The 72,089-nt window shown below is 39.8% G+C and overlaps 3 protein-coding genes across 5 annotated transcripts in view; 2 read left to right on the forward strand and 1 right to left on the reverse strand.

Moving 5' to 3' along the window:
- Nucleotides 1-4,875: 4,875 nt before the first annotated feature.
- LSm7 (U6 snRNA-associated Sm-like protein LSm7) lies at nucleotides 4,876-16,858 on the forward strand. 2 transcript variants are annotated; one of them, XM_083112286.1, is made up of 4 exons: nucleotides 4,876-5,030; nucleotides 8,590-8,693; nucleotides 12,999-13,185; nucleotides 16,597-16,858. In XM_083112286.1, the coding sequence occupies exons 2-4, from the start codon at nucleotides 8,679-8,681 to the stop codon at nucleotides 16,734-16,736; spliced, it is 342 nt and encodes a 113-aa protein (XP_082968412.1). In that variant the 5' UTR covers nucleotides 4,876-5,030; nucleotides 8,590-8,678; the 3' UTR covers nucleotides 16,737-16,858. The 2 variants fall into 2 exon arrangements, with proteins under 2 accessions (XP_082968412.1, XP_082968413.1); XM_083112287.1 differs by having other exon boundaries at nucleotides 4,900-5,040.
- A 40,320-nt stretch (nucleotides 16,859-57,178) lies between these two features.
- LOC145979389 (single-pass membrane and coiled-coil domain-containing protein 4 homolog) overlaps nucleotides 57,179-72,089 on the reverse strand; it is a 26,230-nt gene continuing 11,319 nt past the window's right edge. For both annotated transcript variants that reach the window (XM_083112258.1, XM_083112259.1), the window contains exon 2: nucleotides 57,179-58,163. In XM_083112258.1, coding sequence (XP_082968384.1) covers nucleotides 57,935-58,117 — 183 coding nt within the window. In that variant the 5' untranslated portion in view covers nucleotides 58,118-58,163 and the 3' untranslated portion in view covers nucleotides 57,179-57,934. The remainder of the gene's footprint in view (nucleotides 58,164-72,089) is intronic.
- Nucleotides 58,527-58,913, forward strand: LOC145979647 (histone-lysine N-methyltransferase SETMAR-like). Its single transcript, XM_083112611.1, has one exon. It carries the CDS (start codon nucleotides 58,527-58,529, stop codon nucleotides 58,911-58,913), a length of 387 nt encoding a protein of 128 aa, XP_082968737.1.

Raw genomic sequence — 72,089 nt, forward strand, 5'->3', positions numbered from 1 at the left:
GAAGTTATACCTTCCTTCTACAATCTCTTATATCTGTTTGGCTAGTTTAAAAAATCAACTCACAAAAGCAAAGCCATACTTATAAATCAAAGCCAACTCATGCAAGCTAAGAAACAAAGTTACTTACTTTTGGAAAATACTGCAGAAATGTTCTAGAAGATTCTTCCCCTACATTTCAGCCACATCATTTTGAATAATGTATCGTATTGTATCACTGGTATCTATGCTGCTAACTGACGTCACTATATATACTTCCGTCATCCCAAGGCCTACGTTGATAGCACGCGAAATCCCCTTTCGCATTACAGGTATTTCAATGTAATAAAAAAGCTTTAGAATTTCATTAGAGATAAGAGGACTTGCATTACTGGTATCTATGCTGCTAACTGACATTACTATATATATTTCCGTCATCCCAAGGTCTACATATTGTTGAATTTTTGTTATTGCATCAATGTTGATAGCACGGGGAAATTCCTTTCGCATTACAGGTATTTCAATGTAATAAAAAGGCTTTAGAATTTCATTAGAGATAAGAGGACGGTATTTCGAAACCAACACAATGTAATTTCCTGTTCATTCTCGCAACCTACTCCATATTCGAGTGAACATATTTTTGTTTAATTTCGTAAGTCATTTCAAATGTAGCTCAAAAAAGCGAGGTAGCATAAAAGCAAAATTTGCAGAAGCTAAAAAATAGCTTAAAAACTGATGCCAGAGCTTTTCTTCTGTCTAATTTTCTCTCATTGTAGGTTAGTTTAGCCCGTAAAACAGATTACGCTGAGAGCAGAAGCCTATTAGCAGGTTGTAGTAGATTACACTGAGGGCTGCCTTACAGTAAGAGGGAGGCAGCCTTATAGGAAAATGTCGTAAGTCATTTCAAATGTAGGTCAAAAGGCGAGGTAGCATAAGAGTAGGAGGTAAAAAAATAGCTTAAAAACTGATGCCAGAGCTTTTCTTCTGTCTAATTTTCTCTTATTGTAGGTTAGTTTAGTGCGTAAAACAGATTACGCTGAGAGCAAAAGCCTATTAGCAGGTTGTAGTAGATTACACTGAGGGGGGGGGGGGGGCTTACAATAAAAAAAAGGTAGTCTTATAGGAAAATGTCGTAAGTCATTTCAAATGTAGGTCAAAAGGCGAGGTAGCATAAGAGCAAAATTTGCAGAAGGTAAAAAATAGCTTAAAAACTGATGCCAGAGCTTTTCTTCTGTCTAATTTTCTCTCATTGTAGGTTAGTTTAGTGCGTAAAACAGATTACGCTGAGAGCAAAAGCCTATTAGCAGGTTGTAGTAGATTACACTGAGGGCAGCCTTACAGTAAGAGGGAGGCAGCCTTTATAGGAAAATGTCGTAAGTCATTTCAAATGTAGGTCAAAAGACGAGGTAGCATAAGAGCTACATTTGCAGAAGGTAAAAAATAGCTTAAAAACTGATGCCAGAGCTTTTCTTCTGTCTAATTTTCTCTCATTGTAGGTTAGTTTAGTGCGTAAAACAGATTACGCTGAGAGCAAAAGCCTATTAGCAGGTTGTAGTAGATTACACTGAGGGCAGCCTTACAGTAAGAGGGAGGTAGCCTTATAGGAAAATGTCGTAAGTCATTTCAAATGTAGGTCAAAAAGTGAGGTAGCATAAGAGCTACATTTGAAATAGGATAAAAAATAGCTTAAAAAGTGATGCCAGAGCTTCTTCTCTCCATTTTTTCTCTCATTGTAGGTTAGTTTAGTGCGTAAAACGTCGTAAAATAAAAAGTAGGTCAATGGGCGTTGCTAGAACATACGCCTTACAGAAAAACATCATAAGGGGAGACAGCCTTATAGTAAAATGTCGTAAGTCATTTCAAAAGTAGGTCAATGGGCGTTGCTAGAACATACGCCTTACAGAAAAACATCATAAGGGGAGACAGCCTTATAGCAAAATATCGTAAGTCATTTCAAAAGTAGGTCAATGGGCGTTGCTAGAACATACGCCTTACAGAAAAACATCATAAGGGGAGACAGCCTTATAGTAAAATATCGTAAGTCATTTCAAAAGTAGGTCAATAGGCGTTGCTAGAACATACGCCTTACAGAAAAACATCATAAGGGGAGACAGCCTTATAGTAAAATGTCGTAAGTCATTTCAAAAGTAGGTCAAAGGACAGGCCCAGAGTCGCCCATTTCACCTACTAATGTTGATCAACATTTTAAAATAATTTTGTCCAGAGACCATTCGATGTTAAGAGTTTTCAAATGAATGCTAAACATTTCCATTGGCACAATATTAAGCAGTTAGATATACTAACGAAATAATAATAATAACAATAAAAAAAATAGTTTTTCGGGTTAAGTTGTAGAGCAGCCTCAGGCTGAACTTCTACCACGAAGATTTCACCAACTTATTTGACGAAAACTTGGTTGATCTTTTAGTTTTTAATGCACATCTCTGTTCGTGCGATAAATTAGACAATGCAGTGGCCATTAAAAACTGGTATATTTGAGTTTGGAAAGTTACATCAGTCAATCACATAGGACGAGTGGCACGAGCGCGAAGAACCGGGTAGGAATTCTACCGCTGTCGTCTGCTTCAGAAGGCAGGAATGGTCACATGAACCAATCACCATAGCCCTCTGCTCCGTACGCTGGCGTACGAGAGAGCATTTGCACGCGTGCTGTAGTGATCCAAGCTTTCCCTCCAGATAGACAGCAAGGAATATATAATAAATGTAGTGTCCTTTACGCCGAACCTGCCCGGCGTTCGGCCAGAAAAGGCATTGAAACAAAATGCTAGAACGAGTGTTGTTAGTGGATCGTCGTAACCGGATCACGAAAAATAGCTATTTTAATTCCATGAAGGTCAAACATAGGTGAAATTAGTCAAGTTTAACTTTATATTTAGAGCATTTACGAATTTTTGAAATTTTAAAACTGGGAACGCCGGGCGTACGGGCGTACTATAACCATTCAAGTTTGAAGCGCATTCGTTACATATTCTATCTTCTCTGTTGAATAATTTTTGTGCCGAACTTCTTGGCATAAATGCAAAATTGTGGCAGAGAAGGATGAGTAGAAATGAATGAAAGCTGGAATTAGACACGATGAATTAAAATAAAAGAAATACATTACTAAAATAACTCGTGCATGCATTAAGACTTTTTCCTTAAAGATGGAAACACTTCGGATATGTGAAAGTAAAAGAATGGCGCGATCTTAGACAAGAAAGAAAGACGTGACAAGCCATGTCGGTGTCAATGTTTCAAGGTTGTAAGTTTTTGAAGTGCTTGGATAGTTGTTGCAAAGTATTTATGCTACCAGGGTTTGGACTATGTTACGTCATTTGATGCAGTGTAGGTGTTTCTGTCTGCGCAGGTAAGAAATGACCGCTAAAATGCATACAATTAACGGAAACATACCTTCTCGTCTGTTGAAAGAAAATTAGAGATAAAGCGTGTGCTGGTCGACCAACTCCAAATTTGAAGAAAGAAAAAAAGCTGTAGCGTTCCAATGAAAGGGTCTCAGGTTTCTAGTACGTACATGCCATTGATTGCCATTTCCCTTTAATAATTGTAGGACCATTGTGATTAGTCGTTTTATAATTTTATAATTTATGGACTTCCGAAAGGGGAAAAGGGGCCAAACCCGCCTGGAAAATTAATGTCAACCTAAAACTATTTATTACACACATATAATTTCATTTCAGTCACAGTAATTTATGATGATTATTATAAAGACGTTGCAGGGACTGAAGGAGTGTTTTTGAGAGAACAGCACTATTACAAGGAAAAATGTGCCTCGTTTGTCCCCCCTGGAAAATAAATGATCTTGCTTCCCATCCCTGGAACAAATCCTGAGGACGTCCATGACGTCCATAAAACCCGAAATTTCTTTCATAGATGCACAATTTATTGTACTTAGTTTTAGCCCTAAATTTATACGCACACCTCTACTATGAACCCTCATTCTATGAAAAAAATATGTACCAATCTTTTATGCCCCCGATCCCTTTGTTTCCCGAAGAAAATCTATTTGCGGAAACTGAATATGTGTCATATGACTTCGGTGAACCCCCAGGAAAATAATGCACGAGCCGCGCCTGACCTGACGCGCGGCTTAGGGGCGTTACATCCGTTTTCTATTATCGCACAACGCGAGGAAAGCCTTGCTTACCTGCCTTCTGACGTCAGGCGATAAATGCTTACATTTTTAGATTGGGTCTGGTTCTCTTAGCATAAATACACTGTACTTGTATTTATTAATGCTAAGCGAACTAAACCCAAGAAACCTAACTTAACAACTTACACATTTAAGCTGACAATAAAACTAAATTACCTGTACATTCATTCCCACTAATCATAAACTTGCATTTTTCTCGTCTTCTGTTCTTAAGATTTGTAACATCCTTTTAGCAGACTTATTACGTGGCAGGAGCAAATTTGATGCTTATTCTTACTGCTGACATGTGCGTCTGTCTGCTGCCACGTTCTATTTCTGCTGGAACCTCAAAGGAGATGCGCGTGGCAGCATCTCGGTCCTTGTTTTATCGTGATTTCATCATCCTATGTATGCAATTACGTCTGTAACACATACTGTGAAGTTGTAGCGATTACTTTCACATTAATGTTTTAAGATTAGGTCCCTTAGCATTCTTCTAATGATAAACCTAAATGCTCTCGTAGTTAGGTTAGGTTCCGTTAGCATTAAAATAATATCGCTAAATGCCTTATAAAGAAAAGCTTCTACTAAATTACCTGTACATTCATTCCCACTAATCATAAACTTGCATTTTTCTCGTCTTCATCTGTTCTTAAGATGTGTAACATCCTTTTAGCAGACTTATTACGTGGCAGGAGCAAATTTGACGCTTATTCTTACTGCTGCCACGCACGTGTCAAATGACTCGGCCAAAAATATTCCCCACATGCTCTACAGCATAATCATAGTCAAGAATAATCTGTGCCTACAGCTGCAGCCCGGCTAGCACGAGAATCGCTTATATTTACTTCAAGGAGCTGTAGATTTGCTGTGCTTGTGTTTCAAGTTCGGTTTCGATTGCCAAGTGAGTTCTGGTGTGTAATGTGCTTATCTTCATTATTCCTAGAAAGAGGTTGTGTATATATGGAGATTATTCGTTGCCTATCAAGTAATTTGAATTATCTGAATTTATCCACAACGGTAACACTTCGATGCAGTGAATACAGATTTCTTAATTTTTACAGAAGAAACGGTACTATTATAGTATAAGGGAAACGCCTATAAATCATATATTTCGTACTTTTTTACATTGTTAACGTAATATTTTGGGTAACGATAGTATAAGCCGGAGATGGATTTCTTAAAATTTACAGGAGAAAAGACGAGAAAGTACTTACGGAATTGCGTTCTCGAGGACTTTCTGCACGTTGTGCGAGTGTTTTGTGGATTTCTGCAGTGCTGCAACGTCGTTCACCGGAAAATACCGACTTTCGTGCCCGGATTTGAAATTTTGCTAATACGTCGCAAACCATTGACGTTAGCCCCAAAAACCATTCACGTTAGCCCCAAAAACCATTGTCCGTAAGGTTAGGTTAAGTTAGGTTAGGCAAGCATAGTTAAAAAAAAATAAAACCAAAATTAAAAATACTCGACAAGTCATGTAGTGAAAACACGGCGAGGCTGAAACACTGACTATGGGGTTGCGTCATCTTAACACACGGAACATTGTACTCTCTTGCAGAAAGCAAATGGCGGCAGTAGAAACAGCGTATCGGACAGAGATTTTCGCAGAAAACGACATGTTTTCACATTAAAATGGATCAAACTACATTCACGAACTTCCACAACGCTACAGAAAATGATTTCCGTAAGTACTTTCTCCTGTAAATTTGAAGAAATCCGTTTCCCTTATACTATAATGTTACCGAAGAAACTACTTACGGAAATCAGTTTCTATAGCATTGTCGAAGTTCGTCAATGTATTTTTTGGTAAATTTCTCGTAACTGACAAACGGATGAAATATTTAGTTCATTTACCGTATTCTCGCGTCTATAAGCCGCACTTTTTTTCTCTGAAAAGTGGACCAAAAAATGGGGTGCAGCTTATACACGCGAATGATAAGAAAAGCATGTGCGGCTTATACACGCGAATGAAAGTGCAGCTACTGCTAGGATACTAAAATACGTACGTTGATTTGTTATCTTTATCACATAACCGATTCATTAACAGCAAATCCAACATCAATGCATCTGTAGCAGGCTTTGCAACAATATGATAATATCTTTTCTTTGAACACGAATCATCCTTACTGTCGTATTGATCTGGAAACAATTCAGTAAAGTGAAGTTGTTAAAGAAGGTTGTGGGCCTGAGGTCAAGCTTGGTACTATCAAGGGGAGGATGTCTGGCAGAAGAATCAGCTTCGATGCTCATTTTAAACTTCAAGCGATACGATATGCTGAAATAAACGGCAACAGATCTGCAGCACGATATTACGATGTGGACGAGTCTAACATTCGTCGATGGAGAAATCAGAAGGAACAACTTGCTGCAACACGTGGCAAGAGAAAGACATTTCGTGGAAAATGAGCCAAATTTCCACAGGTAGAAGAAGTAGTTTTGACCTTTGTAAATGAGAGAAGAAGTGATGGCTATGCTGTAACCGTAGACATGATACGTTTTCAAGCTCGTGAAGTAGCTTCAAAGTTAGACATCAGTCGTCAAGGTTTCCGAGCTAGTGCGGGATGATGTTCACATTTTATGCGTAGGAAAAGTTTATCGCTTTGCCGTAGGACAACAATTGCGCAACGTTTCCCTGCAGACTTTGATCAGAAAATTGTTAAATTTCACAAATACATGATTCGAATGCGAAAGTCCAATGATTATAGCTTGTCTCAGATCGGCAACGTCGACGAAACACCTATTTACTGGGACATGCCTATGTCCAGCACAGTTGCATCGAGAGGCTCGCACACCGTATCGATCAAGACCACGGGTGGAGAGAAACAACGATGCACTGTAATGTTGGGTGTTCTCGCGGATGGAAGGAAACTGCCACCGTATGTTGTGCTGAAGCGTAAGAATGTGCCACAGGAGGCATTTCCGTTGGGTATTATCATACGTGCCCGGCAGAAAGGATGGATGGAAGAAGAACTGGTATTGGACTGGATAGACAAAGTGTGGAACAGAAGGTCTGGTGCATTGCTGAAGCAAAAGAGTTTGCTGGTGTGGAACAGCTTTCATGGTCACCTAACAGACAAAATTGCAACAGTTGAAAACGGATGTAGCTGTGGTTCCTGGGGGTCTAACATCTGTACTGCAGCCCCTAGACGTTTGTGTAATTCGCTCGTTTAAAGCTGCGTTCCGGCGTCTGTATAATGACTGGATTAGTGCAGGAAACCACAAGCTTACAGCAACAGGAAAGATCAAACGTCCGACTGTCAAGCAAGTGTGTGAATGGATTCTAGCAGCATGGGAAAGTGTAAAGTCGGAGACAATTGTGAAGGGTTGTCTGAAGTGCAGCATATCCAATGCCCTAGATGGTACCCAGGATGAAATGTTGTGGGATGATGATGTTAGTGATGAAGATGACAACACCTCTTGTGCAGAAAATATTTCAACGAGTAGCAGCAACGACAGTGAATAAGGGCTTTGAGGACTCAAACTGAATGATACGGTATTAATATGTAGATCATTGCGCTAAAATAAAGGTTAAAATACTTTTATAATACTTACTTGAAATTGGCTACCTACGCAAAAAAAAAAGTCAATTGTGCGGCTTATACACGAGAAATAGGCCAAAAAAGGGGTTTCGGCTTATACATGCATGCGGCTAATAGACGCGAGAATACGGTATCTCTTTAGCAGTTTTGAAAAATATTTTAGCATTATTCTTAATTGTATTTATATCATCCCCTAATAAGTCTACATCATCTGCATATGCTAACAATAATACGACAAGCAAATATTATTTAAAATGGGACCCAAGTCCAGCTGTTCAGTACTCCCAATTTGATTTAATCTTATGCTTGGGGAGAATGCACACCAAATCGACACGTGACACATGCTGCTTGGAAACGAGTCAATCAGCAGTAACGTTTCTTTGTGAAATTTCCCTCTGTGTAAAAAATACATTATTTTGGATTAGAATTATTAGAACTGATTGGTTTAGTATTTTTCCATCTCTCCTGGATTATGTATACAGTTATCCACATAAAATAATAATGTGAAGCAACAGTGCCTTATGAGTGTTATCGGTGGTGCATCTGGTAACATCATTTCTCAGAAATTGATATTTTTATTTATAGTCAAGCACACAGCACAAACTAATTTCTGAACATGTTGTGTCTGTGAATGAATTCATGATATTGCCACTAAAGGTTTGAGGTTCGAGTCCCACCCTTTGCTTTAGCGTTCCTTTATTAATTACACCTGGTCATCATTCATTCTTATCGTTGTAATTTGCCAAAAGTGGCAAAAATGCATTTGAAATTTGTTTTAAGTAAACTTTATTCTAAGGAAGTAACAAATATTCCAAATTAATGTGTATTTTTTTGTAAAAGAATAAGACAAGTTGTGAAGTTGTGTGTCCTTTGCACACTACCACACAATGTTTTATACTTTCAATTTTGTTTGTATTTTAGGTGGCATTTGAAGTGGTATGCAGTAGCTAGACAGTGAAGTGAGAGGAGCACAAATTGGAGAATTGACAGAAGAGATCTGATAGTTGACCATGGAGCAAAAGCAGGCATGTATCGAGGATTGTTAGATAAGAGACTTTTTAATTGTATTCTTTACAGGGTGCAAAGTATCCATATATGATAATGCACTCAAAAATTTTAACTCTTTCATTCCTTCCAACTGCCTAACTAAAGCCCTCCACACTTACAACATTAATGTAGCTTACAAACCAACTACCCAATGAGCTGACTAACTTTACAAACACAACGTCCTTCTCCCCTGATAACCCAGGTGCAGTGGTGCAACCACAGGGGGGGGGGAGGGGGGGCAACCATCAACGGAAATGAGTTCAAGGGGAGGCAAACATTGATGGTCAAGTGTGCCTGCAGCGGACAATTACCGCCCACAACTTCAAACTTTTTGCAAATAAAAATACTTTTCGTAAAATTTTCTTGCTCGCTTCGCTTGCTATGCCTGCTTTTCTTGGCCTTATCAAGTTCGGAAGTATAGATAAGGGCATTCATATTTACTATGTGCGAATTACTCACAAGATTAACAATATAGATTCAATTTTACTTACTTTTTTGCGAGTATAGCTCGTTCTTCAATTACGACGTTTCGAGAGATAACTTCTCTTCTTCAGGTTATAAGCAATTCATAGGGTCTTAGCTTCGTCAAAATATTTCTTTCATAGTCAACAGGATCAAGGATTAGGTGAAATGTGAGCAGGGAAAAATATAGGAAGATCAATTACACACTGAGAATTTACGTGCTTAAAAGCCATCGTTACCTAAGTTAAAACCTATTATAAAAACTTATTGGTCCTCCTGTATAAATTTTAAAAACTTTAAAATCCTTTAAAATTCTAAAAAACATGTACTATTTCACAGTCCTGTTGACTATGGAAGAAATGTTTTGACGAAGCTAAGACCCTATGAATTGCTTATAACCTGAAGAAGAGAGAAGTTATCTCTCGGAACGTCGTAATTGAAGAACGAGCTATACTTGCAAAAAACGCAAGTAAAACTGAATCTATATTGTTATAGATAAGGGGCGGCAGGAGTCAGCCTTGGGCCCGAAATGATCTAAATGGAAATAAATTGTAAAATTTATTGATTGATTTGTGGTTTTAATTCCACTTTATACACAGAAAGGCTAATCGGAACTAGACCTACAGTTTAAAGTGGGATCCGAACCACTGTCCCATGTGCCTCCACCGGGTATCAAACCCAGGATGTATGTTACCACTACACCATCGGGCGGCACAAAAGTTGTAAAAGAGAATGCATTGGCATCCTGTGAAATTATTTGCACCCTATTAAATCAATATTGATTTCAGCCTGCAAAGAAATTGGATCCAAAAATTTTCTTCCTCGCTTCACTCGCAATATGTCATTGTTCTTCGTATTAAATTGTAAATTACCAGACAGAGAAATAACACTTGTCTTAATTGATTTTGTTTTCAATGCATGAACAATTGTTTTGAGGAAAGGGAGCGTGCACTTTCAGACAATTTATGTAATTTTTGCTGTTGGTTTATTGTGAGTTGGATGAATTGGTTGTGTAATGTATTTAATAATATATGATAAATAATGTGTATTAAAGAAACTTGGAATATGTACGCAATTAATGTCCACGTTGCTCCATGTTGCAGAACGTGAAACATATATCGTGCATGAAAGTTATACATGTTAATGTAAAAAAGCATTATATTTGGAATGCATTTATCAAACCTTTTCTGTTATTAAAAAATTGTCTGTGTGCTTGTTTTCCATTATTAATGTGAAATTGAATGTGTTGAAAAAATAATTCAAATCATTTGTTCGAACACAAATGCTTTGGCACCAACTTCTACCCCCTCTTGCATAATTTACGAGGGTAATAACGTCTTTGATACTACTACTTCTACTAATAATAATAATATGCTCCCGAGTTTGAATCCCGACTTGGGCATGGATGTTTGGAAGTATCCATTCATCAATTTCATCATATCATCACTCATCCCAATCTTCGTAAATTACCCAAGAGTGGCACAATAAGCGAATTAAAATAAAGCAAATCAATAATAATAATAATAATGTTATAATAATTACCAGCATTATTATTAAAATTATTATTATTATTGGTACATTTATCCTGGTACTTGCCCTCCCCCCAGACAAAAATTCGTGGTTGTGCCTCTGCCCAGGTGTATATGATGCAGATTGAAGTTCTAGATGCACTACATCATAGATCCATTAGGTATATAAGGGGTGACCTTCCACGTAGTACACCCAATTGTCAACCTCACTTCCAAATAGTCCACGCTGGACTGCATTTTGCAGACTAACGAGGCTCTGGATTTGGACCTACGACCAGTATAATTCTCGTAGGGCTGTGTGTGTGTTCTGTGTTTTGTTCTCATGTGTTCTGAGTGCCCCTTTACAGATTTTAACTCAAGTCCATATATTTTAGGGCTTGACTTTGTATACATCGAAGGGTTCAAAATAACCTAATGTGCCGAGGCACCCAACAATATTAAATTCAATCAATCAGTCAATCATCCATTAATGAAAGAACAGCAGTACCTAACACATGTTTTTTAAGAAAAAGCCAAGCCCACCACCAAATACAACAACCACAAAATCAAGAAAATGTATCTGCTACTGAATACAATGTTGTTGCATTATTATCAGTGCAAACTTTTCAGAAGAGCTGATTGAAGCTTGACCTGTGTGGTTTTCAACTACACTACAAGATTTATACAAACTTTTAATTATTGTATTGTTAATAGGCACTGATACAAGTAAAGGGAGCACAAAGTAGTTTGTCTAAATGTATCATAAAACGTCAAAATAAAAAGAAATGCTTTGGAAATCATACAAAAGACTACAGCAATATGTATGTACATTGGGAATACAACATGTGGAAATACAACAAAAGTTTTCTGAAAAACAGTTCCCTTCTTGTCTTACAACAGTATCGCTAAAGATGGCTGACAGCACCTGCACTGTCATTGAAAACTGATGATTGGTGATCTCTGGGTTAAATGCTTGTAACTACCATAAACTAGAATAAAAATATTTTGTTCCATATTTCTATACATAATTGCCCCCAAAAAGTTTATTTTAGCAGCTGATATCCTTTTACAAATTTCTGATTGTGTGTACAAGGTGTGGCTGGAAAGTTATGAGATTTTCTTTTAACCACGAATATTATTTTTACAAATCAAGGTTGTCCCCTGCAAAATAGTTTCCTTGGGCAGCTACACAGCGACGGAGGCATTGTTTCCATTGTTCGTAGCAGTGCTGGAAGAATTCTTCTGGAATACCCTTCAGCTTGTCTGTTACACTCTTCTGGATATTATCCAAAGTACCAAAATGGCGACCTTTCAAGTGATTTTTGAGCCTGAGGAATAAAAATATGTCATAGGGACAGAGATCTAGCAAATACAGGGACCGAGGAACCAGAGGATTGCTTTTTCCTGCCAAAAATTCATTGATGGAAACTGCGTGTGACATGTGGCATTGTCTTGGTGCAGCATCCAAGTGCTATAACTTGATGGACCATGAACTGGTTCAAATTTAACTCACTACTGATCATTCTCAACATCAATCGATGATCTGAAAGAGACCTCACTCCTTCCACATTGTTGTCCGTTTTTGAGGTTGAAGGTCTTCCACATGAGGTTCGTCTTCCACTTGTTCTCAACCTTCTAAAAAGGACTTGTGCCCTGGGTAGGGAATGTTCTCCATAAACTCGCTGTAACTTTTATAAGTCACAGTAGCAGATTCGCCAAGCTTTATACAAAATTTGATGGCAAGACGTTGCTCAAACTTTTTGCCAGTCCATTTTCGTAATGCACGTCACAAAGACAACTTCACTTCAGACGCTTTCAACATTCGCGTAACAACTGTAGCAAGTTCACTTGTAGTGAGTCAATGGCAGGTGTTAACCTAACTGCCATGTGAAGGGGAAGTAAGCAGCATTGTTGATTCGTGCACATTGTGTTGCCAGTCACATTACTTTTCTGCCACACCTCGTATGTGAGGAAGCCACCCCAGGTAGAGAAGGGCTAAATAAAAAAAAAGGCAACGTTTCCCTTGTATATAGCACCATGTCATGAAGGCACATTTAGGGGATGTGGGGGTAGGGTCGGGCCAGGGATGGTGGCAAAAATGAAAGCAAATCCCTCAGCACTCGATGCAATTCTAAATCCAGAAACAAACTCAGACTCCGTGGCGGAAAATCCATGGCGCATCTCCTATTAATTCACAACCTTGTTTAATTTTGTGTTTCACTTCTTCCACTTTTGACTAATTGCAACAAACACACCCTTGATACCAGTAAAAGTGTGATAATGTCACATGCCTAATATTTAGTAACATTTCAGGCTCAGACTCAACAACAAGGGGACCAGAAGGAGAAGAAGAGGAAAGAAAGTATTCTTGATCTTTCCAAGTACCTTGAGAAGCAGATTAGAGTGAAGTTCGCTGGTGGCAGAGAAGCTGCTGGGATTTTGAAAGGCTACGATCCTTTGCTAAATCTGGTACTGGATAGTACCACGGAGTACCTCAGAGGTAATTTATGTTGTAGATTGAAATTTCAGTATGCATGATTTTTCACAAGTTTGTTACCTTTTTATTTTTTAGAATGCATGAAGAATGCTTCACGTTTTCATTAATTAAATATGGTTACTATTTACTTTAATTCGACCAGTCAGTTTCTGGGTTCAAGTATTTTGTTATTTTGGTGACTTCAATACCATGTACAGCTCATTCGGTTTAGCCTCTGTCCTTCATGATCATGAAATTCGTCAATTGTTCTACGAATAACACACTCGTCAAATTCGTTCACATCACTTTAAATTCCTTTCTTCTGCGTGGTTTGCTAGGCGTTACTAATCTTCCCAGTTACTTTGTTGCGATCATTTTCGTTTTAGTTGCATTTCGAAGTACTGGCTCGTTAGTAGCAGTGGAAACATGCTTTTGCACTTGTTTAGCATTCAACGCGAGATCACTGTCAGCTTCTTTCTTCATAAACTTATGCACGTTGAGATAATGTCTCTACTCTGACTTTGAATCACTTTGAATTCTCCAATATTTTTTCCAGTTTTCGCCCCAGCTTTCGTTGAATAAAAACACACCAACACAGGTCAACAATCATCTTACCAGCGATAACAGGATCTTCTCCCCCCCCCCTGAGAGGAAGAGGGGGGAGGTAGAATGTCTCTTTCGCTGAGGGGGCTTAATCAATGGGAGTTCACTGCCAAAAACAATTATCATCTTCTCAAGCTGTCACTTTTAAAAAAAGAAACTAAATGCAAGTACCGAACATTAAGCTCTGAAGTCAAATTATGGATGTAGGTAATTGTTAAGGTGGTTAGCAACTCTGCTCTCAGTGGAACTCTTGCATCGTCACGCTGACGGCAGGCTTCTGTGCAGCTGAAGGTGAGTGCTCAAGGTAAAGTGAATGGTCTGTACATATGTAATCTCTGTGTATCAGTATTCTATGTATCTTCCATGTTTGTGATGGTATTTTTGGACTCTTGGCTATTGGGGTAGGCAGGAGACCCAACCAGTGGAAATTTCCTATAATGGTTTGGGTTATCATTAGGGGCTATAAAACGAAGGTTGTAACAGGCCTCGGCCAGAGAGTTTGGCAAGGTGAGGAGGGTGTATGTCTCTATCGAAGGGAATGTCTGGGATAATTTTCTAGTAATAATGAACCAACGGGTGCATTAATATTTTTCTGTAATGCACACATTTGACCTTTTCACATTCTTTCAATAGTTGTTTCTTTTGGGAAACATGGTACACACTAGGGTGCTGCATGGGACCACTTTCGCTCACTCAAACTCATTCAAGTCTCACATGCATTCCTGCGCATACGAGTGAAAGTGAATGCCTTCCTGAGACCAGGAACTGACAAAAATCCCGATGCATGGCAGAAGAAGGAATTACAACGTCTAGCCTGGAGGAGGAAAAAGTAAAAGACCCGTGTCAACTAGTGCCATCATGAATACAAGCGGGAGAAAAAGGAACCACATCACCCGCGGCAAGACAGTACATGCCAGACAAAACCACCAGACAGTTTCTCAATTTCTGTTCAGTTTTTCATCTTGTTATTACTTGTAACATGCAAAGTGACAGAAATAATAATCGACAGCATTGCTTGGAAGTGAACCCTCAGTAATCAATGAAACTTTTCCAAGTGACATGACAAGCTGCATGTATGTTTTCTCAATACCATCATGTTACCTCGGTTTGTTTTTCATGTATGCATGGTAGGGATGGAACCGATACCAATGCTGATATTTAACCGATTCCAGTACATAACATTATTCAACCGAAATGGGATGCTATTTTCAGCATGACAAAAATAAATTTGCCTTGTACATTTCTATTACATATCATACGTATATACATATATATTCTCAAGAGATGCAAATGTACATTTGCACATAAAAGAAAAAGTGGTTATGTTGTGAACTTTTAAGAAGAACATAAATTCTCAATAGATTTAACATTAGTACAGAAGCAGCTCTTTGAAATGCAAAATGAATTCCTGTTCTTAATGTTCTAAATTTAATGTGGGCACATTCAACTTCAGAAACACGAGTTTTGGAAGCACTTCTGGAAGTAACCTACTTCTTCTCTTATTGCAAATCTGTCCAGCAACACTGAACACTTGTTCACTGAATACTGTACTGATGCAGCAGGTATTTTCTCACCACTTGCTTCAGGTTTGGATACTCATTTTTGTATTTCCAATACAACAGCGGATCCTGGTCATGTGGAATAGCTGGTTCAGCAATGTACTGTTTTATTTCTGATTTTGAGGTAGGTTGATCCTCTGGATGATAGTTTGCAATAATTTTATTACAAAAACTCTACAAATGATGATGAATCCTAACCTAATTATCAATAAATCTTACAAAATTAAAATATAAAACTTATTAGAAGGTAAACTGTAGTATTATCTGTACCAGTTTAATTATTGGATTTTTGCCGATACTGATGCATCAATTTCTGCCGATTTTCATACATCTGTAATCGGTAGAGGCACATATTTTTGGTAAATAAAAAAGCAAAATTTCGGTACAAAAACTGAGTCAATTTCAGGTTCAAAAGCAGTAAATAAAATTAAATGTCGGTGTTATAGCGGTGAAAAAATGGATGAAAAGTGGTATATAAAAAGACATATTGGTTTTAAAATTGTGAATATTTGTAAAAACTACACTTATTCCACAGAATTAACATTTCACTTCTAATAGCACATTTATGTAGTTATCATAGTATTAAGTTTATTTCTGTGTAAAGGAGTCCAATTTTGCTTCTCCAATATTAACAGCAGAATTAATCAATTTTCCGGGAATTGCATAACTCTCAGGATAATTCAGACCTCAGAAGGTGTCGCATCGGTGAATAAACCCTGAATTTCGTGTTTAAGAGTTAATTTCGCTTTTTGCAGTTCATTTCACATTATTTCGTGACAAAACATGGTCACAAAATGCATCTCACACCTTTCAAAAACATGAAAAATTAACACTACAATGTGTTTTTTCAAATTTCGTTTTTTCGTCAAAAACGAAATATGCATGCCCCTAGTAATCGGCTTCGGCACATTCTTAATGCATGGTGTATGCTTATTTATTGACTGAAGAGGCTCATGTCGCTTGTCACTTTTGTGTGAACCCCTGCTGTGGCTTGTTACGTGTTACTTCTGTGTGAAATGTCCGTAAGTGTGATGTTAGTTAAAATGAAGTGATTTTCTTACACACATGTTTAAATACATGAATTGCTCTAATGACTTGGTTTTGAAACCTGGAAAAGTCAGGGAATTTTGTTTTTACAAAATTGTAGACACCCTGTTTACTGTATGGAAAAAAATCCACACAAATATTCCTTGAACAGGTCTCATATTAAAGGGTAGACCAAATATATCACCTGATCAAGACCCATCTGAATTTTGCCATATTCTCCTTTCAGATCCAGATGACCCTTACAAGCTAACGGAAGACACTCGAATGCTTGGACTAGTGGTGTGCCGTGGCACGGCAGTTGTCCTCATTTGCCCTGTGGAGGGCATGGAAAGCATTCCAAACCCATTTGTACAGCAAGAAGCATGATTTTTTTTTGAAAACTTCATTTGGAAGTAAATCATACTACTTTAATTTCCTTAAGTCACGTGTTCATTTATCACTTGTACAGTTTCATAGAAGTGTTTGACTAGATCTGTAAAGAATAGTTACTTTTTCTGAAAACACTGGGGGAAAAAAACTATGTAAAGCATTTTTAGTAAAAAAAAGAAAGGTTTGATTTATAATTGCACGAATTTTTATTGAAATTTGTTAACCTTTATGAAAGTTCACTGTGGTTTCTACATTCTCATAGTAGAGCAAATGTGTGTAATCTTCCTTAGTTATGAATTGAAAATATTCTGCATCACATTACTGCCCAGTGATCTGTTCGTAATGTGGAAGGTGCTACCAAGTTCGACTCAGGTATGACAAGATTCTACAGTATTTTGAATATTAGATTATTTCAGGAAGCAAAATTCTAATACTTATATCCATTGCAATGTTTTAGTGTGTTGTTGCATTTTAAAATGGATTGTGCAAATCATAAATTTACTTCTGAAACTATGCATCAGGTACCTAATTGTAAGTGTGTGTTACCAGTGAGCAGGGTTACATGTTGAATGCATTAATAATTATAATTTTCTGTTTTCTGAAATGTAAATACCTAGGTAATGTTAGATTTAACAGCTTCTATCAAGGAGGATCTGGCCAAAATATTGTTTCCAAGAACATTTTAAGCTTTTGCAATGTACAGGGGAACATCGACTTTGCATTCTTCAGGGGACCAAAATGGAAAAAGTTAAAGTGCGTAAAAATGTAAATTTGGGGTTCCACCTTATATAATTCAATATAATCTTGGATCTTCCATTCATTGAAATATTTTGAGTTATATCTAATCAAATTTGTTTTGATATAAGATCTTTTTATTTTAATGATAACACTGAAGAGCCAAGGTAAGCAAAATGAAATTTAGAAGAATGTTTGGGAAAGGTCCAGTTTGCTATTAAAAGGTAAAGTTCCCCATGCATATAGCACTGTGCCCATGAAGGCACATTTAGGGGATGTGGGGGGTAGTGTCCCACACATTCTCGATCTCTGCCATTTTGGAGGTGATGTGATGAGGACCACGCTCTGGCTGCCTGTAACCCCCCCCCCCAGGGTTGCCCCAGGTACCCATTTAATTAAGGCTGGATGAGCACCAGAGCTGCTTTATGTAGGAACAAAGCCAGGAAAATTCCGACCTTAGATCAGCCACCCTGGGAATCAAACACAAATCTCCCGCGTGGTCACCCTGCTGACTAGACCAATGCCAGTGGAGATAATAATAGTGACAAACTTGTAACAATCACATCTCTTAACCTGTATTAAGATATGATTGTCCCTCCCCACCAACATTGGAAAGTAAAATTAGGATTAGTGGTCATTTTTTGCATTAATTTAAATATTGAATCCTACAAAGTTTGAAAATATATATTTAAATTTATGCTTTTATAATATAATCTAAGGATTTATCCATATTCCCTCAACATGCTCTCCATTTTCTGGGACATTTTTGTAAATTATACACAAAGGTAATAAATATTTTATGTTTTATCATAATGTTAGTGTTAAACCTACATTTACAGCATGAAATACTACTCTCAGGATAAAAATATTGTTCCTTAATTTTCAGTAATGTGAAAATCTAAGCATAACTGTTAAATGATAGGCTTTTACTTTTTAGAACACAAAAAATGTGTAACTCTAGCATAAAATGAAATCTGTGATGTGAACTGAGGAGTAGCGAGTCTAGCAGTGATAGATCAATTAATTCACGCATCTAATTATTTTTAAATTGCAATATTTATTGTCTTGTCGAAGCCACAGTTCATATGCAACACTTTTTTCTTTCATGCGCTTCTCACCCCTAGGCAGGCTGGAAGGAGCTACTGTAGCAGGCTTTTCGACTACCAGACCATTTTCAGGTACAAGCTGCTGTGGAAAGGGAAGGGAAGATTTCTGTGCTTACTCACCTTCCCCTCGAACCCTCTGGCCAGTGCAGTGGTTGAATATCGCATATATAGGGTGATAAGAGGATTGGTTTTCCCCAGGGAGTAATTCCATCCAATATTTACATCACAAATTTTACACATTATATTTAGGTACAATAAATATGTGTAAAAGCATATGACCTTCAAGTCGTGTTATTTATGAAATGAGAAAGTGAATATTTTGTGTACGGGTGAATTACAGGAATGTAATTATAATAACTGAAAAAACAAAAAAACTCCTTCATTTTAGGAGTACTATCTTTAATAGCACTAATCTCTTGTCTGCAAGTATGAGAACTCGTGAGAAATTTCTGTATTTGTGGTGGGGTGAGGGTTTGGGGATTGATGTATTGTACTTCATCAAAGTAGTGAAAAGCTGCACAGGAGTCAAATTACTTAAACAAAACCCCTTATCTGTTTCCTTGCTCTACTAATTTACATTTTTGACAGTTCACGTCACTTTTCTGGTTTTTGAACTTTAATTGCGATGTGACAATAAAAATGGCTAACAATCTCATGCTAGTGATGAGGAAAGTCATAACCATTTTTACTGTACTGTGAATTTGAACTGAAAACCTTTCTTCCATGTGCTTATTGTTTTCAAAGAGTGCTTTCTTAAAATTCTGATCTTGTCTCTCTGTCTATGTGCGCATGTGCTGAGGCCCAACCAAAAAGTTTTAACGGAGGTCAGGCTGCTGAAAAAGCATTTTGAATATCGATATTGGTAGGAAAGTGGTCCAGATAATTAAAATTACTTATTTTTTAAAGAAAATTAAGTTTGAAAGGTGATTATGACCACCATAACATGCTTTCCAGTTTGTATTTCTTTATTTATGATCTCTATTCTATCTAATTGCGAAAGTGACTGATCTACAGGGTGTCATAAGTCTCCATACAAATGGTGAAAACGGAAACTAATGTTTATTTCTCCTTTTCAGATAGGTGAACCAATGCAAAAGAGATGCCACTAATGAAGGAAGAATGGATTGACACCATTCTGTTGGCTGAGAGTGGTACCACCCGTCATGTAGCACGTACATTCAATGCAACCCACAGAACGCAGATACCATGACACGGTGTCACCTGCGTTACCCTCCTTTCATCTGTTGCTGTCTTTGGTCTTTCAGGCCTGCTTTCGTTGGCGACGGAACCTGTCCTTCTGAATTTCTTGATAAGTTTGGCCACGGTGTTATGGATTATTTGCGTTCTGTGGGTTGCATTGAACGTGCTACATGACGGGTGGTACCACTCCCAGCCAACAGAATGATGTCAATCCGTTCTTCCTTCATTAATGGCATCTCTTTTGCATTGGTTCACCTATCTGAAAAGGAAAAAGAAACATTAGTTACTCAGTTTTCACCATTTGTATGGAGACTTATGACTCACCCTGTACTATAACAGTTTCAAATCATGCTTAATTTTTGAAGTGAAACTTCATAGAGAAATCAGGTATTTGCACACGTAAATACAGACTAATGAAATGGTTAAGGCGAGGAGATACAGTTACGCACCATGTATGCATTTATTTGAATATATATCGTCAGAAGGGGCAATGCTACTGAAGAAAAGTGTCGGGGTACAAGAGAGTATGAATTTCCCCACATGTGGCAGGTTGAAGCATTTTTCAGAGTTGATTATTAAGCTAGATACGTACGACCTGTAAAAAATATGATGAATAAGAATTTTCAGAATCTCATGTATTCCTTATGGGGAATCAACTTCATCATCAAGTTACGGCTAATCAAATGGGAGTTTCGACTTATCCGTAGGACAGTCAAAGCTAACAACCTGTCATCTTCACGTTTATATCATTTTCTATTCCATCAGAAGTTTGATATTCTCAAGAAAACAAATCAAAAAATACTGCCCAATGCATTTCTCCTTGCCTTCTGGCAGTGTTGCCAAACTTGGTGCACATAAAAGAGGTAAATTTCACCTTAAATGGAGTTAAAACTGACTTTCAAGGAGCTAGATTTACAAAGTGCTTCCTAAAGTAATGTTAGTTGTCAAAGGGGTGGGGTGCTGCTATTACCGTTAACTGTAAATTGATGACAATTTATTCTTAGTTTTTAACTTCTAGATCCTGCGGCATCACCCATCTCATGGTCGTATGAAATCGAAAATACAGGATTCCCTGATAACAATATTATGCCCATTTCACGTCAATATGGCGCTATAAAAAAAGTAGCTGGGGATATAAGAGGGTATGGGGCGATCGATGCAGCCAATATCCGCCACGTGCAAAATGTATAATCATGGCAAAAGTTGGTCTATGTGGGCCGGAACCAGTGATGGTATCATAGTGAGGCATGAGGGCATGCGCTCCAGTTCACGAGCAACGAGTGCACAAAAGAGCCAGATCTGGCTCCAAGAGAGCTAAGTTGGCAACACTGACTCGGAGCGAAAAGCAGGGCAGAGACTGTCCCGCATGCCCTTAAATTGTTTCGTCTGTATTGAAACAACAATGAAATCCATGTATTTTGATGTCATGAGGGTGGTATGCAATTGCTTTGAAGCCATAATTAGTTGCTAGCCCAAGGACCGAGGTCACCACACATCACTGAATAAAATTAATACTGTTAGGTACAATGGAATTAACACATACAATTATATGTTTTAAATGTTATTGCTTAAATGTAACTTGATTGTTGGTGATGGTCAGCGCTTGAAGAGGATATTCCTAGGTGGAGGAATGCTTGGACAAGTTTGGGGATAGGTGGGGGATGCTTGTGCAAAATTCCTTAACCCTTAAGTGCCCATCTTGGTCATTTCTGTCTGTTCCAAGATAGAAGTACTTAATCACCAAGAATAGTCGTCAGGTAAGGTGTGACTTTTGGGCATAATGTGCCTGGTAATGTTGGGAGATGCATGATTCTTGAAGTTTGTAATTAGTAATTGGTGAAATGTAATTTGAATCTGGCTATAATTGGAAGGGAGATACTAGACTTGATGCATACTTTTTTTGTGTGGATTTCCAGATTATCACTGTTCTTCAATTCTGCAGCATGAACATGAGGAAAAGCAATCTTTCTATATGCAAGTAAATGTATTGTGTGTCCTTTTCAAAAGAAGGTGTTAGTGGAAAGTGGAGGGAAGGGATTTGTGTTTCGACCATTACTGTACTGAAAAAAAAGCAAAAGAATCCCATGGTAGCTAGTTGTTCTCGCTCTAATCCTGCAAATTGGCATTCATGCTTCATAAGCGTGTTTCAACTTACGAGGAGTGTTCATAAAGTAATAATTTGCTTTTTATTTGCAAGCTTGTTTCAAGAATTTCCACTGTGGGAAGCCCTTGCTCCTCAAGCTATCAGATTGGCACACATTCTCTGCATAGTAGTTCTGTGGAACACCGTTATAGCCAGAGGGCCAGAAAACCAAGATGGCGCAGCCCTTGAAGCTACCTGAAGTTCGATGTGTGATCCGCCTTTTCTTGTTGAGAGGAAAAATCGTAAAATAAATTCACAATGAACTTGTGACGGGAATGCTTTATCATATGACACAATGGTAAGGTGCGTAGAAGGTTTCAGTGTGGTGCAACAAGTCTGCAAGATGAAGAATGCAGCATGCAACTTTCTCTCTCTCTCGGAGGAACCCGTAATTGTGAAGAAAGTGGAGTCCTTCGTGCTTGAAGACAGTCGTATTACCATTGCAGTCATCATAAGTTAGGTGAACATTAGTAAGAGTGAGTCAGTAACATAATGCTGACGAAAGGAGTGCTACTTCTCCACGACAACGCTTTCATTCCATTCTGCTCAGGAGACGATAACTCATGCTGCCACTTTGGGTTTAGAAATTCTCCCTTACCCTCCGTATTCCCTGGACTTCACACCCAGCTACTTCTTCCTCTTTTCAGAAATGAAGAAGCCCTTGCATGGGAAGCATTTCAATTACAGTAGAGCGTCGATTATCCGAACGTCGGTCAACCGAACTGTGTACTCGCTCACTTTCAGATATCTGTAATGAAAAAAGTACGATATCTGTAATGAAAAAAGTACGTGACTTAGCTGCTCGTAAGCGTGTAGGCTTGCTTAGACAGACCAAAATAAAGGATTTTTTTAAACGTTAATTTTGTGTACTGTGTGTATTGTTCATGCAAAATGCGTATGTAGTATGTACATAGTTTTGTTTAATAAACTGTACCACATACTATATATTCCTACTAAAGTTGCCTTTGTACGTTACTTTGTAATACATACTTAAAGAGATGCCTGTTTTTATGAATAAATTTACTGTACAGTACTTCTTTTTGGCAAATAAACATGTACAGTTCGATTATCCGAACAAACCAGTTTTCCGAACACCCATGTCCCCCAATTACTTCGGATAATCGACGCTCTACTGTATAATGATGATGTCATTTCTGCGGTGGACAGCCAGACATAGGACTTCTACAGCAAAGGCATCATCCACAATTCTGTACATCAAGGGGAGAAGTGTGTCACTCTGGGTTAAGTTTGTGAGCAAAGACTGATTCATTCACAAAAACTCGTGTGCATTACTGTATTCTTTCTTGGCAATAATCATTACTTTATGAACATCCCTCACATATAGGTAGATGCACCAGGTTTTCAAGGTCACTGTTTTGTTTGCACAGCTGCTGGTCAAATGTCACTTGTCAGCGCAGCAGAGAGCCAAATGAACAATGGAAAGGGTTAGCATTTTTGTTTTCAAGTACTTAGAAGTAATACTAACAAATGAAAATGATGTTAAAGAGGAAATAAAAAGCAGGCTTAATTCAGGAAATGCATGTTACTTTTCTCTTCATAAACTTTTGTCTTCTCGTTTAATATCTAAGAAACTAAAAGTTAAAATATACAAAACAGTAATTTTGCCTGTATTATTATATGGATGCGAAACTTTGTCCCTTACATTGAAGGAGGAACATAAATTGAGAGTATTTCAAAATAAGATCCTTAGGAAAATATTTGGACCTAAAAGGGATGAGGAGACAGGTGAGTGGAAAAGGTTACATAATTTAGAACTACATAATTTGTATTCATGTCCAGATATTATTAGAATGATTAAATCAAGAAGACTTAGGTGGGCAGGCCATGTGGCACGAATGGGAGAGGAAAGAGGAGTTGACAGGATTCTTGTTGGGAAACCTGATGGTAAGAGACCAGTAGGAAGACCAAGATGAAGATGGAGGGATAATGTTGAGATTGACCTATAAAGGAAATCTGTAGGGATGGAAAAAAGTATATAGATCTTGCTCAGGATAGGGACAGATGGAAGGCCTGTGATGCTGCAGCCATGAACCTTCAGTAAGAAGACTAGAAAGTTAGTTAGCATTTTACTGATGGCCCATCAACAACAAAGGCATGTGCACATAGGTATATCAATCTTGTACTTTCTTTGAGGTTTGTATACAGGGTGTCTCAAAAGTAATAACACAAACTGACACAGGTGAAAGTACACGATAATAGAAGCAAAAATGTCTCAGTAAACTTGGGTCTGCAAACGAGCCGTTTTCGAGATAATCGTGAATGTGTGATTACAAGCCGCCACTGACTTCATTGTTTGTAAACGTCGTAGTTGGTAAAATGCTAAGAATGTGTTCGAATGTTCTGTTTGATTACAACGCCACCTCTCGGAAATGTTCTGTTTGATTGCAACACCACCTCTCGGAAATGTTGTTTTGCAAACAAAGAGCAAACCTCGGACCGCGCAAGGAGTAAAGCACTGTGTTTACAAAATGCAATTAATGACGGCTTGTAATCACACATTCGCACACATTATTAGCATTGTACCAACTAGGACGATGTTTACAAACAATGAAGTCAGTGGCAGCTTGTAATCACACATTTGCGATTATCTTGAAAACTGCTCATTTGCAGACCCATATTTATTGTGACATTTTTGTTTCTATTATTGTGTACTTTCACCTGTGTCAGTTTGCACTATTTTTTATGAGACACCCTGTATACATGGCATACTACTTTGGATTTTTTTTCCCTCCAAAAGTATCAACACAAACTACATATTTTTTGCAGAGTGAAACACGTGTAGAGCAATATGTTTGGTCTGTGTCCAATCTCCACGCAGCTACATTGCCCCCATGGGACAATCAAATTCAAAATTTTGTTAAAGAAACAAAACGAAAAGAAACATTTTTTTTACTTTCATCTTCTATTTGAAAGAGCAAAATTGGCTTATAGCGTCATCTGTACTGAACAAAATGAGATATGATTTATAACTCTACCATTTGTAGTTTTCAAGCTATAAATTTTAAAATTGAAACAGTACTGAATTTTGAACTTCCTGTTGCACAATTGGATGTTGGCGCAAATACCTGGAAAACAGCATGAGCATCTTAGGGTTAAGTAAGGAATAGTATTCTTCCCACTTCAAACACTGGCGATGGTAATACAATGGAACCCCAATTTTATGTTCCTCGGTTTTACATTTTCCTGCATTATACATTCAATATTCAAGGTCCCAATAGAGCAAAATGCTATAAAATTTTTCTAGATTTTACATTTTCCAGCATTTTAAGTTTTTTCAGCGTAGTCACCTGCAAACATAAAATCGAGGTTCCACTGTAATTCTAGGTTGGGAAAAAACACAAGCCAAAAAATGCAATTTTACAGCAGACGGCTATTTATGTTTATTCTCTTAATAGCAAGCAAGCAAGCATTACAGACAAGATATACATCATGTATCATAACTGGTCAGAATCTTTACACATGCCCAATATAAAATTGTACTTATAATTATCATCTTTAAGGGCATGCGATACAGTCTCCACCGGACTCTTCCCAAGCTCTTCCGTCTGTGGCAGTGTGCCAACTTAGCCCTCTTGAAGCCAGATCTGGCTCTTTCATGAACGTTCGGCTGTGAACTGGGACGCCCACCCCCGTACCCCAATATGATGCCATCACTGGTTCCGGCCCACATAGACCAACTTTTGTCATAATTATACATTTGCATGTGACATGATATTGTTATATTGGCTGCGTCGCCCCACTTTTTCTTTATCTCCCCAGCTACTTCTTTATAGTGCCGTGTTTCATGTGAAATTGACATAATATTGTTATCAGGGAATTCTTTATTTTAGATTTCATACGACCATTGGTGGATCATTGAGATGGGCGATGCCACCGGATCTAGATGTTGAAAACTAAGAATAAATTGTCATCAATTTAGAGTTAACGATAATAGCAGTGCCCCCACCCCTTTGACAACTAACATTACCCTAGGAGGCACTTTATCCAGCCTTCGTAAATCTAGCTCCATAAAGTCAGTTTGAACTCCATTTAAGATGAAATTTAGTTCTTTTATGCACATCAGGTTTGGCAACACTGCCAGGAGGCAAGGGAAATAGCATTGATGATATGGGAGTATGATTTGATTCATTCTCTTGGGAATATAAAACTTCTGATGAAATAGAAAAAGATGTCAACGGGAAAAGGGCAGTTTGAAGGTGCATTTCACCAGTGGAAAAGTTGAAACTTCCATTTGATTAGCCGGAACTTGATGTTGAAGTTGATTCCCCATAAGGAATACATGGGATTCCGAAAATTCTAATTCATCATATTTTTCAAACATCGTGTCCAGCTTAATAATTAACATAAAAAAACACTTCCACTTGCAACACGGAGAGAAATTCATACTCTTGGATACACCCAGTTTTTTTAGTAGCAGTGCCCATACTGAAATAAATGCACAATTGGTGCATAACTGTATCTCCTCCCCTTAATTGATTCAGTGTGACTTAAATGAAAATAAGAGAAAATCACAGTTTGTGACTTGTGCCTTTTCCCAAACACCCTAGAATTCTAGAAGCCTTGAAAAATTGAAAGCTTAAGCTCTCCCATTCTTAATCTGAAGCACCGATGGTGTAAGATCCGACCCAGACTTTTGTTTCCAGATGTGAGCAGGGACGTAGCTAGGTTGATCAGTTCGGGGGGGCCCAACACTTAAGATTTTTTTTCTATCAAACCATTAAAAACTAACAAACTATTAATATACCATATAGGCCTACATAAGTATATGTACAGTATGTGTGTGTGTGTGTGTATAAATGTATATAAAATCTTGTTGGAAGAGAACATTATTTTCTCCTGTAGCCCCAAAAATTTACGTATATGGACTCGCGAAATCCACGGCCATTATTCGGGAATCTAAATGCAGAATGAACTTATTAACTTAATGGCATCTAGACAGTCTTTAAAAATCCATGCATTTTCTCTTATGTTAGATTTTTGAGACACCAAGAACAATGTCATTAGTCCTTACTCCTTAGATTTGTAAATTTGCTCGAAGAAAATTGAGAAGTAGAGAAAACTCTCTTCCGTGGCTTTAGATATAAATGGGTGCTGGTATCAGGTGTACGTACAAGTGTGACAACGGTGCGATAATGAAATGTTTGTGTAATGAGTTCAACCCATGTATATTGTTTATACCAGAATCGAGTCCGGCGGCCTTTAGTGCAAGGCGACACCCTAAATCACTATTCTATGGGACATGCACGAGTCTTTTGTGGCGTCGTACTGTACACATTGGAGAATGATGACGATATATATGAAATTTTATGCACACATCTAGTTTCTTAAAAGTAATCTTCTTCGCGCATGCAAAACTGAATATATGATGGCAATAGAAACAACAAAATTCCCGCGCGCTCAAATTATTGCGCTCTAGTCTTTCAAGGTTCGATCCCTGGTAGAAACTCCAAAATTTCTGTGATGGCCTAACATCGTGAGGACAATTGAGAAGCTACTTGAAATCAATATGTAAGCGAATTCCACTCTCAAAACTAGATGGGACTCGATGTGATGACCACGCGTGACCGAATGGAAAAACACTTCGGAGACTTTGTCCTTCAAAATTAATTTTACTGAATAACTGTAATTTTCTTTAGAGGACCTAAACATTGCTTTTTTGCACAGTACAATGTTGTTTTCTTTCACCCTACTTTTATAGGGTTCGGACCTTGGGACAGGTGTGGTTGCATCATGTCTCGCATCGTTATTCCTTCGGATCATCATTCAATCTCATCGTCGCATTTAACCCAAGAGGTAGAAAAGCGGCGTAAAATAACGAAATAGAAATTATTGATTGACTTGGTTCATTTTACTTCACTTTTCTGACACTTTTTGGCTAATCATGAAGATGAGAATGAGTTAAGATTAACTTGATGAAAGGATCATCACAAAAAAAACACATTCTAAGGCCGGGATTTGAAAACGGGACATTCTGCTTCGTAGCGTAACGTGATAACCACTCCACCACGGAGTTGTCGACCCAAATAGAAATGAAAATTAGAAAATGCCGTCTTGAATTTGCAGGAACCGAGTTCACCAGCAAGGGCAAAAGATTTTCGCTCCCACTAGGATAGGCAAATAACAGAAAATGCTTGATAAGTAATTTGGCTCTCCGTATTTCATGATGTTATTATGTAAGTAACTATTATTCGCTATATAACTTTGAATTAATTTTATTTGTATGTGTAGTTAACTTTCCCGCCTAAGCAGCAGCCACAGCGTCTGCATTTGCGGGTGGAGGCCTGGGTTGTTAAAGGTTCAGGAATTTTAAATAAATTCAATTCCGGTCCAGGAGAGAAAATCAGGAAGCGTAAATGGGTTCTGGCCCGGAATGAACCTTTTCATTTGTAAAGTTTTCAATTCGGTCCAGGAATATTCTTCCCAAATAAATTTCAATTCGGTCCAGGAACCTTATTTCCTGAAGAATTTAAATACGGTCAACGAACATTTTTCTCCGGATCAGTTAAAATAGGGTCAAAGTTCCATATTGAAATGAAACAATTCGCAACTTGGTACGAATTTAGATTGTGCAAGAGAAAAGGTTCCAGTCCTATAGAACAAATTATAATGTATGCGTTTCCTAATCTTTAACAATCCCAGGGTTGTTAATGGTCCAGGTATTGTAAATAAATTCATTTCACATCCGGGAGAGAAATGGGTTCTAGGCCTCAATTCGGTCCAGGATCCTTTTTTTCCGTATGAATTTAAATACGGTGCAGGAACTCTTTTTTCGGTAAAATTTGAATACTGTCCAGGAACCTTATTTTGCGGCTGAATTTAAACACTGTCCAAGAACCTTTTTTCCAGGATCAATTAAAATTCGGTGCAGGAATTTTTTCCGGATCAATTTAAATACGATCCAGTAACCTTTTTTTAATGGAACAATACACTACTAGGACCGAATTTAAATTGTGCGAGAAGAAAGGTTCCGGTCCTGCAACGGAACCCAATAAAACCCATAGAAGTTATGGGTAGATGGACCTTTGACAACTCTGGTGGAGTCTAAATGAAGAAAAATCACAAAATATGCAGAATTTTGAAACGTGTTATTTCTAGAACATGCACACTACTATATAAAGTTGACTACATACCTCGTTTCCTTCCTTAATTGAAATGAAACTTATTCTTCATCACATGTGAGATCAACCGCCCTGAGAGTCAAACCCGGTCTCCAGTGTGGTAGTCGGACACCAATTTAGAAAGCCAACGTGTTGGACATTTGGTCGATCAGTCGATCCTACTTCAACTTTTTCGAGAGAAAAACAAGCTGGCAGCTTCACACTCGAAATTTCACTTCGCCTACCCCCGTGGTGGAGTGGTTAGCACATCGTGCTACGATGTCAGGTGTGCCGGGTTCGAATTCCGGACTGAGCATGGATGTTTGTTGTGTCTATTGATCAATTTAATCATATCATCACTAATCCCCATCTTCGCAATTAGCCAAATGTAGAAGAAGAGCAAAGTAAAATGAACCAAATAAATCGAAATTTCACTCGCAATGCATGAAAATGAGATCTCAAGCACTCCGTGATCCTAACGGAATCTCACGTTTACAGAAGCTAACTATGAAACCACTTCTTGGATCAAACTGTTCTTCGCTTTGAACTAGCTGACAGTCATCATTTGTCGACCAATCAACACAGTAGGGCAAAATGAAGCAGATGTTTCTTGAAAATGAGTGGAAAGTTACCAAGGAAGGATATAAAGTTGCTACATTACAAAGGCTTATTATGGCCTTTCCCTTCATTGCAGGTTATGAGCACAAGGGTTGAGTGTGGGAACCTGAAGGAACCGCGACATCTTTGTCATTCATCTCCCTCCAGAAAAGGGACAAACAGTAGAATTTTGTCTCTTGCAATTTGAAAAGCCTATGTCCATGCTGAACCATAAAGTAATTAACCCAGAAAGTCCTAGCTACCTGCAGTGCGTTTCGGCGCGGCCGATAACCAGAGCCAGATGAAGAGAAGATTTTGTGGGAAGGGGTGACCTGGCTTAGGCCCCCTGGTGTGCATGAAGGGAAAGTTTGTTTTCAAAAGGTCCCCGACGTCCCAGAAAGGGACGGCACATAAAATCACTGCATTTCCTACCAATGCATCCGTTTGTTTTCAACCAAAGTGTATGTCACCGTAGGATCCGAGCGCTTCGAGTTCTGTCGGTTGCGGGACTTCTTGAGTCTTTTGTCAACATGGTGCCAATCAGAGTTTCTTTCTGCCAAGGTCGTTGCACCTATGAATCGGCTCTTCAGCTTGAGTGGCAAAAGACATGTTGTACGGAGGAAAGTTGCACCGGAAAAATTACCTTCTTAAATACGATGAAACCTGTAAAACATCCACAGATATTTATTCGGGGTTGGTCCCTTTGAGAAAACATCAATATTCTCAAAATTCTTCGAACGGACTGTGTAAAACATTTGAATACTCCAAAAACGGAACCTGCTCTGCAACACAAGGAAAATGCCTCATTTAGCAATCAATCTACCTTTGTTAAGTTGGTAAGTTCAGTATGGCACTACATTTTAAATAATGCTGATGGAATAAATCAATAAATTTTGTTAAATGACGACGACTCCTTACCACAAGAATATAATTATTCTTTACGGATATCCCCTATAACGGTTGGGGGTTCGACGTGCTGACCCCACGTCACCCCATTACTGGTTAAAAATCTCCACACCTCTAGGTAGGATTGTGGAAGGGACTGGCAGTCGGGAGATACACCAAGGCCCTTCCAAGGCTGTCGAACCATGGGTTATTATTTATTTATAGATGCTTAAATATATGTGCAACCTCACATGTCTTTCCAGTGACTTATTGCAAGGGTTTGTTATTGCACTTGACTCAACAAAATAAGCTTACTGTGTGAGGCAGATTCGTACGAACCAAAAATACCCAAAATAATAACAGTCATAATAATTATTTACTTCAAAATTACAAAAATGTATTTACTTGTTCTTGTTCAAATTTTTTGATTCTTCGAAAAATTTGTTGAGTGGATTTGGTGTTTTTAAGTCCACTTTATGCACAGTAAGGCTAATCGGGACTGGACCTACAGTTTAAAGTAAGATCCGGACCACTGTGTACCTCCACCCATGTATCGAACCCGGAACCCCTCGATTACAAGGCAACAACGCTATCACTGCGCAGTCGGGGAGGCGGTCTTCACGATATCGAGAAAAATATGCCACTTGAGAAATCGTACAATTTGTGAAGATAATTACTTTTAACACGTTGCGTGTTTTAGACTGTTTCAATAGTAGAATAGATATTTGGTGCAAATAATACTACTTACCCGGAGATATGAGGCATCCTGCCACCATTATAATTATTTAGCATGTATAGCGCTCTGATTCGGGACCAGTTGTAACTGTTTGCATATATGTGGTTTGCAGTTGCACAAGCGGTCGTTCTTCAATCTACTCAAGCTCAAAACATTGTTTGGATGCAACGGCAACACTCAACGCCAAACCCTGCCTGTTGTTGACCTGCGACTGCTAGGGGTGGAAAGACCGCTCCCTCAAAATTTCGAGAAACAACGAAGTTCTAGGTTCCTACACTGACATCCACTATAGCTAAAACCAGGAAAACTAGAAAGAAATGTGCTTTTGGGTTTGTGCCACTCAAATTGAGAACAATGTTTCTAACTGAAAGAAAGAATTACTGAAAAACTATTTTGCAATATTTGTCATGAAAGTAAAATTTTCAGCAAATGTAGAACAGTTTGCCGGGGCCACGTGAACGTTTCGGGGGGGCCAGTGCCCCCCTAACGACGTCCCTGGATGTGAGAGTTCCCAAGTGCAAAAAGCAGTGTTGCCACATGCCTCATTTTTGCCCAGTTGCAAACGACACCTTCTCTTGTCAACATGCGCCCTTCACTCACAGTTGAGGGGGGACTTGACAGGCTCATTCACTTGCTGACTGACTGCAATTGTTAAGCTTAGCTGCACCTTCGACCCTGAACTGTTGCTCTGAGGCATAAGTTTGGCAATGCAGTACACCACAAGAATTCCTCATGACCATGGCAACTGGACTAATCTGATTGGTTCAAGTGTCCATGTGACCCTCCTTGTCTTCCCATGCAAAAGACAAAAACTGCAAGTGTTGTTTCATCATGTGATCCTAATCTTATTGTAAATGTGTGTGTGTTTAGTTATTTTTGTACTTTACTACACTTTTCTACCTCTGTACACTCAACGAAGAGCATGAATAATGATAAAATTCTAAACATTCATGCCTTCCAAAGTTTTGCCATAATTTTGGCTACTGTGAACAAAATGCAAATGTGAAGACGGTGATCTACAGCAGGGTTTATGCTTAATTACAGACAGATTATGATATCTCATAAAGTTGTTGATAAGACCTCATTATGGACCAAAATACAAATATTACAATTTCCTGGGTATAGAAAATTGTCATCCAGTACCAACCACTCACTTTTTTCCTCAGATTGTACGGACTAAATAAGTAAGATTAGTGGTAAGACATTTATTCCAGCAATGGAGATAAAAATGTTTAGATGTTGATAATTTGCATGTGGAAATACAAAACGACACTGAAATTACAAGATGTTAGACAAGTTCCAAAATAACGCTGGTTCTGATCTGTGCTTTCGACATGTGCCCAAGCTTTACACTGGATCTGTGACTTTCTCATGTATATCTTTACCTGCAGAGCTTTATGTGCAGAAGAAATAATTCAAATTCAAATTTTCTTTATTAAAGGGCAACGTTCAGCCTGTGGCTGTTCTCCCATCTAACCCCGTTTGACATTTACCTGGTGTACATAAACAAAATCATAAAAAAGAGAGAAGAAAATACAATAAAAAAAATGGTTACAAAGAAAAGAACAAAGACAAGATTTTAAAAAATTAAGACCACATAAAAAAAGGAGGAGAGAAAACACATTCACGCACACACACACACACACATACTAAACATTTATGAGCAGGTCATTCACACACGGATGTTGAGATTGATGTACGAGGGCAAATCGAAAAGTCTTTGCGCCTATTTTTTTTCTAGCTTGTTATAGGTGTTTTTACAAAAGCGAGACATACGAGCGATGCAGTAGGCTTTTCTTGCAACGGCCCTTTTGTAACTTCCGATTTCTTCCATGGCACAGCGCTGTTATCAGTTGGCAAAGATGGCCGGAGTGCTCAGGAAGTCCATGCCATATGAGCAGCAAAGTGTTATTCATTTTTTGTGGTGTAAAGGATAAACAGCCATAGATATCCACAGGAAAATGGAGCCATTCTATGGGGACAAGTGTTTATCAGTGCGAGGTGTGCAGTGGTGGTTGAAGGAGTTTGAAAATGGACGGGTAAATGTGGAGGACATTGAGCGATCGGGCTGACCTCGTTCCTCGCTGACACTGGACAACATTACCTGTGTTGATGAAATGGTGAAAGCTGATCAACATGTTCATCTGAAGGATATTGCCACTGAACTTGACATTTCCTATGGTAGTATTTACGACACTGTTCATGATTCGTTGGGATATTGCAAGGTGTCGTGTCGGTTGGTTCCTAAGCTTCTTGATGATGTCCACAAGGGCAAGCGAATGGTCATGTCACTGAACCATTTGCAGCATTACGTCGACGAGGGTGACAGTTTCCTGGACCTCATTGTCATTGGCGATGAAATGTGGATACTGCATTACACTCCCGAGTCAAAACAGCAGAGCATGCTGTGGAAACATCCCGGCTTGCCAGTAATGAAGAAATTCCGAACAACACAATTGACTGGTAAACTGATGCTCACAGTGTTTTGGGCTAGTCGAGGACCGCTCCTACTGGATTTCCTGCCAAGAGGTGAAACCATCAATGCAGAATGCTAATGTTGCACACTCTCTCATCTACGTGCAGCCATTAGGAAAGAGCATCAGCGTCAGGGTATTTGTGAAGTGAGCAATGTGGTCTTCCTTCATGACAATGCAAAACCACACGTGGCAAAAAAACAAATCGCCAAACTTCAGTCATGGGGGTGCGAGATTATGGGGCATCCCCCGTACAGCACAGACCTAGCTCCCAGTGATTACCATCTTTTTGGTCCATGAAGAAGTTCCTGGCAGGACAGAGGTTCACGAACGACACCGAAGTGCAGAGCATTGTTCGTCCTTGGTTCCGTGATCAGCTCGCCACCTTTTATGCAACGGGCATTGCGAAACTTGTGGTACGGTGGGACAAGTGCCTCAACAGGTATGGTGATTATGTGGAAAAATAGGAAAAAGTACGTAGAAAATTGTGTATATCTTATTTTTCTTTTATGGTTTATAATCTGGCAATAAATAGTTAGGCGCAAAGACTTTTTGATTTGCCCTCGTACATGATTATGCTAGTTTCGTGACGTACGATAGAACAATGCATATAAATATTACAATATAGTTGAAGATTTGTCAAGGATTGCCAACAAAACCTGAAATCAGATGAATATTGAAATGAGACACTGATACAAGAGGTTGAAGTGCAAGCTGATGGTTATTCCAAGTTTAGTTCAGCCAAATGAATTGGAGTTTGGGCTGAATGAAATCCTCTTATTTTTTTATTAGGGAAAACAAAGAGAGGATGTACAAAAATGTGCCCAGCAGCATTCTTTTCTCATTTCCATCCATTTTTTCTCTGAAAAGAGAAAATGAGCCTGAACTTAGCTACCCTTTCATATTTTTTTCTGTTAATCTAACACTGGGTGCGAGAACTGATGATGGTTGGTACTGTAAGCCAGTTGGTACCATACAACTTTCCCATATTTCTGACTTCATTTTCCTCCATGATGCAACAGGTCTCTCAAGGCATAGGGTATGCCAAGTGGCTTTTCATTGGGTCATTTCATGGTCAGTACATCGAGTCCCATCAGCACTGTTTTCTGGCTTTCAGAACTGGAGCCTGCTACTTCCTTTCAAGTGGTTCCCCAATTGTCCACACGATGCTGGATGAAACACTGAAATTTTGAGGGCTCTAACTGTTAATGGAACCTGGGATCACTCGCATCAAAGTGTTGGGTTCAAATCATCTAGCTATGTGGGAGCTCCCGTGACTTCATACCAACATGGAAACTGACACATCCTTGGTTCAATAGTGGAAATATCAACACACGTCCTATTCCTTCATTTCTACCAAACCCTTAACCCCTTAAGTGTGGAATTTGTTGAACATGTCGCTACTGGAAAATGTAGTTTTTTTCATCAAATTCAGTATATGCTCTCCACATTGTGGTGCTGTAGTGCGGAAGGAATATACGCTTTGTGTTTGTTTCAACTATATTCAATTTACGGTAGCGTATATAGTCACACAGTAGTTTAGTGAAATAGTTCTAGCTGTAGTAGAAACAAAAAATAGTAGCAAGAGAGGGAAAAGACAAAAAGAAGATAAGAAAAGAGAAAAATTAGTTTCGTCTTCTTCTTTTTCCTCTCTTGCTACAATTTTTTGTTTCCACAGCTAGAACTATCTCACCAAAAGTCTGTGTGACTATATACGCCACAGTAAATCGAATATTTATTTATTTCGTCTTCTTTTACATGGCGAAGTTAAGGCTGTGGAGCCTTTTCTTCCACTTGACCATGTTTACAAAAAAAAATTGAATATGAAATAATTAAAAAATTGAAAAAAAGAAAGAAAAAAAAATATACAAATTACAGAGAAATAAAAAAATACAAAGAAAAATTACACATAAGAAAGGTAATCTAACCTATAGATACGGGCACACACACTCACACACACACATACATATCTTTGCCCTTACACACGTACAAGCAAATACATAACACTACACTTACTTAAGCACAGTCCAATATTACACATACTTAAAACACAGTCCAAAACGATATACTTTGACGATAATTCATCTTAACTATTACCCTAATAATTTTTGTGCCTTACGTCCTTCTATCATTCTCTGCACCCGCCATATTACTTGTATTAGGAAAATCAAACATTTAATTTTCATTGTATAATATGTGTAACTTTAACAATTTTTTGAACGTCACAACTGAGGAAGAGACATGAATTTCAGGTGGCAACTTGTTCCAAAGGCCTGCTGAGGTAACAGTAAAAGAATTTGCATAAAAGTTGGATTTGTGGAGTGGAATGGACAGCAAAGACCTTTCGCGCGATCTGGTGTTGCGGCTGTGAAAGTCAGAAAGATGTTGAAATCGGTTATAGAGATATTGCGGGTCTTTTATTTGGAGGATTTTGTACAGTAAAATTAACTTATGAAAATTACGTTTATCGCTTAATTTAAGCCACTCGACCTTCGCAAAGTACGATGTCAAATGCTCTGAATATTTTAGATCGAAAACGAAACGAATGCAGGCATTTTGAATTCGCTGCAGTCGTTTAGCTTGCTCGTGATTGACATCCAAGATTGCAATGTCGCAGTAGTCAACAATGGGAAATGCAAGAGACTGGACCAGTTTAATTTTTATGTGTTCAGGGAGGAAGTTTTTGAGACGATAGAGTGAATGCAATGCACCGAAAGCTCTTCTAGATACCGAGTTAACGTGCTCTGCCCAGGTGAGATGGTGGTTGAGTAACACACCCAGATTCTTAACAGTAGTGGAGAAGGGCAGATGAATATCATTTACGTTGAGTCTAGGGAGGCTAGATTTATCTATTTTGCTCAAAATTTTAGGGGAACCTACAAGAATACACTGGGTTTTAGTCGGGTTTAGATGTAAGCCATGGTGTGCAGACCAAGTACTTATTTGTTTAAGGTCATTGTTCACAATTTCTATTGCATGCAGTATTTCTTGCGGGGGGAAAGAGAAATTGTGAGGCAACCACCAGTTTAGTATTTCTTTTTCAATAATTATATACATATTATTTTTTTTGTATGTGTTTCGTGTGTAGTTTGCGCTCTTCTCTGGAGTATAAGTGATCCAGTCAAGGAGGACACTGACGAGAAGGTGCGGGTAGAAATTTTGTATTTTAATTATATATTTTCTTTCTTGGGTTTATATTCAACATTAATCTATTCCTATTCTCCTGGGGTATTTGGGTTATAGTTAGGGATTAGTTGAGGTCCAGTACTACCAGTGTACCCTCATATACGGTCCATAACAGATTACGGGCAGCTGGATGTGGAATTTTAACATGTAGTGTAACAAAATACGCAAGAGGGCAGCACCTCGTGTGACTGACCAAAAAGGACTCTTGTTGAACACCCCCTCTGCCGGTCAGTCCAAGAACCACCCCAGGGGGGAGAAGGGGGAAGTTTTTTTTATGTTTTTTTCTCTCTCTTCGAGGAGAGAGTCTACAAAAAGAGACAACAAAGATATAACATGGCGGAATAGAAGGACATAGTAAAAGAGCCTGTAGAGAGTGTGCGAGTGTGCATTGTGCAAATAGTGCGGATAAGGATTTTTTGACGTGTAATATCGAAGCAAGGATCTTAGGAAAGGATTGGACACAGTGAAAGAATGAAGCCGCAGAAAGAAAGTGTGTAAAGAAGAGGACTGGACTAGCTTAGAAGGAATATGCAGGTGAGAGTGCAGTGAATAAAGGCCCCAACGAAAGGCGCCGGGACTTAGTTAGTGTGTGTGCATGGGGTAAACAAAACAAATAGTAGAGGCCTCTAATAACTAAGACGGAACTGTAAATACAACAAGAAGCAAAAGTATATACTTATAATGTTCACAATCATTTAATCATATTCTTTCAACAACGCAGAAATAATAAATTCAATATTTGTATAAATATTATTGTACTAATTGTTTTTTTTGAACATCTTATTGTGCTCACGGCGGCGAGGTGGGGAAAGGGTTAACACCTACGTAAACTTTCATAAAGAGTCTCATGCCATCCCTTTCGCCTCTCCCCGTTGTGCGTCACATGGCGCCCAATAGCGTGGCGCGAATCCACGTAAGCTGTAGAAAAAGTGAAAAGAAGGAAACAATAGATCAGTAACATAGTTTTAAATCTGAAAGGATGAAAATCAAAATGCCAGTTCCGTTGTATCTGCCATGGATCGTATGTGAGGATGCATGCTGTAGTGTAGAATAGAAAGTAAATTTTATAGATAATTTTAAATCTTTATTTCAGGACTTAAGCAATTTTATATTTTTGTGGGCTCTTTCAAAATTGTGTTGTTGTTAGTGTTTTATTTAAAGTGAGAAAAGGAATAGATTCATGACTAGCATTATGGGGAGGCGTACGCGTGATAATGTCACGTCTAGTTTTATTCCTTCTCCAAAGGGTCTTCCTAAAGACGCCACTGTGGAGGGAACGCTGGGTCCAGAGAGGAGTGCTAACTGCACAGGGGCGGTTCATAAATCTGTCGGTGGTAATTCCTTGGGGGGAGGCCAGATAACTAATGAAGAAATTTTTGCCTTACTCCAAAATGTCCAGGGTACCCTGGAAGAAATGAAAAAAGATCAGCAGGAAACACGGAAGAGGTTAGAAAAAAATCAGGAAGAGCTTCAAAAAAATCATAACAATTTAAAAGACGATGTAAAACGCTTGGAAAAAGGTCACCAAGAACTAAAAGGGGAAGTGAAGAAAAAGTTTAAAGATTTGTCCCAATCCAATAGGGGTATTGAGGAAAGGATGGGTCAGCTTGAGAGCGAATTCATTGAGATTAATCATATCACTGGCTCCAGAATAGATTGCGTAAGCGATAGGGCAAATAAATTGGAGGAAAGGGTTACCACTCTCCACAATAATAGAACAGAGGATATACAAATCCACACAGGAGGTGACTGCGAGAAAACTGCAGAAAGTGTAATACAAGCAGCGATGGCAGAATTCAACAACGCACTGCAGCAGCAGTATGACGCATTCCATCAAGAGGTTGCTTTGTTGAGAGAGGAAGTGTCGGGCCTTAAAAGGGCAGGGACGTAGCTAGGTTGATCAGTTTGGGGGGGCCCAAATCTCAGAAATTTCTCTATCAAACCATTAGGAAATTCAACAACAGGCTACATTATATAATGTGTGTGTGTGTGTGTGTGTGTGTGTGTGCGTGCGTGTGTATGAGATAGAGAGAATGAGGGACAGACAGACGTTGTTAAATTGAAATCAACTCTCGTATACACACGCACACCACTCACTATAGTACAGTATAGTAGCGTACGCAGGATTTTTTCTGGCCGGGGGGGGGGGGGGGGTAGAATTGTGAAAGTGGATAATGCACTCTAGAGGGTTAACACTGTATTCAGAAAAAATAGCAATCGTGGCTAATTTTAATGGGGGTTTGCTTCATTGAGTTGAAGTATGAAGCTTTATGCACAGTAAGGCTAATCGGGACTGGACCTACAGCTTAAAGTGGGATCCGAACCACTATGTGCCTCCACCGGGTATCGAACCCGGGACCACTTGATTACAAGGCGACAACGCTACCACTGTGCCATCGGGGAGGCCAGTAATAGGAATTTGCTTGCTTTATTTTATTTCGCTTTTCTGCCACTTTTGGCTAATTGCGAAGATCAGGATGAGTGATGATATGATGAAATTGATGAATGCACACTCACAAACACCCATGCTCAGACCAGGATTCGAACTCGGGACCCCTTGTATCGTAGCACGATGTGCTAACCACTCCTTCACGGGGGGCGGTTAATGGGGGTTTGCATTCGCCACTTTTTTTCTTTCTTAGGTTACCAGTCCAAATTCCGAACAGCGACATATTTATATTATTTGTGAAACAAATTTTCTACCCATTTCGCGTCATAAACTATTTCCGCAGAGAGTACATTCATGATACTTTTGTGTTGAGGTGGACAGAGGGTGTACCGCCCCGCGCACTTCCATTTAGGGTGTGGCCAAAGTGAGGAAAGATGAAAAGGAACTGACAAACCGTCCCGTCGGCATTCAGGGCCAGAAGCCAGAAGATCAACTGAGCTCTTTTCCACCCTCTTGTGTTTACAACCCCAGAAGGGTTTCTCTGACGTCAAATTGAAACTGCCTTCCGAGTATCTCATCCTTCAGTACTACAAAGCACGTAGTGCTATTGTATCTTAGAGTAATGAGCAGGGGTGTAGATTTATAGACGCTAAAAACTTTTAAAGCGGCAGGCAAATAGGCACCCAAAATGGTGAAAATACACGTAGGCACTTGATGGCACAAGTACTGACTTGATTGTATTGGTATTTTATTGTATTTTTCTTATTTTTGCGACACTTTATTTACATTCGGTTAATCGCAACGAATATGATGAATAGTAGCTAGATGAAACTGATTATAGGAAAAATGCCTTATTCAAAGATAAAATAATAATAATAATAAAAACAAGAAAAGTGAATTTAAGCATATTCCAGGGAAGTACTTGGAAATTGTGGATACATTTACTGCTTTTGCTTCATTGTTATCCTCCCCTTTTATTCCTACGATAATATCTAGTTCTCAAAAACTGGCTTTAATCGCAGCGTCGAGGACGATAAGAGGAAAGGAAAATCACGAAGGAGCATTGACAAGGCAAAACAGATCCCGTCATAGGATTACACTGGCTGTTGATCCACTTACCGGGGCCTAAATTAATCTTCAGTAATGCAGTCCAGGGTGTAATACGTGGAAGAAGGGTTGATACTTGAGCGCCCTCCGTAAACACACTCCCTATTATAAATAGTATTGGTGGTTTACTGTGATACTGCAAGCGCACGTGGGTGTGTGTAACAATAAGTAATCATTACGTAATATTAATAACCATGTTGGTTTTGAGAATATAATTTTATAGAAATGGATGTTGTCTTGTCCGTTATTTCAGTTATCATAATGTAACATAGACGCCGACATATCCTTGAGCGGTGTATACTTGCGCCAAGATAACTGAAACATCGGAACTACAGACTTCTCTTCCCTTTTCTTTCACCCTGGTACTTCCATGCTAGGGTTTCAAGTGCGGCGATGGATCTGTAATATGGGAATATAACTCCAATAAATCATCTGCTGGGCATCTCATATAGTTTATACCAAAATCCACCCTAGCACCTTTTATTTCAAGGCGATCGTGTTACCCACTACCCTTCGGGGAGGTCCCTGTCTGTTTTCCAACTGGTTGTGGACTTCAAGAATGATGACGTTGGATAACAAATTTTACATACATTTATGGTCTAATTTCTCAAGAAAATAATGTTGTTTGCGAGTGCAGAACTGAATATTTGATGGCACTGAATATAACAGATATTGGCTAATTTTATTTTTATATGTGAGCCGAACGTGGCTTTTTATGCACCCAGCGATGGTACTTTCCTTCAGCCCACTTTTCCAGTTTTTTACAAAATTCCGCTTCCGACGTGTAAGCGTAATACGCTATGAAACCAGAGGCCCCAGGCTCTAACTCTGGTCAGGCATGGGTGTATCATGCTTGTCCCATCACCATTTCTTCAGTTCATCATTCATCCTCACCGCCGCGATTAACGAAAAGCAACAAAAATAATAACCTACCCTGAAGTAGAATTAGAAAACGTTCTCTCGAAATTGCACAAGTTGAGTACACTGCCCCATGGGAAGAAGATTTCCGTTTCTGTGAGTAATGATTGATTGATTTGCTTTATTTTACTTCGGTTTTTGTGCCACTTTTGGCTGACTTACGAATATGAGGATGAGCGATGATATGATGAAATTGATGAATGGAAACTCGCAAACCCAGGCCAGGATTCTAACCCACGACCTTTGGTGTCGTAGTGCGATGTGCTAACCACTCCGCCATCTTCCTTGAGTAATTATACAAATGATAACAGAAAGCGCTTTAGAATTTGAAAAGCTAATGTATATAAAGTGTGTAGATCACTGTTAATAATTTAGTACATACCTCATTATCTTCCATAAATGAGGGGGTGGCTTATTTTTCATTATAACCATGTGTTAGCGGCAATCACTTGAACCTAAAGTTTTATCTTGCAACTTCTATCACACGCACCACACCATGACTGTCTCCGTAATCTGAGACAGGAATGAAAATTGTTTCCAAGGAGCTCCGGAAAGAGTAATTTCTATCCCGACGGACATCTGTTACCGCTTACCAGTCAATCGGCCCGAATTTTGACCTGGCACGGAGGAAAAGTGCATTTTCAAAAGACCTCAGAGTTCCCTTAACGGGACGGGCTATAAAATCATTAGCGGCAGCTCCTGCGTTGCATCTGTTTTCGACAGGCAAGAAAAGTAGGAAAATGAGTATTAGAAAGACAAGTCTTGCTTTGGCGTTCATGCCGCAGAAAACTTGAGAGCAGTGTTTCAAACTGTAAGCAAAATTTACTGAAGAACAATTTTGCAATATTTGCCATCAAATTAAAATTTCCAGTAACATATAGAAACATTTGCCGGGGCCACGAGGACGTTTGCGGGGGCCAGTGCCCCTCCGTGCCCCCCCCTAACGACGTCCCTGTAAAAGGGACATCGTATCTGTAAGAAAGGATACAGAATCGGCTATCTCCGCGGTCACTCGACGGTTAGATACTTTCATAGATAAATGTGAGAGGCAAAGTTCACGGCCAACCTCAGTTACGCCCTCTAACAATGGCAATAATGCATACCTACATAGAGATTTGAAATTGCCCACCTATCATGGGACTGAGGATGAATTAAAAACTCACAATTACATGCAAGAAATGAGGACATATTTAGCGTTGTCTCAGGTACCATATGAGCAACAAGCTCAGGTCGCGGGGCTATCGTTGAGAAACGCGGCTGCTAATTGGTTTACTATCCACAAAGGCAATATTACGGATTACAAGGGGTTTGAAAGTTGTTTTTCTCAAGAGTACCTGAGTGAAGAGAGACTCCTGAGACTGCGTGCTGAGCTCTTCACTTCTCGATACAATCCAGCCGACGGGAAATCTTTATGTGAATATGTTATGACCCTTGTCCAGAAGAACGCAATATTACCTTCGCCGCTCGATGACAGGATGTTAGCTAAAATGGCTATAAAGCAATTGCCTGCGTACGCTCAGAGGTGTCTCATTGGGTCGCCGGTCGACACCTCTAAGCAGCTAATTAACCTTCTTAAGGAAATCCAAGAAACGTCGCATGCTGCAACTTTTCAACCAAACAATAGAGCGAGGATGAGACAGGTAAATTCTGTGCGTGGCGGAGAAACTGATAGAGACAGACGGAATAATTATGTCAGCCCAAATACGAGTTATTCTCGCGACAATGAAAGGAATGTCAACAGGTTCGAGAGGCAACCGCCTCAGGGCCCCAGACCCTTCGTGCAGCAAGGCCGAGGAGAGGGGAGCTACGGCAGACGTAATGGTGGCAACCACGGGTCTAGGGGAGAGGAAGAGGCGCATCGCGGACAACAGAGCTCGCGGTTCTTTTCTGCCAACAGTGTTTCCGTGGTAAGGCGAAATGAGGAAGACTGTCCCTCCAATAATGAAGCATGACAAAAGGGAAATATCCGAAAAGCGGAAAGACACTTAGGAAACCGGACTGCGATAAATGGATCTTTTGATTTATCTGGGGAAGAAAATACGAATTGTGAGGATGAAATGTATGAATATGAAACTAAAGTAATGCAAGTTTATACAAGAGATGCAGTAAATATTAACCACAATAACAATGGAAATGGAGACGTTGTTTGTTCGATATTTGACCAGCTCATTCAGAATGAAAATGAAGTTTCGAAAAGCGAGGTGCTAAGAATGCCTATTATTTCAGTTGGTATAGGTGGAAGCCATTATCAAGCATTGGCCGACTCAGGGGCTATGGTCACTTGTTTATCAGAAGAAGTGTGGTTAGAAGTAGTAAAATGGAAGCCTGATATCCCTCAGTTAAGCGTAGGGAGCATCAAAGTAATATCAGCCTTCGGCAACAAGGCATCAAAGGTGATGACGCAAGCATACGTTCCGCTGTCATTTGGGAAAGTGACCACTGATGTCGTGTGTCTTGTAATTCGAAATCTAGTGAAACCAATTCTATTAGGATCAGATTTCTTGAAGGAATGTCGAGCTGTCATTGATTATGATCGAAACATTGTGGCGATGACAATAGAGCAACAATGTGTTGAAATTAAATTCTTGTCGCAGGAAGAGATGCAAATAACCGACGGGGTGCCAACCTTTTTTCTATCTTATGAAAGCAAGGAGCCTATATGTTGTTGTGACGAGGCGGAGATAAAATCGTTAAGGGGTTATGTAAATGATAGTTTGGGAAAAAACGTGCACTCTAAGGAAGCAAAACCTCAAGTGACTGAGGCTGACGTGTATGTGTGCACAATGGAAAATAATAGTACAAAAGCATCTCCGTATGAAATATTTTTCAACCGGAAACCTGATCAGGAACTCATGAAGCTGTTTCGCTTGCCTCAGCTGAACGCTTCCCCTCCATATGAGTATAAACTTCTGAAAGTTAAAGAGAACATACAACTAGAAGCAGAGAGAAGAAAGAGAATATATGACAAACATCATACAATATCCTACAAACCTGGTGATCTAGTTCTCCGCAAGACCAACGTGTCCTCGGAGGTTGCAAAAGGGGTCTTTAAGAAGTTCGCCCAGCTGTACGAAGGGCCCTTTTCGGTCAGAAATGTTGTAAGAGATAATTCCTATCAGCTGTGGGACATAAGAAACAACAAAAACGGCGGGGTTTATAACAGCAGCCATTTAAAGCCCTACGTCACGGCCCAGGAAACAGCCAGAGAAAGCCATGGAGGGTCGAGGTGAGAAGAGCTGGTCATACAAGAGACCGTATTGTGCCGCTGGCATTGGAAAAAAAAAAAAAGGGGAAACAAAATAAAGTTCACAATTTTAAAGAATATTAGTGTTATAATCTTGTTCATGTGTGTAATATAATGTTGTAATATCAATTTACATCTATATTTCTAATTAGTTATTATGGCGTAGTCTTATAGGTAGCAGGGGCTATGTCCCCCTAAAAAAATAACAATCATTTATTAAATTACAAGGAGTACGAAATCATACTGTAGAGAGCTTGCCCTACTGTATGATTACGTAGGGGGGATGTGAGGCAACCACCAGTTTAGTATTTCTTTTTCAATAATTATATACATATTATTTTTTTTGTATGTGTTTCGTGTGTAGTTTGCGCTCTTCTCTGGAGTATAAGTGATCCAGTCAAGGAGGACACTGACGAGAAGGTGCGGGTAGAAATTTTGTATTTTAATTATATATTTTCTTTCTTGGGTTTATATTCAACATTAATCTATTCCTATTCTCCTGGGGTATTTGGGTTATAGTTAGGGATTAGTTGAGGTCCAGTACTACCAGTGTACCCTCATATACGGTCCATAACAGATTACGGGCAGCTGGATGTGGAATTTTAACATGTAGTGTAACAAAATACGCAAGAGGGCAGCACCTCGTGTGACTGACCAAAAAGGACTCTTGTTGAACACCCCCTCTGCCGGTCAGTCCAAGAACCACCCCAGGGGGGAGAAGGGGGAAGTTTTTTTATATGTTTTTTTCTCTCTCTTCGAGGAGAGAGTCTACAAAAAGAGACAACAAAGATATAACATGGCGGAATAGAAGGACATAGTAAAACAGCCTGTAGAGTGTGTGCGAGTGTGCATTGTGCAAATAGTGCGGATAAGGATTTTTTGACATGTGTAATATCGAAGCAAGGATCTTAGGAAAGGATTGGACACAGTGAAAGAATGAAACCGCAGAAAGAAAGTGTGTAAAGAAGAGGACTGGACTAGCTTAGAAGGAATATGCAGGTGAGAGTGCAGTGAATAAAGGCCCCAACGAAAGGCGCCGGGACTTAGTTAGTGTGTGTGCATGGGGTAAACAAAACAAATAGTAGAGGCCTCTAATAACTAAGACGGAACTGTAAATACAACAAGAAGCAAAAGTATATACTTATAATGTTCACAATCATTTAATCATATTCTTTCAACAACGCAGAAATAATAAATTCAATATTTGTATAAATATTATTGTACTAATTGTTTTTTTTGAACATCTTATTGTGCTCACGGCGGCGAGGTGCGGAAAGGGTTAACACCTACGTAAACTTTCATAAAGAGTCTCATGCCATCCCTTTCGCCTCTCCCCGTTGTGCGTCACAGAAATATAACTGAAAATCGTCGGCATAGATATGGTATTTACAGCAGTTAAGCACCGTCGGGAGGTCGTTTATATACATAGCAAATAAGAGGGGGCCGAGTACAGTGCCTTGAGGGACACAACATGGAATGTTTTTCCACGACGATTTTCCATATAGGTCAACGACACATTGTTGACGTTCTTGTAGATAGGAGTAGAATCAATTAACCGCGGAGTCGGAAAAATTGAATATCGATGATAATTTAGAGAGTAGAATTTCATGATCAATTGTCTGAAAAGCTTTTGTAAAGTCTAGAAGTACCAGAATCGTAAGTTGTTTATTGTCCATGGCTAGCCTCATGTTACGTTGACAAGAGCCGTGCAAGTGCTGTGGTTACTTCGAAAGCCAGACTGAAGAGGATCTATTAAATTATTTCGCGTTAGAAAGTCCCGGGTTTGATCGCTAACGAGATGCTCTAGGGCTTTAGACAAGGCTGGGAGGATGCTGATTGGTTGGTAATCGTTGACATTTTTTATGTTGTTTGTTTTAGGTATAGGGCGTACCAGGGCGAGTTTCCAAGACGAGGGAAATGCGCCGGTAATTAAAGAAAAATTTAAAATATGAGTGATAGGAGCAAGTACGTGGTAGAGAATTTTTTTAATCATGAGGATAGAAATTTCATCTACTCCTACGGTCGATGACTTTATCTTCTGTAACGATTTTCTGACTTGTTCTGGCGAAAAATAAGAAAAACAAAATTTTGGAGCAGTTGTGGAGCCTGTTTCAATGTTACGAATTGTTTCGTGTTTCACATTATCATCGCTTCCCAACTCCCAGTATTTTCAATTTTTTCCAGAGGACGTCAGGTTTGCTTTCGTATGTTAGTAGTTCAGACGCGAATCGGCACTTTGATTTTCGTACTTCCTGGGTGCAACGGTTCCTCAGGATTCTGTAATTTTCAAAGATGGATGTGTTATGATCACCAACCTTGATCCCCTTCCTATATTTGGTGTACGCTTTGTCACGCATCGCCATAAGCTGGTGCAACTCGTCCGTCAGCCACGGAGCAGGGGGACGAGAAATACGCTTCTTCCTGACTGGAGCATGTTTATCGTACAATTGGAGGATAAATGTATTTAACAATGAAACTTGCTCATCCACTGTAGGTAACGTACTGATTAAATGCCATGGTACAAGGGCAGCGTCTTCATTTAGGCGGGCTTCGTTAATGTTTTTGAAGTCTCTATATGAAACTTGTTTTGCTTTATATTTAGGAACACGAAGATAATAGGACACGTAAATTAAATCGTGGTAGGAAATTCCAGGCACTGGTATTTGGCCATGGTGCGTTACACGATTTTCGTCAGAAACCAAGATGACATCAAGCCACGAGTCGGAACTGCCGTGTGGTGGGTTGGATTTAAATGGCATATGGAAAGATTTAAATCAGAGAACGTATCACGGAATTCTATAACCTTTTCTTTTTTGCTACATAGGTCGGTATTCATATCTCCCAGAACGATCGTGTGTGAATATTTTGGTAGAAAGTTTGCAATGTCGTTCTCGAAGTTATCAAGGCGAGTGCAAGGTGGACGATAGACTACCGCCAGGAGGAGTTTTCGTTGACAGATACTGATTTCGAGGATTATATATTCCGATGAACCGTCATAGGCATCGGGCGACTTTGAGAGAATTTTGGCAGGGATGTCCTCCCGCAAATAAATTGCCACTCCCCCTCCCCTCTTTCCGATTCTGTCTTTCCTAAATAAACGAAATCCCGAAAGATGCAATATAATATGAATATAATTGAAACAAACATAAAGCGTATATAATTTTTCATTTCTTTTCTTTGCATCTTCTTCTTTCTCTCTTGCTACTATTCTTTTTTCTACTACAGCTAGAACTATCTCACCAAATGTCTGTGTGACTATATATGCCACAGTAAATCAAATATAGTTAAAACAAGCATAAGACGTATACAGGGTGTCAATTTAATGGCACCCACGGACACGTATAGAGGACATCAAAACAAACAACTTTTCTCAGTAACATTTTCATTGTTGGTGCATCGTTTCGGTACTAAAGTCGTTCAAAAAAGCCTGTTTTGCCGCCTGAATGCTGGCAACCAGACACAACATTTGATTGTATTTGTGACGTCATATCCCGTTGTGAAGCGCTGCATTCCAAGGTTGCCAGGAACACACATATTATGTGAAAAATGACATAGCTACAATCAGCCACATTATGTACAGTAAAACAAAACGAGAAAACATGTACTGTAACCTAACAGGAAGTAAAGAAACGATACGAAAAATGGTAGAAAGAATATAAAATTCAAGTAGAAGTGGTCATATCGAATTTTGTCTTAGCTTACATGTCAAATATTTGCAAATCTAGTTACCAAGTTGTTATCTACAATTCTTCGTCCTTCCGATACTAATTGTCTGTGACACACAGAACAGATGACAAAATAGATATGAAAGAACTCAAGATTCCAATCTAATAATACATAATCTAATGTATATTCAGGGCATTATGAGTCAAGTGGACACAAACCTGTAGATAGGAACCTTACAACGAGATTTCCAAATATAATTGACATGTAGCTGGGCGTAAACAGCCACATGTGAGTTGTAAGTCCAATAAAATTTATTGTTGTTGATATTTGACATGTAGGCTGAGAAAAATCCGATATTGACACTTCATTTTTAATAGATTTTTTTTACAATTTCTCATATCGTTGGTTCACTTCCCCCTTCCCCTGAGATGACTGCTGATCTTCTGGCTGGTAGGCTATGATGTTCGGTTTACTGGACGCGTTTCTCGCTTCGTTTTACAGCTAATAATGTGGTTGGTAGTTTGTCATTTTTCACAAAATTTGTGTGTTCCTTCCAACACTGCCATGCACTGTTTCACCTCAGGAAATGACGTCCCAGATACGATCAAATGTTGTGTTGGGTTGCCAGCATCCAGGCGGCAAAACTGTCTTTTTTAAACGGCTGTAGTGTCGAATTGACGCACCCGATCCCCGGCCGGTTCAAATCCGGGAACTTTTCTAACGGTGAAAGCGGCCCCGGCGCCCACCCAGCATCGAATAACATGGGTACCTGGGGGAAACCCTGGGGGGTAAAGGCGGTCAGGGGCGTGATGCTGATCATATCACCCCCAGTCACGACCGGATCAAGAAAGTGTGGGGCGTTACCCCCACACCCCCTATACGCCTTCATGGCGTGGTGCTATGCACAGGGGAACACTTTACCTTTTTTTTTACGAGAATAATGTTACTGAGAAAAGTTGTTTGCTTTGATGTCCTCTATACGAATCAGTGGTCCGTGGGCGCCATTAAAATGACACACTGTATATACATCTTCAGCACTACAGCAGCACAATGTGGAGGGTGTATATATGCCCTCCACACTTAAGGGGTTAAGATTATGTAGTAGTAATTAGTGTAACTATACCTGCCGCAAAACTAGTTTCGTATTGAGAGCTGAAGGAACACACGTCACGGTGTTGCCATATAATGCAGTACGGTACGCAGAGCAGCCGTCTGACGCTGTGTCGAGGAAAACGGGTTATGAAAAGGAACAACAATGATGAAATGTGGTATTGTTTTTCGAGGAAAACGGAATAACAATGATGAATGTGTTATTGTTTTCTCTCCATTTCCATCTGCCTTACAATATGAACGAATTAATGAAAGGAGCATTGTTTACAGGTTACCTTTTCAATCCATTCTGAAAATATTGAATATATACACTTTCAATAATCATTTCTTTCCGAAGTCGCCGTTAAAGTCTGCCCATCTTTCAATTATACCGCAACTGAATTGCACAAAGTCCAGTTGGTGAGGCATCTGACTTTTACGCGGGAGACCCGTGGTGGTTTGGGGAACTCTTTCAAATATCATTAGCAGGCCTCCCCGATGGCGTAGTGGTAACATCGTTGCCTTGTAATCAAGGGGTCCGTGGTTCCATACCCGGTGGAGGCACATGGCACAATAGTTCGGATCCCACTTTAAACTGTAGGTCCAGTCCCGATTAGCCTTCCCGTGCATAAAGTGGACTTAAAACAACAAATGAATCAATCAAATATCCCTAGCTGCTCCGGAGTCGACTCAGCCCAAATGAGTACCTAGAGCAAACCTAGGGTAAAGGTGGTTGGTGAACCACATCACCGCATCACCTCCATAATATGGCCTAGGTTGAGGTCGAGAATGTGTGGAGCCCTACCTCCACATCCCCATATGCCTCCATACTTTACTTTATTTTGCGTCCATTAATTTTTTTGTATGAGAATCCCAGAGATTTTATGACTGTCCTTAAAGATGTTTTCCCACCTTGAAAAAGTCCCAAAACTTTCAACGAAAGGCACAGTTTCCCTACAGTGGGATGAACTTTCTCCTATAATAAGAGTAAATATGGCGACGAAAAGCGTCTTGCTGGAAGGTTATCTAAATTTGTCACGCGTTTACTGATATTCCTCTTCTTTCCTGGGGTTTCCAGTTTTCAAGCCTCACATAGATTTATTTCTACCACATTATATTCTTCTTTCCCTATGGTAACAATAGTGTTCTTAGACACGCCAACAGCAGCAGCAGCAGCAGTCCTGTCCAGAACTTTATTTACAGAAATGATTGGACCCCCATTGTTTCTCTCTTGGTCAAAATATTTGAGCACAGAATGAACGTTTTCCCGCGTTTGAACTTTGAGAGGAAATCCTCTAGTATTGCCTCCTGTGCTTGACATTCTTCACACAAGCACACACATACTCAAGCAGAACACAGAAAATTATGTACAAAAAATAACACACTGAAACAACACACTATATACAACAAAGAATACTCAAATCCAGTAAACACTAAACAAATGGACCGGTTAAAATATCACAGCAACGCAACGCAACAAAGAAACAACACGTCCTCTCCCTAACAACATGAAAACTGATCGCAGGAAGAATCGCCCGATAAGCGGCAACACCGAGATAAACGTTTTCTGTTGCTAGGTAACCAGGGCTTGAGTGAAGCACTGGGACGATTTTGATTGGCTCGCATGCCAGCAACCCACCCTCCTGCAGTAACGTAGACCTGCTTTCTCCACGTGCTTCCCAAGCGTCAATACCAAACTAATTTTGCAGCAGGTATAGGACGACAATTCAATCGACATTAAAATATGAAAGGAGCAAGCTGTTTCGAGAATGGGTCAATTATTGTGTTGTTTCTTCATAGCAAAAGAGAAGTGAAATATATCTGATCAGAAGTGGATGGTGTTCTGAAATGTGTTCCATTTATTTAAATATTACCTCTACATTCAATATATATTTATGTTAGGTACCTAATAAAGTTCTGTCAGATTTTGACCCCTGTAAAAATAAGACCAGAACATGAAGTAAGATGTACATGGACAATCAGAAATAGTCCCCATCAGCAGCAACAATCTGTCTCCAACATTTGGACAGACCATGGATCCCACGGTGGTAGAACTCGGTGAAACGTGAACCAAAGAAGTCATCCAGTGCAGTCATCAAGGGTTTGGAACTGTTGTCCCCTTAGATGGTTAACTAACAAATGGAACAAATGGTAATCCGAAGTTGTCCAGGAAACATGGCAGACACATTAGTGTTTCACAAGCAAGTCGGATAATGGTGTCGCTAGTGACCCTAGCAACATGAGGTCTGGCAATGTCTAGAAGCACAAGAACCAAAGCACATTCGCAAACACCTCCAAGCTGATGGTGTGTGGTTTCTGCACTCCAATGCTTCTCCAAATGCCTCATATGTTAACCATTATCGGCCTCGGTCTCAATAGCCGACTTGAGTGACTCATTGTCTATGACTTGTGGATGTCCAGTATATGGTGCATCCTGGAGGGATCCATCTCCATTGTTGAATTTGTGGTAAAAGTTCGGTATATTGGAGACACATTTCTTCATTTTTACACAAGAAACTACTTACGGAAATGTGTTTCTGCAAGCTTTCCAACATTCGTCGTGATATTTTCTTTCATCGTGGAATATACGAGGGTGAATCAAATATGAACGAGCCTTGTGCGGAAAAACAAAATTTATTGAAGGAAACAGAGACATTGACACATCCTATTTTTCTACATAGTCTCTGCCCTTAGTGATACATTTTCCCGACGTTGTGGTAGGTTCTTGATGCTGTTCTCGTAGAATGAAGCTGGGCAGGTAGCCAACCAGTTGCGCACAAAGGTTTCCACCTGATCGTTGGCTGCAAATCGCTCGCCCCCAAGTGCTTCTTTGAGGGGTCCGAACAGGTGAAAATCACATGGTGAAAGGTCTGGGCTGGATTCGGAAGTGGTTCCCAGTGCATTTCCACCAGTTTCTGCCGCGTAACACCTGCTGTAGTGGAGGAACAAGACCTGGCGGATGGGACAGCCTCGTCGTTTGCGTTGATACTGCACCTTAACTTGCTCCAGGAGGCCACAGTAGTAGGGTGCGTTGATGGTCCGACGTTCGTGTAAGAAATCCACCAGTAGGATCCCCCTCCAGTCCCAAAACACCGTGGCCAACACCTTCCCCGCAGACAACCGAACTTTGGCCTTCACGTGATTTCCTTCACCTTTCCTCCTCCACTCCATGCTGGCTCGCTTGGATGCTGGGGTGTAATGATGCACCCATGTCTCGTCACAGGTAACGATGCGATGCAAAAACGCTTCCCCTTCCACGTCAAAACGAGTGTGAAGATGTCGAGCAATGCGAACTCTGTCATCTTTTTGAGCAACATTCAGCAGCTTGGGAACCCACCGAGCTGTGATTTTGCGGAAGCCCAAGTGCTTTGTGATGATTGATTGGACACTTCCATAGCTCACACCAAGTTTTGCCGGAATTTGCTTCACAGTCACTCGGCGATCCTGTTCGACAAGCTCACAAATCCGAGCCACGTTGTCATTCGCCACACTGGTGCGAGGATGACGGGGGTGCACTTCATTTACAACACGTTCACGGCCTTGCTGGAATTCCTTACACCACACCTTCACTCTTGCCCATGAGAGGGTACCATTCCCAAACTGGGCCTGCAGTCGCCGGTAAATTTCGGCCGGTTTGACGTTTTCCTGGGTGAGGAACTTGATGATTATGCGTTGCGCAACAGACACTGGTACACACTGCTCACTCATCGTGAGAGCTACTAAACAAAGCATGCGACACGCTGGCTGTTCTGGTTCCTGACTCACGACAGCCCCACCTACCGGCCACACATGCCTAATCACACCCTGCTACCCATTCTGACGCTTAGCCAATCAAGGCTCGTTCATATTTGATTCACCCTCGTACTTGACCAGGAAATTATGTATTTTTCAAGAGAAATAACTCACAGACGCACAATTGCCATTGATTTCACTACGTGAACTGCATGCTGCGTACGTTTGATGACGTAAGCCCCTGTCAGTGTTTCCAACCCCCTTTTTTTTCACTATGCTTGCCTAACCGAACCAAACCTAGCCTAACCTTGGTTCGTGGGGCTATAAGTCAGCTACCGCGCTTAATGGTTTGTGGGGCTATCAGTGAATTTTTCATGGGGCTATCTGTCAGCTACCCGTGCATAATGTAAAATTTTCACACATGACGGACACGATAGTAGGTATTTTTTGGTGAAGGTTGGAAACACTGCATACCCACAACATGAGTCAAAATGTGCCCGCTATAACGTGTGTTACGGAAGTGAAGAAAGGAATAATAAAAATCACTATTTGAAAAATTGTCTGTTTTCGTGTAAAAAGCATAATGGCACCTTAAACTATGTTCCGCAATACACAATTGGTATGTACGAACCATGTGAAACACAAAATATCCGATTTTAATGTGTCTCCGATACACCGAACTTTTGAACTGGCTTTGTACTGGTACTCATTTACCACATCAGTGCTGAATGCCTGGCATATTTTTCTTCCTGTTTCAGTAATGTTTGTTCCCAGTTTTAACTCGTAAAGCATATAGACCTGTATAATGCTGTTTGGGGTTCAAGGATCTCACGGACGTCCCTGTTGAACTGTGGCGACCACAACCAACAGGCTTCAAGAAGAAACACTCTCAAACATGTTGCCTTCCTCTTACGAGGGTCACTATTTATATTTTGAGCCTTGGCAACACTGATTGAAGTTAGGTGCGATTTGACGTTTGCACGGAATCGTCTGGCATTATTGACCATAACGTACTTCAAATGTTTTGTTAATAGCTTGATTTGTGTTGTTTATGTTGCCTTGGAGATTGCGCGAGAACAATAAAATGGAATTAACTCGTGAACATTTTCGTGCAATGATTTTTTACGATTTTCGACATGGATTATCAAGACAAGAGTGCATCGATCAACTTACTTCCACATTTGGCGATGAAGCCCCATCCTTTGCCACTGTGAAACGCTGGTATAACGAATTTAATCGTGGCCTCCATTCGCTCACCGACGAGATTCGCGAAGCTCGTCCAAAATCAGTTGTTGTTCAAGAAAACATTGATGCTGTGCAAAACCTAATACTGCAAGATCGTCATGTGACATACTGTGAGATTGAGGCAACCATAGGCATTAGTTCCACCAGCATATGTAAAATATTACATGATCATTTAGCTGTGAGAAAGGTATGTTCTCGTTGGATCCCACACAATTCGACAAAAACTCAAAAAGACGCTCGCGTCAATTGGTGCAAACAAATGCTCAATAAATACAATCGTGGTGCTTCAAAAGACGTATATAAGATTGTAACAGGTGACGAATCATGGATAGGATATATGCATATGAGCAGGAATGTAAACAGCAGTCGACTGTATGGGTGTTTCAAGATGAACACAATCCAACAAAAGTTGTTCGCACTCGAAGCACATCGAAACAAATGGTCATCTGTTTTTTCGGGAAAACTGGTCATGTGGCAACTGTGCCTTTAGAGGAACGTAAAACTCTCAACTCTGAATGGTACACAACAATTTGTTTGCCAGAGGTCTTCGGTCAAATACGGAAAACAAACAAACGCCATCGGATCATTCTTCATCAAGACAATGCCAGCTGTCACACATCTCGTCTAACAACCGACTTTATGAACAGTCAAAAAATCAAATTGATGGGTCATCCGTCGTACAGTCCTGATTTGGCACCCAATGACTTCTTCTTGTTCCCGAATGTCAAGAATAAATTGCGTGGACAACGATTTTTGTCGGCGGAAAACGGTGTTGATGCGTTCAAAAACCATATTATGGAGGTGTCTCAAGAAGATTGGAAAAACTGCTTTGACAAATGGTTCGAACGAATGCAAAAAGTGTATTGACCATAAAGGAGAATACTTCGAAAAACAATAAAGCAGTTTTCAATGCCAAAATTCCTGTTTTTTCATTGTTAGGCTCAAAATATAAATAGTGACCCTCGTATCTGACTCACCTCGGAATGAAAGGTATAGAGGGACACATGTAGTGTCACCCCATGGAAATCCGTTAGAACTTTGTTGGATACCTTACACACACACACAGTGTTTTTTTCTGGAGGTACTCAACGATACACCATACTGACATTTTTATAGACAAGGAAAAAACTATTAACATTTTATTTTAACAAAGTGTGTGCGACTACATGGTGGATACATGATCATTTATGATCACACCACAATATTTCCATCCAGAAAGAAAAAGCACCGTATACATATATGTATGTATTTATTAGAGTACTGCATTGGACCACATTTGCTCGCTCAAACTCGATCGAATCTCCCACGCTCGAGCATGATTCGCTCGAATATATAGAACATCAAATATAATTTCAATGGGACAATAATCGTATAAATATATGTGTAAAAATTTGTCCTGATAGTTTCAGCCCATAATTATATATTCATTTTCATATATTGCTATGTTTTGGTAATATAGACTACATTACACTTTAACTTGGAGATGATGACTATCTTCACTTTAGTTTCAATTTCACTGCATTTTTCACTTCACGAAGCATATTTGAAGGTCCACTACCACAGACAAATTACGGTTTTACGTGAACTACTGGGTTTCAAGCGTATACAGCCGATTCCGTAAGCCATGTAGCATCATCTGTGCAAACTATTAGACGATTGAGCAAAAAAAACAACCTCGGTGCAGCACACTAGTATGTATATTGAAAAAGCTTAAGGTTTCAAAACAACAACTTAGAAACAAAATAAGTTTGGCCAGATCCTTCTTGACAGAAGCTCTTTAATTAGAGATTATTTGCAGTGGAGGAAACAGAAAATTGTAATTATTAGTGCATTTTACATGTAACCCTACAAACCACTATGTTTATTTGTTACACCTACCATAGATGTAAGCAGTTTTGGGATAGGAAGACCAGCTGCCCCTTGGTTGACATTTTTATGCAAAAATCACAATAATTCTGTTCCACGCCTTTGACGAATAATACTAATGCCAAAGCTATTTTGTACATACTGGAACGTCTGAGTTAAATATCAAATAAATACACCTCTGTATGTAACATATGCATAATTTACAATGTATACGTATGTATCCTGTGCCAAGGTGACAAATATCAGAGGCCATGCCTGATTATGAGCAATCATCATGAAAAGGAGAAAAGCTGAATATTTTGTGAAAAAGAAATGATTTTAGTGATGGATTATTAAATGGAACTGGTGAAGGGATGAAGGGACACTGACAGGGGAATGCTCATGGTACGACTCAAACCTGGGACCATCAGCTATAAGATCTTGGGTTTAGCACTCTTTGCCCTCAGCTACTACTTGTTATGTAAATTGCATTGGTATTAGCATGGACATCCGCAGGATTTTTTCCAGGGAGGGGCAAGGAAGGTATTTTTTTCCAAGGGGGGGGGCAAACGAAGGCAAATTTTCACCAAAAATAGTGTTGTTCCATAAAAAACATTGCTTTAATTTGAATTAACACACATTATTGTGGCTAAAATGAAATGATATGTGTGAAATACATATTTTTTGGTTGACTTTTATTTTCCAGGGGGGCATGCCCCCTCCCCCCTTCCGGACGCCCATGGGTATTAGCCAATATGAGCCATGTTGGTGAGTCATTAGGGTGTCCAGATTTGATTCCTAGGGTGAGTGATCACAAGTGAAAATTTTTGTAACTGTCTCTGGGGTTCACTCAGCCGTCTTCAATGGTTACCCTGGGCTCAAACTGAGGGGTTAAATGCAATCAGAGCATCATCTCCAGTATGTTCCCACACCATTATGTATCTTCACAGCAGGATGGAATGGAAAAAGGTTGTCTTACCCTTTTTTATGATTAACCAAACAGAATGATACATGGAAATATATTCTGTAAAATTTATTTTTAACCAACATTCAGTGACAAGAGTTCATATATAAAAAAAACAATCAAATATTTTTACACTTCTTTCTTGTACACCATATCTAGATACAACTCAGACATATTACTAAAATTATTCATTTTGTACAATATTTCTGGAAACTGGAAGCATTAATGATCATAAATCATCTTTGTTGCACCCTTTACCACACCAAGATTGTGAATCACACCCACACATTTACAATAATAAAACATGCCGCATCCACCCAGAAGTTAAAAATGTCGTAACTTTCCTAGATATTTGGTCCCTTTGAAAAGGCATTTATATATAAACCAACAAAAACAATGTTATCCAACAAAACAACAATTACATAACATGGTTTAGTTACAGAAAAACTAGTCTTAAATATATATTATCACTATCTAAATGGCATCACACACATATGATTATCTTTTGCAATGGGAGCAAATCCTATAGCTTTCATTATTACTTTGTTTTTCTTTAAGAAGATTAAAAATACATCCTTTCTAATTGGAGAAATTAGATCAATTGATGAATACATCGGTAGGAACACATCTTATCTGAAGGATGTTCCATAACCAATCATATTTTGATATACTGTAATAAAATTTCCACTATCGAGTACAAACTATGGAAAGTATGGTTACGAGCAACCAATTATGGATAAAGACATAATCCTGAATATTCCTTAAAAATATACTGATCACACATCTTCACTTGGCATTCTCGTATACTGCATAAATTCAGTACTCTATGTCTGTTCTGGGTCTTGTCTTCAAGTATATGAACACAACGATTAACAGGAACACTCCAACTAATGCAGGTAAAGCTATCGTAAATATTCGTTTTTTGTTTTCCATAAACTCCTTCTTTCGCTCTTTCTTCTGCTTGCTTGTTTCTTTGACTTTCCCCTTTAACTGCCTCATTTTGTTCAAAATTCACTGGAATCTGGTTGTGACTTATTCTCTGGGCCTGAAAGAAGGAAAAATAACTTCTAATAAACACATACGTGCAGCTTCTTATTCTATTCATTTTTGTTTTTATTATTTTACTTTTCTGCAGCACCAGCTGGTGGCTATGGAGTTAGGTGAATGTCCAGTAGGAGAAAATGGGGTGAAACACACTGTAAAACCCTTCTTACACTAAATCACAAACAGGATTCATATTAGGTATGTGCATAAGCTCTACTTGCTTCTGACAGGCCACGATTAGCGGAGTACCAACATCTCACTTGGTGCTGCCAGTGCGTGAATCTGTTGGTCATGTAATCAGGGAAACCTTAGAGCAGCAACAGGCAGTGAGTGTGGACGAGGAGCTCTTAGTGGACACAGTAGCATGTGGGTGAAATGGAGACCGATAAGGAACACATCGGACAGTGTTTATTTTTTGAATTCGATAAAGGCAGCACTGCAGCCACAGCCTGCCGAAAGATTCGCGACAAGTGTATGGGGCAGATTCAGTGACGAAAGCACATGTTATCGCTGGTTTAGAAATTTCACGGAAGAATACAGAAGCTGTCAAGATCAACCAAGGTCTGAACGCCCAGCAGTGTTTTCAGAAGAGGATCTTGACCAAGCCATAAGAAACAACCTGAAGCCAACCATAGCAGAATTAGCGGGCACCTTCCACGTACCGAGAACAACAATCGAAAGGCAGCTCAAAGTGTTGGGTTTCACCACAAAGTTTGATCGTTGGGTTCCACATCAGCTGAGTGCATATTAACAAGAGCGGAGAGTCCCAACCTGTGTTTCTTTGCTTTACCAGTACAAAATGATCATTACATGCCACACATTGTCATGAGCGATGATAAATTAGTATTGTACCGGAATTTAAAGCGTGACCATGTGCTGTTTCTCAACCGCCTCCATCGGTCCAAACCAGAACTTTATCTCAAGGTGATGTTGAATGTGTGGTGGAAAGTCAAAGGAGTAACAACATAAACAAACCATTAATGCCACTTTCTACTGTGAACAGCTGGACAGACTGCGAGTAGAATTGCGATCGAAGAGGCCAGGCTTCGTCAATCACAAAGGAGTGATCATCCAACATGATAACGCCAGGCCACATGCTGTCATCATCACACGTCAAACATTAATGGACTTTGGTTGGCAGGTTTTACCCCACTTGCCCTATTCTCCTGAATTGGCCCCTACAGACAACAACCTCTTTCACGTGTTGCGGAACTCCTTCGCTCGGAAAATCTTTGCTGACGTGGAGGCTGTGAAAACTGCCTTACAACAGTTCTTCGATTCCAAACCTCAGAACTTTTATCGGTGCGGGATTCATCTCCTATCAGCAAGATGTCATCAATTGCGATGGCGATTATGCACAGCCCTAGGTGTGTTACAGTTTTGTGTTGTTCACACTTCTATCTGCACACCAAAAACGGGTAGAACTTTTGCACATACTTAATATTTTTCTTAGGCTATCCTCACACCTGATCTAACATGACATGATGCAACGAGTCATGTCATTTCTGAAGCAAAATGTCGCAGTGAAGGTTGAACATTAATCTCTTCTGGATGGCTGCCCAATGGATGATACATTTGACTCAAGTCATGTTGTGATGATTTGTGGCAAAACAACAAATGTTTGTGGACTTCAGTATTGCGTGGAGCAGCTTGCGATGAAACAATCTGCGCATGCGAGAGTCCATTCTCTTTAGCCACAGACCTCTAATTACAGACTAGAAATGGGGCAAAAAAAAATCCTATTTCAATAGTCCCTGTGGCCCTCACAATAAACATTTCTGCAGTCGAAGGGCAGTAGAATTATTATATAGATTCAATTCAAAACATATAAATTTATACATTAATTCTACATACACTTTGATTCTGATGCATTGTTACCCGCTTCCCAAATGACATTTTTGAATTTGAATTTAAAATTTTGGGTGCATCAGCACATAGGCTATTTTGCACCCATCACACTATACGGGGTCCAGCCCTTTACCAGAACTAAAATAACATAACTATAATGTTGTGTTGTAACTAAAATATTAAAATATTCTGACTTGGATTAAAAGCTGAGGCTGTAAAGAGATACTCAGCATACACAATGACAAAACTCAGGACAACACAAATAATTATACTGGCCATGGGACTAGTCGCCAGAGCCTTGTTCGTTTGCAAAATGCAGTCCAGGGCGTACTACGTGGAAGTGAGGTGGACAATTGGGCGTACTGCGTGGAAGGTTACCCCTTACACCCCCAAAATTATAAAAGACAGACCTATTGAGCACTCCGATGAAATCTGCAATCAGATTTCAGCTAATAAAGAAAATGACTCATGATGTCATGTTGCTTTGTGACTTGTCGTGCTGCATTGCATCGTGTCGGATCTGGTGTGTGGCTGGCCTTAAAACTGTACGAAAGGAAATGACATCGGTAACAATGCACAATCAGTTCAACTCCTCAAGTCCAAGTGCAGTAGGTTGCTTTGTCTGTCCTTAACTGTGCAGTCACGTAATGGCAAAGCTCGCAGCCTGAACAGTGATGTTACGGTTGTCATGGCACATTGCTTCCACAGTGCTCTGCACTTTCGGTTGGAACAGTACGGCAGAAGCTGTTGAAGGGGCATGTCACATAACAGACTACAATGCACAAATATGTTCATTTAATATTAATATATGTGATGAAGATAATTTAATAAAAACATTTTGTACATTAATATGTGGTGAAGTGCCACCGCACCTACTTCACCTGAATAGCTGCTACTACTTTTCTTTCTATCTCTCTACATTTATCACGGGGATGATAATGAAGATGAACTGATGGAAGACCTTATTCATCTTAGGTTAGTTTAATAGAATAACAACTTTGCTGCAGCCACAACTTCTTTTCAATGAATGCTACTTCTTATAAGCAGACAAACACCTTTAATTGTAACATTTCAGAACAAATACACCCTTCACAAGATATTATATGCAAATAAGAAACACCAAGATTACATGTCTTAACCTGTAAGGTGGCTGGGACATATTTATTCCAAGATAATGCAAATGTAACATTCATGTCATGTATGTTATTCTTCTTTTTGTTTTATATTTATATCCATGCAAACATATACAATGATTAGATAGAATTGTTGAAGGGACAGCCACAGACAGAGTAATGCCTGCCCATAGCAGGACTCACTCCCATGGATGAGTGAGTCACTTCAGCACTCTTAAACTATTTGTTCATTAAATTGCAGTGGTATGCTTCACTAAAATAAGCCAAGGTGGCTCAGCTAGTAGGGTGTCTAACTGAGGCAACTCTATGGGGTAAAAACCATGTCCTTCCAGGGTGAAAAATGAAGAAAAGATTTCTTCTCTCTGTGAGAATTAGTACTCGAGCTACAATTTTTTTGAGTTTGAAAAGCACACTTGAAAAGCTCCTGTCCGGAGAGGCCATCCACTCCCTTTGATAAAGGTTAAAAATGTTTCTTCTTCTGTTTTTTAAAACATACTTTTCATTTGATGATGTATCATTCTAGACTTTGTTATGAAAATTTGCATTATTGTTAAGTAGAGCCTACATAACAAAATGCTTCATCTTTTTTTTTCTATTTGCGTAGTTAATTCGGGGGGGGGGGGGGTGCTGAAAGAGCATTTTGTGTAAAATTTCCATCTTCTCTCTCTCTCACCCTTCTGTTTCTACAACCCTTCGTGGGTCTGTCTTCTCCACCACTAGCCTCCAGTCCTCTTGTTACTTGCTTTCCATCTCCAATTCCTAATTCCCATCCATTGTAGATCTGCCAACGCATCAACAGGGTGGCCACTATGATCATGATAAAATTCACGGTTTTCAATGTTTTTTCTATTTCAACCTTATGTATTACCTACCACCTCTCACCACCCACACACAAATGTATTAACAATATAAAAGGTCTGTGCAATTCTGTGACAATTACTTTTGTCACCAGTCTTTTTTGTAGTTTATGTGAGTGTATTTTAGAATTTCGTAAATACTCTTTAACAACTTTCTGTAGCCAGTTGTGCTTTTTGGCTTTTCTTGGATTTTCGGTTCTAGACGGCGAGGGTAGGAAAACAATAGCGACTTGTGGAATTTTTGACACTAAGGGTGACTTTTACTTGCTCAACGAATGGAACAACGTCCGAGTTGCCGACCGAAGGGGAGTTCTGTCGCAACACGTGTGAGGACTGCTCTGTTTTTTTCTTCACCCCCAAACCTCCCAAGTGGACAACGAGCCTGGAAGAAAGACCACCGTCCAGCATTTTTTCTAAGCTAACGAACTGCGAGGCGGTTGATTTTTGAAGTTTCAAGTTTTCCTTAAATACCCCTGGACTCCAGAGGACCGACACAGTTTAGCGCCATATTCAGACCGAACACCATCTCCGCGACACTTTGCGCGAGTTACGGAACTTTGCTTTGTTTTAACCTTTCGACCGCGTCGTGTTAATTGTCGTGAGTGTGTGATCACAGTGACAGTGCCAGGAATTGAGGCCGTGTTAATTACGTGTTTCACGTGCTCCAGTTGTGTTTTTCCCTTTTTGTAAGGAGGGACATAGAATAAATATGGGCGGCTAAAACTACGAGAGGGACGGGACCTTCGGGTTTCCGATTACTGCTGCCATGAAGCCAAGAGAAGAAGCCACGACGCCTGCTTAAGTATACGACGCCTTAAGTCAAGAGAACCGCACCACGACGCTTGCATAACGGCGTCTGAGATGAAAGCCACGCCGCAGCGACAACTCGCATTGCCAACCCAGATGAGAGACGAAAGTACCACAACGGTGAGACGGATGTTACGCCGAGAAAAGAAGAAGAGATAGAGAAAAGAGAGAGATGAAACGACGTCCGCCCTTAGACGACCCGACGCCCTGCGTATCCCCGAACGGCCATTGAAGCCATGATCGGATGCAACGCCCGAGCAGACAGATGGAAGCGAGGTGCTTTTTCCGCCCATCTTCGTCGCCGCGATGGAAAATAGGAAGAAAAATGAATGTTACGTCTAAGTCGAAGAGACAGTTTTTTGCCCGCCAGGAGGACAGACTGTCATAGCCACGAGTATCGTCGGGACGCCGCAACGAGGACAGTTGACATCAGCGAGGACCACGCCGCCATTGAGTCGGTATAGTATCCTCCAGTTTTCTCTTTATGTGTGAGAGTGAACATTTGTCCACCTAGGTCGCCACTGGTTTGTCATAACACAAAGCGAGATGAAATCGAACAATGTTGCCTGCAACTACTAATTATTTAGGCCAATCAAATCGAAAGTACTGTAAATCTTCATAAATTAAGAACCTATTTCGCTCACCCTTCGAAATTCTATAAATGTAAAAGACCTACTATTTGTTATTGTTTTCCTATTCTCGCGCCGAGTATTTATATGAGTAATTATATGTTTGTGTTTTTATCTTTTCGACCGTGCTCTTTGATAGATATAGGTATCAGAAAAACTAGGTACTAAATAATATAGCCAACTTAATCATTTTTAATATATCCTAGTTTATATTACAGTCGTTTGTATTATCAGCACTCGTGTACTTGTAATCAAGTTAATTTCCTCTTGTCATTCATTTAGTGTATGCTTATTCTTCTTGCATAGTGCCTCAACAAGTGTAATGTCAATTATTATTCACTTTTGGTAACTATGACGCCTAGCTAATCGCGTCTCATACGTGACAGAGCGCTAGCCGCGCTTATTTACATTGAAAGCAAGCCTAAGGGGCTAATAGAAATCTCAAATTCGAAGGTACACGGGAAATAAACCAAAGAGGCGGTTAGATATTTTATCATGTAATGCTATATTGTGTCCACCCCTGCAGTGTGTGTGTGTGAGTGCATGATAGAATGAGAGTGAGGGGATATGTAATGGTTACATTATCATTGTTGTGTTTATATTTGCCGAATACACGTATATATTCGTTATCCTACAGGTGTTCTTGATTCATTTATATATATGCATAGATGTATATCCTCGTATGGTCGATATTTTTGGTTTTAGTCCTGAGTTTGAAGCTGCATAGCTTGTCTCCATTGACCAGAAGGGTTATAGTTTTCTATTATTACAATTATTATTATTATTATTGGTATAAATGAATAACAGCACCACTTTATGCACGACGTGGCTTACCGCCGGAGGTGTAAATAACCGACCCGGTGACATGAACCTGGAATTAAACCGTTAGCTGGTGGTAGGAATCGTGTTTCCTTAACCGGAGACGCGAACCAAGGACCGACGACCGTCCAATCGGGCGGCCGCGGAACCCTGAACCTACGGACTAGCGGTAGAGTAGTTTGGCACCTCGAACTGGGGACTTCGGTCTCCCGGACGAGTGGTCAAACCCCGTTACAATTTGGCGCCCGAACAGGCACCGGTCTTCTTTTTCGCCTTCGTCGGGAGTGTAATGGTAGTAGTTTTACAAGTGCATAATATTTTTCAGTAAGCGTTGAAATGGTTTTTATACGTATTTTGCTATGTTTATTGATATCTATATTTCGTATTCGGTGTTTATGTTATCTCGGCGCGAATTTGATTAACGTAAAGGGCAATTATGTAGGCAAACATCGGCAAGGGCGATATTTCAAGGAAGTATGTTATACAGATTTAGTGGCAATTTTTTGTGTGTGCGCGCGTCGTTTTTATTTTCATTAGGCTTCTACAAGGTAGCAGGAAAGGACCCGTCGTGCCCTCCTCTCTGCATTTTTGATAGGTAATTGTTTGTATTGTTTTTCTGTAGTGCGTTATATATTTTTGAAGTGCAGATTTATTTTCTGACGACCTCAGGTCATAGTGAGTGTTTTAAATATCTAATGAAATTGAGAAGTGAGAAAATTATTTATCGAAAGATGAGCGAAGCACGGAATTGTGTAGTTTGCGGGATTGAAATCCCATTAGGTGAAATGGACCCGTCGAACGAAGCGCAGCCGCGCTGTAGTACTTGTGTTATTTCGTCAAGAACTTCAGGACACGGGGGCTTAGTTGTAAATACTGAATCCACGCCACCTTCTGAAGATCCGAATCAGCTGACCGTTTCCCCCCCGGAAGATGTCGCTCCGATGGAAGAAACAGAAGATGCATTGAAGAATGGCGCCGGCACCAACGACAGGATGTTCGAGATGATAAGACAGCTGATCCGGGCGGAGCACGCAGAGACTCAAAAGCGGATAGAACAGCTTGAGACCCGATTCCAGGAAGTAGTGCGTGTTTCGGTGGAACAAATGACTGAACGTTTTTCCACGCACTTGCAAGACAGTGAGCAGAAACTCACCGCGGAAATCGCTCGCTTGGATTCCCGTGTTGATGACCAGGACCAGCAGTTGGCAACACTGTCGCGACGGACCGACCACACGGAAGAGGAACTGGCGCTAATGAGAAAATCTTCGGCCCAGCTTGAGGTGACCTGTCACCAAAACTCGGGAGGTTTTATAGCGCGCGTGACGAGAACAATAGGCGAGATTGATGACCATTCCCAAAGGATACAGGCCTTGGAAAAAAGAATGGACAGTTTGGACCTTTCTCACCCTCAGCGACGAGAAGCGCCCACGGCTACGAGGACGAACCCAGGTACTTCGGCCACCAGCAATAATGAGGGCCCTTCCTCTGAACTCACGAGTGTCAATGAGCCAGCTGTAAATGAGAGTTTACCCGGTTTACCCACTCGACCAGCGACCACCAGCTGCGAAGTTCATTATTCGGCACCCACAATTGCGAAGCGAGCTATTTTCCCTCTTGAATACAAGAACCATTTCAAAAGATTCAACGGGGCTGATCGGGTTTTACCGTCTGCATTTTTAGAACGGTTTGAAACTACCTCTGAGGAGCTGTCCTTGGGGAATAATGAAAAGATCCTGGTTTTGCGAGGTTTAATGGAAGATCGGGCCAAAAATTGGTTTGAAACGAATGAAGGGCATTTCACATCTTATGAAGCTTTCCGGGAGATGTTCCTAGGACACTTTCAGCGGCCGATCCAAGTAGAACGGATGCTAATGGAACTACGCAACGAAAGGTACAGCCGAAACGCGGGAGTTACGTACGCCCAATATTTCTGGAAAAAATATAATGAATTCAAGGCACTGCAGCCTCAAATGACGACTCCAGAAATAATCGCGGCGCTGATATATCATTTTCCTCAAAATGTCCGGCGTCACCTTAATGGCAGTTGTGTGTTCGACCCCGACTCGATGTCGCTGACGCTGGAGAACCTGTACCAGTGCTCAGAAGAAGAAGAACGCGACAGGGCAGAGCGCTGGAATAAGCGTCCCAGACGAGAAGATGATCGTCACGGCCGGAACCGACGCCAGCGAGTTCAGATGGTGCGGCGAGGACAGCACCACGCTCCACGCGCCAATGATCAAAACTTTCATCCCTTACCACCTTCGCCACAGAGAGAACGGCGGCAGTACCAGAGAGGCAGACGTGGAGGAGAAAATATGCGTCGACCGCCGCGCGGCACAGAACAGGGTAACCGGGACGGTACCTTTCAACGAGGTCACGTACGTGATGGTTACTACCGACCCCACAGTAGATCAAGAAGCCCGCAGTCGGACCGAAGGACAGAACAGCGACCTTCGTGGATGAATGAACCGCGAAGGGATGGAAATCAGGTGCAAACAAGAAGTGACTCTCCAACACCTGGCGTCTCCGGACTTCAGCGTTCGGGAGACCGCTCTTAGAGATTTGAAGTTTATGTTAATGGACTAGTTATATTTTTATATTTTACTCTTGTGTCATTATTGATTTTTATATGCGTATATTCCAATGTATTATCTTTTTACGTCCTTTAAGGATTGTTTTATTGTGTATTTACTCATAAAAGCATTTTTCAAGTATAGATTCGATTCATATACAGGGTGTTTCAAAAAAGTGTTCATATACAGGGTGTTTTTTTAAAAAAATATGTAACCTTAAAAAATCTCCCCAGCCGAGAGCGATTTTAAAGCCTACAATTTTTTTTGAAGTTAGGGGGGGCGAGATGTGACAATTACTTTTGTCACCAGTCTTTTTTGTAGTTTATGTGAGTGTATTTTAGAATTTCGTAAATACTCTTTAACAACTTTCTGTAGCCAGTTGTGCTTTTTGGCTTTTCTTGGATTTTCGGTTCTAGACGGCGAGGGTAGGAAAACAATAGCGACTTGTGGAATTTTTGACACTAAGGGTGACTTTTACTTGCTCAACGAATGGAACAACGTCCGAGTTGCCGACCGAAGGGGAGTTCTGTCGCAACACGTGTGAGGACTGCTCTGTTTTTTTCTTCACCCCCAAACCTCCCAAGTGGACAACGAGCCTGGAAGAAAGACCACCGTCCAGCATTTTTTCTAAGCTAACGAACTGCGAGGCGGTTGATTTTTGAAGTTTCAAGTTTTCCTTAAATACCCCTGGACTCCAGAGGACCGACACAGTTTAGCGCCATATTCAGACCGAACACCATCTCCGCGACACTTTGCGCGAGTTACGGAACTTTGCTTTGTTTTAACCTTTCGACCGCGTCGTGTTAATTGTCGTGAGTGTGTGATCACAGTGACAGTGCCAGGAATTGAGGCCGTGTTAATTACGTGTTTCACGTGCTCCAGTTGTGTTTTTCCCTTTTTGTAAGGAGGGACATAGAATAAATATGGGCGGCTAAAACTACGAGAGGGACGGGACCTTCGGGTTTCCGATTACTGCTGCCATGAAGCCAAGAGAAGAAGCCACGACGCCTGCTTAAGTATACGACGCCTTAAGTCAAGAGAACCGCACCACGACGCTTGCATAACGGCGTCTGAGATGAAAGCCACGCCGCAGCGACAACTCGCATTGCCAACCCAGATGAGAGACGAAAGTACCACAACGGTGAGACGGATGTTACGCCGAGAAAAGAAGAAGAGATAGAGAAAAGAGAGAGATGAAACGACGTCCGCCCTTAGACGACCCGACGCCCTGCGTATCCCCGAACGGCCATTGAAGCCATGATCGGATGCAACGCCCGAGCAGACAGATGGAAGCGAGGTGCTTTTTCCGCCCATCTTCGTCGCCGCGATGGAAAATAGGAAGAAAAATGAATGTTACGTCTAAGTCGAAGAGACAGTTTTTTGCCCGCCAGGAGGACAGACTGTCATAGCCACGAGTATCGTCGGGACGCCGCAACGAGGACAGTTGACATCAGCGAGGACCACGCCGCCATTGAGTCGGTATAGTATCCTCCAGTTTTCTCTTTATGTGTGAGAGTGAACATTTGTCCACCTAGGTCGCCACTGGTTTGTCATAACACAAAGCGAGATGAAATCGAACAATGTTGCCTGCAACTACTAATTATTTAGGCCAATCAAATCGAAAGTACTGTAAATCTTCATAAATTAAGAACCTATTTCGCTCACCCTTCGAAATTCTATAAATGTAAAAGACCTACTATTTGTTATTGTTTTCCTATTCTCGCGCCGAGTATTTATATGAGTAATTATATGTTTGTGTTTTTATCTTTTCGACCGTGCTCTTTGATAGATATAGGTATCAGAAAAACTAGGTACTAAATAATATAGCCAACTTAATCATTTTTAATATATCCTAGTTTATATTACAGTCGTTTGTATTATCAGCACTCGTGTACTTGTAATCAAGTTAATTTCCTCTTGTCATTCATTTAGTGTATGCTTATTCTTCTTGCATAGTGCCTCAACAAGTGTAATGTCAATTATTATTCACTTTTGGTAACTATGACGCCTAGCTAATCGCGTCTCATACGTGACAGAGCGCTAGCCGCGCTTATTTACATTGAAAGCAAGCCTAAGGGGCTAATAGAAATCTCAAATTCGAAGGTACACGGGAAATAAACCAAAGAGGCGGTTAGATATTTTATCATGTAATGCTATATTGTGTCCACCCCTGCAGTGTGTGTGTGTGAGTGCATGATAGAATGAGAGTGAGGGGATATGTAATGGTTACATTATCATTGTTGTGTTTATATTTGCCGAATACACGTATATATTCGTTATCCTACAGGTGTTCTTGATTCATTTATATATATGCATAGATGTATATCCTCGTATGGTCGATATTTTTGGTTTTAGTCCTGAGTTTGAAGCTGCATAGCTTGTCTCCATTGACCAGAAGGGTTATAGTTTTCTATTATTACAATTATTATTATTATTATTGGTATAAATGAATAACAGCACCACTTTATGCACGACGTGGCTTACCGCCGGAGGTGTAAATAACCGACCCGGTGACATGAACCTGGAATTAAACCGTTAGCTGGTGGTAGGAATCGTGTTTCCTTAACCGGAGACGCGAACCAAGGACCGACGACCGTCCAATCGGGCGGCCGCGGAACCCTGAACCTACGGACTAGCGGTAGAGTAGTTTGGCACCTCGAACTGGGGACTTCGGTCTCCCGGACGAGTGGTCAAACCCCGTTACAATTCCAACATATCCAAATTCAATTAAATTAAATTATATACATATTTAAAATATTTAATTTATGGTGAGGAGTCTAAATTTGCCATTTCATATACTGGGACTCGAAATACATCAACAAACACAAGTCACGAATGTTAAAGGATATATTAATCTACGAAAAATGGTTACTTCTTTAAGAATTTCAAACTCAAATCTACCTAATCAGCTTCAAGATTTCTTATCTTGCAATAACTTTCCGTCTGCCAGATAGATATTCTGTAAAGGACACTAAAAAGTAAACAAATTGAGAGAATTAGGTTTTATTTTCCAAGCAAGCTAAACTGTGCAAAACTTGCCTCAGGGCATTATTAATTCAATGGGATTTGGGATATGGAGAAAAATTCAAGCAGAATTCACGTATAATTCCCAGAATTCAAGGAATTCCCAGCAAGTAGCCACCCTGATCAACCATCCACCTTCTTCTCTGACAGAACATTCCCTGCTGCATCCTTGGAATCTAATCTTCAGAAATCCTTTCTATACGTTAAGCCAACATGTTCTTTCAGGATGATGGCCACTCTAGGAACATTATAAAATTCAAGTATAATTCCCAGGTTTCAAGGCAAACTTTCCAAAAATTCAAGGGTATACAAGCAGATGTTTTCTCTATTTCAACCTTACGTATCTCATCACACACACACACACAAATATATTAACAATATAAAGGGCCTGTGCAATTCCAATGTATCCAAAAATTATAATTTAATTTAAGGTTCGGAGTTTGCATTTGCCATTTTGCACACTCAGACTAGAAATACATCTACAAACACAAGTCACAAATGTTGTGGTATATAAGAAATTGTTAATTGAACAAGTATTTCAAATTTACCTAATCAACTTCAAGGTATCTTGCAATAATCTTCCGTCTGTCAGACAGATTGTTCTGCAAAGGACACTAACAAAGCAAAGAGATTGAGATAATTTTGTTTTATTTTTCATGCAGCTTTCTTTTCCTTCAATAAAAATAAAAGCTAAACTGTTAAAAAACTTGTCTCTGAACATTAATAAATGGGATTTTGACTAATAAAAATTGCAATTTCAAATTCAAGCAGAATCAAGCATAATTCCCAGTGCCAATAATCCACGAATAATTCCCAGAATTCAAGGAATTCCCGCTGAGTAGCCACACAGGATGGCTACGTATCTGACAATGTTCTGTCCATCAGTGAACTTTTCCAGTTCCATAATTTATCCTCCAATTATTGTCTTCCATAACTGAACCGTATATCAAATGAAATGATGGGCTTTTTTTTATTTATCTGATTCTGTTAATCCATGCTTCCAACCTATAGATAATGAGTGGCAGTACAGTGCTAATCAATCATGAATTGACTCCGAAAGAATTGTAGGTTTGGATAATAGCTATGATTACCAGTTTGTACTCCCCCTCTTTTATGCTTCTGCTCATGTTGTTAACATTGTAGACCTTTGCTCCTAGATACATCAATCCATCAACTTCTTTTAATATCTTATCTCCCATTCTTGGTTTTTGTGTTTTCTACAATCTATTGATGTGGACATTCTCCCATATTTGGTCTTTTCATTTAATACTAGGCCAATCTTTAATGCAACTTTTTCCATCTCTTTGTAGGCTTGTATAAGTGTGGCTGTGTTTCTTGCAACAATTATGATATCGTCACCACATATCTAGCTTAAGGGTCATTTCATGTAAAGTGGCCTAAATTCAGATATGGTCCCTACTTGACCCTCTTCGATTTTAATGAAACTTCTACAGGTTGTGCATATGTATCCCACATGGATATCTGCTAAGTTTCAGATTCATAAGTAGTTTGGTTGGGTCACCAGGGCTGCTGCTTGTGTGAAGGTCATTTTTTCAATGCTGTTGCAAATACGAATATTGTGATGAATTCGCCCCACAACTTTAGCAAGCTATAATTACTGGATAAATTGCTTGGAAAGGCTGGTGTTTCTACAGTTCACAGGCCATGGGCATGTCATACAGTTATAATGGTATCCTGCCCGCTGAAATATTTATTGAAATATTAATCCTTAACCCCCTCCCCCAAAAAATTTAGTTCCTAAATTTGATCACAGTTAGCATCACTGGAGAGAACACATCCAAGTTGTCTAGAAACCTTGTATTTCATTTTGGCATCTAGCTGCCATATTGGATTCAAAATGGTGGAATTCATATTTTTATATCACTTGTTTCTCAGCTATTTATCGACGGATTTCAATTTTTCTTTGTTTGTTTAAATACTCTAAATAAGACCTTCAATTCTTGTTCTTACTCCCTAAAATCACCATTACTGCTAGAAATTTGAAAAATAAAATTTATAGTAATTGGACCAATTTGTGCTTTATGAAGATAATGTAATGCATGATTATCTGGTTTCTTAGATCAGGTAAATCATATTTGTCTGACGCGAGCGACAAAATTTTATGAAATGTCTCTTTATTTGCACAAAATTTGAAATCGAGGGGGATAACTGCCCCTCTGTACCCTCTGCAGGTACCCTTGGCCATCAATGTTTGCCCCCTTGCTCTCCTTACAATT

This window comes from Lepisma saccharinum, chromosome 26 (genome assembly GCF_977018435.1).
Source record: "Lepisma saccharinum chromosome 26, izLepSacc3.1, whole genome shotgun sequence".
NCBI classification, from domain to species: Eukaryota; Metazoa; Arthropoda; class Insecta; order Zygentoma; family Lepismatidae; genus Lepisma; species Lepisma saccharinum.

What these genes read in the sequence shown, in the direction of transcription:
- LSm7 (XM_083112286.1), top strand. An exon ending in TACCACGGAGTACCTCAGAG is followed by an intron (nt 13,186 to 16,596) that starts GTAATTTATGTT and finishes TTCTCCTTTCAG; the next exon opens with ATCCAGATGACCCTTACAAG.
- LOC145979647 (XM_083112611.1), top strand. Translation starts at nt 58,527, where the DNA reads ATGTGGGTGAAATGGAGACCGATAAGGAACACATCGGACAGTGTTTAT.